Source organism: Coffea eugenioides, chromosome 5, assembly GCF_003713205.1.
Source record: "Coffea eugenioides isolate CCC68of chromosome 5, Ceug_1.0, whole genome shotgun sequence".
NCBI lineage: Eukaryota > Viridiplantae > Streptophyta > Magnoliopsida > Gentianales > Rubiaceae > Coffea > Coffea eugenioides.
In genome coordinates this window covers 39,910,644-39,982,732 of record NC_040039.1, presented here as the reverse complement: position 1 = coordinate 39,982,732, position 72,089 = coordinate 39,910,644, and the positions used below count along the sequence as shown (strand labels likewise).

Below are 72,089 nucleotides of genomic sequence, written 5' to 3'. Positions count from 1 at the left end.
ATGTGGGTAGGAGGTGAATCAGTCCCGACTTCAATTCGAACGAGGTATTTTCAACCAATGTTGGAAATGTGATGCACAAGGGCTGCTGGGACAATTCTGGGGCAGCCAACTCCCTTAGTGTCCTTGCATTCGCCATAAGGATGTCCTCTTGACCTTGGTCACTTAAACTATCACCACTTGAATCTGATGATTCGATCTCTGGATCTAGTTCCTGAGAAGCTATGCTAGATTGCTCCTCTCTGAGTTGTCTAGTCTCTTTTCTAGTTCGGCGCGCAGTCTTCTCTACCTCCGGATGGAAAATCAATTCACCTGTGCGAGAAGAACGAGGCATAAACTAGAAAAATGCCAGACAAATCCAAATAAAACAACTTGAAAAGAAACAAAATTAACTAAAACACCGCTCCCCGGCAACGGCGCAAAAAATTGACAGGTGTCGAGCCTGTGCAATAATAATTACCTATTCAACAAAATTATAAATTTTGTATATAGCGGTGAGTAGGGTCGAATCCACAGGGTTTGAGGATAATTTGTTTCTTCCAGATCAATAGAACAAAATTGGGGGATATTTAAGGGAATGAAGATGAAAATAAAACAAACAAAATTTAAAAACTAACTCCACAAGTACAATTTACTAAAAATAGCAATTAATAAAATTCTACCCAAATGATCAACTACTCAGGCACGGTCCAATTACATGATCATCGATGCAAAGATATTTCATCCATTCATCACTAGGTCGGTTATAGTTATCAATAAACTCTGACAACCAGTTCTTCCTTACTTTTTCGACAGTCAAGGTACGACCATTGACTGCTTTTCTAACCAGATAACAACCCTAGGTACGACCACAGGAATTTAATTATCTGATTGCATTGAAGCTAGAAGAACCCAACCCTAACCAATAAACACGCTAAGAGGGTTCATTTAAACTAGATCTTACGTTTCCCCAACATAAAGCCAATTATGGTGGTTACCACTAGGTATCAACTAAATGAACAATTACGGATTCAATTTAGTTAATGTGACAGTAGGCTATTGAATTAAATCAAATACCCGGCCGTTGATATTCAATTAATAAAATACCCATTAACAATTAATTCAGGAAACGCACGAATAGCAACAAATTGAAAGAAATAATGAAGATTCGATTAGATCTCACAGATATTATGGACCGCGCCTTCGCTTCGACCCTTGGATAGAGGAGAAAAGTAGCCGCTCCTTATCGTGTCAATCCCGCGTGATTTAATTGAATTCATTCACTTATTTGCCGAAGAATTGGGGAAGGGGAATTAATTGCAGTAACCACAGAGAAGGCCCTGCCTTCGCCTTTGTTTTGGAGCCGCGAGTGCAAGAACAAAAACTAATGAAAATTGTTCAGAGCCAAAGTCGAGCGAAAGGAGTGTCGTTCATACAAAGCCCAAAAAGCAATGGAGAAATCCTCCTCTTCTGACCGATGGGCAAAGGGAAATTGAAGCTCAGCTAATTGATTAGACGTCAATCTCACTTTTTTTCTAATTGCGGCTAAAGAGAAAGGACCAAAAGCGTCTGACAAAAAAAAGAAAAAGAAAACTAAAGCTAATGTATTCATTCACATGAATCTGGCTTCTTCTTATTTGTAGCGCCGCCCATAGAAAAGCATTAGGAACAAGGCTTTTTGTCCAATGGCTCTGATCTCACGCATGTAGTCCACGTAGACCGAATTTCTTAATTGGGTCTCCTGTCATTGGTCCCGCGGATCCGACTTTTCGGCAACATCTACCTTTTCTGGCGTGGACACGCCCTGAGATGAAGGGTCTTCTGGAAATTTGCCTCAAGAGATTACTTTTAACGCCAATCACCTATAATTCATACGAATATGAAATATGAGCAAAACCTCAATACTTAGCACAGTAATTAGCCAAAATTAAGACAAAATAATAGTGCAAAATATGCCAAACAACCGCTCTATCAAATCCCCCCACACCTAGACAATGCTTGTCCTCAAGCATTTCGGAGCTCAAAAACACAATCAAGAAAGCAAGGGTCATACAATAATTTATACTAACATAGGCATCCCGCAACCCTGACAAGGTCGTCAAAATGAAAATGTGCTGGACAGGCAATTTAACTACAGAATGTGCTCAGTAATATTCATCAGTTTCAAGAGAATGTATAACTACTGGGAAGGCTCAAATCAACATCACGGAATGACATTACCATAGGGTTGCACATTTATCACATCTCCACCACTCAAAAGTGAACTAAATACACAAATCAAAGGGACTTTAATAGGGTTGTAATGGGGTTTAGGTAAAAAGCGGGGTAAGAAGGTGCAAATAAGATGTAATGTGTCAAGAGAATGTCCGATATCCACCACATAATCACAACGCTTTACCGGGGAAATTTCACAAACAGGGCATTTCCATTTGCTATTCCCACTGTGCAAGTGTCGCCAAAAAAATTTTTTTTTTTTTTTTAACAGGCGGCTTGCAAGGCGTGGGCATGCCTTGTAGGCTGGAGTCTTCTGTTCACGAGCCCCTCTTTTTTTTCTTCTTCTTCTTCACTTTTTTTTTTCTCTTTTTCTTTTTCTTTCGATCTCAGATGTACAGAAACAACATCATACAGCATCTATTCTGATAACACTTGTGACCCTAGATTTATTCACCTTGCACAAGCAATGAATTTCAGACATCTCTTAATAACATAAGGTTGAACAAGAAAGTCTAAAAAGGTCCTGGGTTATCAACATGGCTAACAAACAAACTCGACGGATAAAAGCTCAAATTGGTTTACTATTGGGAGACAAGATGAAGGCATGATTTTTAGGAAGTTAAAGGAGGTTTAATCCTAAATGCCCTTATCATTTCAAATACATCCAATTCAACAAAATGTGGTCTCGACATGTACAAAATAGCAAGTTCTAGAATGCCAGTACCATGTGTGATACCCACTCAATCAAACAGGAATAGAGCGAACAAGGATAATGTGCTCATGCAAGGCCCAAAAGCTCCCAAAAGTTTCAAGAATGAGTCAAGTCCAGCATATTCAACATCTAACAACACTGTCAAGGGAATACAAAATGCATAACTAGTATATTTAACCACACACCCATGCACTGTGATTGTATAATTAATCATAGCAAACAAAAAGTAAACTAACTACCCTTTGCCGTTTTTTCTTTTCTTTCATTTTTTTTCAGTTTGTTTTTTTTTTCTTTTTTTTGAATAAAAGGAAATAATGGAAGTAGAAAGAAATAAGCAGAACGAAATAATAGCAACCACCCCCCACACCTAAAATCTACATTGTTCTCAATGTAGAAATGCCAAATGAAGTAGGAAGGGATAAGAAGAGAAACTTCCCTGACTACCGAGAAGGGGCACCGAGACACTAAGGTGGAGGAGGATGAGGCGGGGTGAATCCAATGTGAGCGAAGAAGGCCGCTTGGTTCTCTGCCTGAATACGGGCGAAAACCTGTAGCGCCTCAAGACGGCCATCTAATCTCGACACCTGGGTGTTTAGCTCATCAAAGGAATCTTGGAGGTTCTGGTAGCGGGGGTCCCAAACAGGAGGAGTATGAGAGGAGGACGGACCCACTTGATCCGGATGGGGTGGAGAGTCAGTGGAGGGAGCAGTCGGAGGCATCCGGGGCTGTGGCCCACCCTCACCAAGGGGCGTAAACTGATAGACATCGCCTACTTTGGAAATAACCCCCATTCGCTCCAAACTGCGCAAATCCAGGGGCTCAATTGAACGGGCAAGAGTGAACTTGTGCTCCTGATCAAGGTCAAGCAATCCCAATCGAACGGCTAAGTGAATAATGAGTGAACCCATAATCACCGGCTTATGCCGCTTCTGAACGATGGACTGCATTTGAGTGGCAGTCCAACACCCAAAATTAACTTGCACCTTGTTGCGCATGCACTAAAGAAAATAGAACTCCGCCTTGGTAAGGGTGTCGGAGGAGTTCTTTCGGCCCGAGAAGTGATAAGCCAAAAATCTGTGGATAACCTTTAAGACCGGGTCCATAAGATAGGATGCCTTAAACTGAGTCGGATCATAGAGTTGACGGTCTGTGGACTATTCCCTCCATATGCCAATGTATTCACTAGAAAAGGGTCGAGTGTAATCACAGGCACTGTTGATGTACGTCCCTGAGGAAAGAGTATCCTCACTGACAAACCCCAAAGTCAAATTGAAAGCATTGATGGACATATCCTGCGGCGTACCCCTTAATCTAAATGTAATTACCCCTGACTCATCCAAAGTGATGAATTCGTTTGTCTTGAACTCAAAGGTAGCGTAGAATTCATAACACAGCTCCTCAAATGTAGGGTAGTCAATGGTCAGGTATCTCTGCCAACCAATCGCCGAGAACAACTGTTCAACCTCCCGAGCAATCTGTAAATGATCTAGGGTGGGAGCATGGAAACACTTACACGGGGCAAAAGGACGCTGCACTAAGCTAGTTAATCGGTCCTTTTGTGCCTGTGTAAGGTCAGTAATAGGCTCCCCCCATTCCCCAGGAGATATAGTGGTCTTGTTGAGATCCAACCGGGACTGAATAGGAGGCTGTACTGGGGCTCGCCTCTTACGAGATTGGGACCCAGATAGCTTAGCAGTTGTTGCCTTCTTTGGAGGCATTCGGAGGCCACAGACAAAGTGTAATCAAGCACAGAAACAGCTAGTCAACAACCAAAGGGGGGTAGGGGACCACAGGCAATAAGTGATGCTCAACAGTCAATATTTCAGCACAGAGAGACACAAATATTTTCCCCAAAACAACGACAAGCCAACAAACACCAAAAATACCCCACTTGCGTCACGTGCCCGACACAAATCGAGAAAACCAATTCAACACCTCACACAAGAAGTTAACAGGCAATTGTGTCTAGCAAAGGGGAAACCACTAGCCACGTGTATCACTTTAGATCTCCAGAATCCAAAGATGCCCCCAAGACAGATAATTAACTAAAGACAGATATGAAATCTCACCCTTTCAGTCAACAGTCAAATGGTCCCCCGATAAAATCAACAAGTATGTCAACCCGACAGGAGGCAAAAATTCAGCAATAAAAGTCCCAAATCGAAGTCACTAATTCAACAAGAGAGACAAATAGGGGTATCACTTTTACTCTCTGGTCCACACTGGAGGAGGTGCGTATGGGCTGCTGTCGCACGCGCTGAGGTTGCTCGCAGAGGGAGCAAGCGCAGGGGAGTTGGTAGGTGCTGAGCTGCGCGCTGGTGCTGGCTGAAGCGCGCCTGCTGAGGGCACCGCACGGATGCTCGCGCGCGGCTAGTGCGCTGGAGCTAGGCGGCTGCGCAGGCGGGCAGGTGCTCGCGCGGGCAGGGGGTTACAGCCTGCTGGGCGTAGAGGCGGGTCGCGCTGGAGGGACTGCGTGCTGGAAAGGGGTGCAATGGAGCAGCAGAGGAGAGGGAGCAGGCGGGCAGGGGGTTGCAGCCTGCTGGGCGCAGAAACGGGTCGCGCTGGAGGGATTACGCACTGGAGAGGCGCGCGATGGAGCAGCAGAGGAGAGGAAGCAGGCGCGCAGGGGCTGCTGTCGTGCTCGCTGAGGTTGCGCGCTGCTGGGACTGAGCGCGCCTGCTGCTGGGGCTGCGCACGGCTGAGGCGTCGAGGACCGTGCACAGGCCTGCTGCCTGGTGCGACGGGGCGTGCGCTGGAGAGGCGCAGGTGCGCGGCTTGCTCGCGCCTGCTTGGCGCACGCAGATCTTGTCGGTGGTGGAGCAGGCGGCCCGGTTGCGCGAGTGGGTAGACGGCGGCGGACGACGGACGGCGACGGGCGGTGATAGGAAGCGGCGGCTTGGTCAAGACCGGGAGAGGTAGTATTGGAGCTTAGGCAAAAGAAATTTGGAAGGGATTGTCCAAGACTAGCCAAAGAAGAAGGGAAAGTGGAAAAAGTAGGGTCAAAATAATAAAAAAAATTTTTTTGACTTTCGTTATCGGAACGGTTGGAAGGCGTGGGCACGCCTTGGAACTGCTAGTCTTCTGTCTAGCATCACAAAACAATCAGAATAGAAAAATAAAACTGAAAAATTGCAAAGTAATGAAAAATGATCACAACCAATGTGGTAATCCTTGGGTTGCCTCCCAAGCAGCGCCTTTCTTTAACGTCTTTAGCTAGACATGGCCATCGGTTGTTTAGATCTCATCACTTGGATCATCAAAGAGTATAACCTCCACTTGTTCACTATTAAACCCTTCATAATAGGGTTTTAAACGGTGACCATTGACCACGAATTTCTTCTCCGTCTTTAAGCTTTGGATCTCCACTGCACCATAATGAAAAATATTTGAGATAACAAATAGACCAATCCAACGTGAACGTAACTTATCCGGAAAAAGCTTAAGTCGTGACAGGGTGTTGAAGCCTGTACAATAATAAAATTAAACCTAATTGCCAGTTAAATGACCAAAACCCAATTCCAAGCACTGGAGCAGGGACTCTAAGTGTGCAATGGGTTACTTGATTCACCCTGTTCCCGAAGAGTTTGCTTGGTCCGATATACCCGAATGGGATGGTTATTTTTTTCACAAATAATTATGAATTTGTAGACAGGCAAGTAGGGTCGTATTCTCAGGGGCTGAGTATATTTGTCTCTTAAGAAATTCAAAATAACACAGGCGGTGATTTTGTAGGAACGATGACAATCAAATAAATTCAAATAAGAAAATAAAAATAAGTAACTGACTAGAAATTAAACAATAATTCACTGAACTCAGAGTAACAATAATTAAAGGCCTAAATCAATTAAAACAAGAAAACACTTAAAAATAAAATAAAATAGGTAACTAAAAATCAAACGGCAATTCACTAAAAACAAGGTAATAGTAATTAAAGATCTAGCCAATGATTAACTTCAGCAATGGTTCACCTAATTGATCATCGATGCAAAGGCAATCCCAATTATTTATCAATAAATAGGTTATAACTACCAAACAAGCGATGGCAGTCAACCCCTCCTTACTGTGTCGGTGATTAAGGTACACCCGTTAATTACTGCTCTAATTAGGAAATAATCATAGGTACGCTTATAAGATTTAATTCCCTAATTGCCTTACGTATTAGAGGAGCCCTATTCTAACCAAATAACGCACTACCAGGGTTATTTCAGATTAGCCCGCGTATCCCCCTGACACAAACCTAAACGTGCTAGTTGTCACTAATTCAAGACAATTAAACAATTACGGATTTAATGCCTTAATTGACAATAGATTACCAAATCAATTAATTATCCGGATCGAAGACAATCAATTAATTAAATAACCATAAGTATAGCAATCAAGGGATATGCGAATACCAATAAATAAAAGAAAAACATTAAATTAAATCGATCTCACAATTTTTAGGTAAACCAAAGCCTCCGTTGTCCCTTGACTAGAGTGGAGAGATTAGTTCATATTTGGTGCGAAAAACCCACACGAAATTGAAGATAAAGCTGCGGCCATTGTCATTGATTTTTGAGGATTCAATCCGTTCCAATCAGGAGGAAATAGCAAAGTCACATGAAGTGATTCCCTGTCTCACTACGGACGACATACGAGGAAAGAAAAGAAAAGCTCTAAGTGTCCAACATGAAGAAAAGTCAAAAGCTAAGAATTGCTAATGCCTGCCATGAATAAGAAGAAAGCAAAAAGCATTCCAAAGGAAAAGTCAACCATCAAAGACTAAGCTAGTGGTCATCTCCTGCAAATCTAATTCTAGTCCTATCTATTGCTCGCTCCCCCCTGTGCGGCGGCTCCCCAAGAATAGAAGACCCCTTCGTCCGCTGCCCTTTTCCGCAATTTACCAAAATGGGCACAACTACTCCTTTTTCCAAAAAGGCCCCTAGAACAAGTTCTGCCACCTGGACTCTTTTTCTGCTCAATTTTCACTTGTTATCCTATTTCCGTTCTACTCCCTGAAAAAAGTGCTAAATACTAAAAGTGAGTAGAATCCAGCAATTAACCCACATCAAGTCAGGTAATAGGGGAAATTAGTAATAAAATAAATGAATAAATTACAACCTATCAAGTCGCGAGTGATAAAGTAGGACTTTCTACCCAACGACAAATGACTTCCTTGAGACTTGTTGGTCATGAAAAATTTTGCTCTTCTTTTTATAAATTGCGGCGTTCTCATAGGTTTCATTCCTTAACTCCTCCAATTCTTGTAGTTAGAGCTTTCTATGTCCTCCGGCCTCCATAAGGTCCATGTTACACTGTTTGAGTGCCCAGAACGCTCTGTGTTCAAACTCCACCGGGAGGTGGCATGGCTTCCCAAAGACTAACCTATAAAGGAACATTCCAATCGGAGTTTTATAGGCGGTGCGGTAGGCCCAGAGAGCATCTTCCAGCTTCAAACTCCAGTCTTTTCTATCAGGCCGTACTATCTTCTCCAAGATGGACTTAACTTCCCTATTCGACACTTTGGCCTGACCATTCGTCTGTGCATGATATGGAGTGGATACTTTATGGAGCACACCATACTTACGAAACAATGCCGTGATTGTCTTATTGCAGAAATGGGTGCCCCTGTCACTGACTATGGCTCTTAGCATTCCGAAACGGATAAATATGTTAGATTTGATAAATTCTGCAACCACTCTCGAATCGTTAGTTCGGGTGGCTTTTGCCTCCACCCATTTGGAAACATAATCGACAGCGAGTATAATATATAAGAAATCAAAGGACGAGGGGAAAGGTCCCATGAAATTTATGTCCCAGACATCAAAAATCTCAACAAATAATATGGGGGTTTGACTCATTTGGTCTCTACGAGAGATATTCCCCTCCCTTTGACACTTATCACAAGATTTGCAGAACAAATATGCATCCTTAAAAAGAGTAGGCCAATAAAAACCACTTTTTAACACCCTACAAGCCATCCGCTTTGGACCAAAATGCCCTCCACATGCAAACGAATGGCAGAAAGTCAAAATAGAATGAAACTCATCGGCACTTACACACCTTCTAAGTACTTGATCCGAGCATTGCCTCCACAGGTACGGGTCATCCCAAATATAATGTTTGGCATCACTCTTCAGTTTATCTCTCTTAGCCTTTGGCCAACCTGCAGGGAATTGATTCGTTACCAAAAAATTGACAATGTCAGCATACCAAGGTACCGACGAATCAATGGCTAGTAGTTGCTCCTCAGGGAATGATTCTCTCAGCGGCAGATCCTCTTGATTTGTGATCAACCGACTCAAATGATCAGCCACCAAATTCTCGGCTCCGCTCTTATCCCTGATTTCTAAGTCGAACTCCTGCAGAAGCAAGATCCACCTTATAAGCCTCGGTTTGGCATCCTTCTTCGCTAACAGGTACCTCAAAGCTGCATGATCAGAGAAAACAATTACTTTTGCACCCAGTAAATATGACCTAAATTTTTCTAGTGCAAAAACAACGGCCAGTAATTCTTTTTTCGTCGTGGAGTAATTAAGTTGAGCTCCACTCAATGCTCTCGATGCGTAGTAGATCGCGTGTGGCGCTTTTTCAATTCTTGCCCCAATACGGCTCCCACGGCATAATCACTAGCGTCGCACATTATCTCAAATGGCCGGCTCCAATCTGGGGGTTGAATGATGGGTGGTGATGTCAACGACTCCTTCAATGTATCAAAGGCCGCCTTGCATTCACTAGTGAAATCAAATGGCACGTCCTTCTGCAGTAACCTGAACAGGGGTACTCCGATCTTCGAGAAATCCTTGATGAACCGCCTGTAAAAACCTGCATGGCCCAAAAACGAACGTACCTCCCGTACACATACGGGGTAAGGTAGAGTAGAAATAAGGTCTATTTTAGTTTTGTCTACCTCTATTCCCTTAACCGACACAATGTGCCCTAAGACAATGCCATGATCTACCATAAAGTGACACTTCTCTCAGTTAAGAACCAAGTTCGTCTCTATGCACCTTTTCAGAATTAAAGTTAGATTCTTAAGACATTCATCAAAACTATCCCCGTACACACTAAAATCGTCCATGAACATCTCAATTATTTTTTCCACATATTCTAAGAAAATACTTATCATGCACCTTTGAAAAGTTGTTGGAGCATTGCAAAGACCGAAAGGCATCCTACGGTAAGCAAACGTACCAAATGGGCATGTGAACGTGGTCTTCTCCTGGTCCTCCGGTGCTATCGCGATCTGGAAGTACCCTGAAAAATCATCTAAAAAATAATAGTAAACACGACCTGCCAATCTCTCAATCATTTGGTCAATAAAGGGGAGAGGAAAATAGTACTTTTTTGTTACAGAGTTTAATCTCCGATAGTCAATGCATTGACGCCAACCATTAGCTTTCCTAACCGGGACCATATCACCCTCTTGGTTCTCCTCTACGGTTACTCCCGCTTTATTCGGGACCACCTGAACCGGGCTCACCCAGGGACTGTCCAAAATAGCGAAGATGATCCCCACCTCCAGGAGTTTGAGTATCTTTTTCTTCACAACCTCCATTATTAAGGGGTTCAGTCTTCGCTATGCTTGCCTCACCGATTTTGCATCATCCTCGAGTCTTATCCGGTGCATGCACAAGGACGGATTTATCCCTTTGATATCGGCTATGCTCCACCCGATTGCCTCCTTGTGATCTCTAAGGAGTCGCACCAGTCTTTCCTCCTAACTTGGAGACAGATGAGCAGAAATAATCACAGGAAGTGTCTCTCTGTCTCCCAGGAATACATACTTCAAATGCTTGGGGAGAGGTTTGAGTTCTAATTCGGGTGCCGGCACCACCGATGGCAATAATTTTGCGTGAGTTTCCGGCACAAAAAGAGAAGTAATCTCATACCTTGGAAAAATCGTGGGTAGTGAGTGCAAGGTTTCAACTACATGGTGCAACTCATCCCTCATGTCCACATCAAGAGATACACCCAACTCAAGAGGCTTGATTAGAGCCACTTCCAATGCGTCTTCGCCATCTAATTCGAAAGTTTCCTGTACAAAAAACCTCAATAACACTCAAAACAAAGACTGAGTTAGATTCCTCTGGATATTTCATCGCCTCAAAAATATTAAAATTCACAGTTTCGCCATCAAATTCCATTGATAAAGTACCCTCATTCATATCTATCTTAGTCCTGGCGGTGCTAAGAAACGGTCTACCTAACAAGATAGGTGACGGGTTCAATGATTTCTCGTCTCTCATGTCCAGGATATAAAAATCTGCAGGAAAGAATTTACCTGAACTAAAACATCCTCAACTAGCCCTACCGGGTAGGCGTTAGTGCGATCGGCTAGTTGGATTATGATGGCTGTTTCTTTTAGTGGCCCAAGGTTTAGAGAAGCAAAAATAGTTTTCGGCATCACATTAATTGACGCCCCCAAATCTAGCATGGCTCTCCTGATCGGTGTATTTCCTATCTTACAGGGGATCGTGAACATACATGGATCTCCACACTTGGGTGGAAGCTTCCTTTGGAGCATGGCCGACACGTTCTCCTCTACCGCTACTCTTTCATCTCCCCTCAACTTTCTCTTATGAGTGCACAAGTTCTTGAGAAATTTTACGTATTTCGGCACTTGCTTGATCGCTTCCAACAAAGGAATGTTGATATCCACTTTTCTAAACACGTCCAGGATCCCTTTCTTCTTTTCCGCCTTCTTCGCCTTCTCTAACCTGCACGGAAAAGGAGGTGAATTAGATTTAATGGGCACCGATGGAGTAAGAGTTACTTCGGGCTCGACACGGATGTGTCCTTCCGCTTCCATCTCCTTCTCGATTTCATCTTTACTCTTACTTTTCAAGTTCGTGGCTTTAGGCCCTTCCACTTCTCTACCACTTCTCAGTATCATGGCACTAACATTCTTGGGGTTTGCCTCGGGTTGCGATGGCAATTTTCCAAAAACTTGGGACTCCAAGCGATTAATCGCAGTTGCCATATGACTTGTCTGATTCTCCAGGTTTTTCATACCCGCTCTAGTCTCTTGTTGGAACTGAGTAGTGCTCGTGGCTAAGCTCTTGAGGATTTCCTCCAAAGAGCTTCCTGAGTTAGATGACGAAGGCGGTGGCTTTGGTTGCCACGGTTGTTGGAATTCCGGTGGGCGATTTGAAAATGAATTTTGTGGCCTATTCCCATAACTGAAATTGGGGTGGTCTCTCCAACTCGGATTGTACGTGTTGGAATATGGGTCGTACTGCCTACGAGGCGCGGGCACGCCTCCAGTCATGTTCACTTGTTCAGCCCCATCCTCTTGCAACAAAGGGCATGAGTCAGTGGGATGGTCCACATTTGTACAAATTCCACAGACCTTTACTTGGTGCACGTTCCCCACGGCTAATTGTCGCACGAAAGACGTTAACTCAGTTAACTGCTGCTGAATGGACGACGTCTCCACCTCATTAACCCTACGGGTAGGGTTACTTTCACGAAAACCAAACTGTTGGAAATTTTTCGCCATCAATAAGTAGCCATGCTTTCCTTGGTGTCTTGTTCGCCAATGCTCCCCCACTCGCAGCACCAATGATACTCCTGTCAGACGATTGGAGGCCCTCATAAAAATACTGGATCAATAGTTGTTCACTAATCTGATGCTGTGGGCATCTAGTGCACAACTTATTGAACCTCTCCCAATAATCATACAAGGATTCTCCAGGATACTGCTTGATGCCGCATATCTCTTTTCTTAGACTCGCAACCCGGGATGCAAGAAAGAATTTTTTCAAAAATTTCTTCTTAAACTGGGCCCATGTGATGATACTACCTGCAGGTAGGTAGTATAACCAATCCTTTGCTGCATCCTTAAGGGAGAAAGGAAAAGCCCTGAGTTTGATCTGCTCCTCGGTAATGCCCGGAGGCTTCATGCTAGAGCATACCACGTCAAACTCTTGAATGTGTTTATGGGGCTCCTCACCCGAGAGGTCATGGAATGTGGGTAGGAGGTGAATCAGTCCCGACTTCAATTCGAACGAGGTATTTTCAACCAATGTTGGAAATGTGATGCACAAGGGCTGCTGGGACAATTCTGGGGCAGCCAACTCCCTTAGTGTCCTTGCATTCGCCATAAGGATGTCCTCTTGACCTTGGTCACTTAAACTATCACCACTTGAATCTGATGATTCGATCTCTGGATCTAGTTCCTGAGAAGCTATGCTAGATTGCTCCTCTCTGAGTTGTCTAGTCTCTTTTCTAGTTCGGCGCGCAGTCTTCTCTACCTCCGGATGGAAAATCAATTCACCTGTGCGAGAAGAACGAGGCATAAACTAGAAAAATGCCAGACAAATCCAAATAAAACAACTTGAAAAGAAACAAAATTAACTAAAACACCGCTCCCCGGCAACGGCGCAAAAAATTGACAGGTGTCGAGCCTGTGCAATAATAATTACCTATTCAACAAAATTATAAATTTTGTATATAGCGGTGAGTAGGGTCGAATCCACAGGGTTTGAGGATAATTTGTTTCTTCCAGATCAATAGAACAAAATTGGGGGATATTTAAGGGAATGAAGATGAAAATAAAACAAACAAAATTCAAAAACTAACTCCACAAGTACAATTTACTAAAAATAGCAATTAATAAAATTCTACCCAAATGATCAACTACTCAGGCACGGTCCAATTACATGATCATCGATGCAAAGATATTTCATCCATTCATCACTAGGTCGGTTATAGTTATCAATAAACTCTGACAACCAGTTCTTCCTTACTTTTTCGACAGTCAAGGTACGACCATTGACTGCTTTTCTAACCAGATAACAACCCTAGGTACGACCACAGGAATTTAATTATCTGATTGCATTGAAGCTAGAAGAACCCAACCCTAACCAATAAACACGCTAAGAGGGTTCATTTAAACTAGATCTTACGTTTCCCCAACATAAAGCCAATTATGGTGGTTACCACTAGGTATCAACTAAATGAACAATTACGGATTCAATTTAGTTAATGTGACAGTAGGCTATTGAATTAAATCAAATACCCGGCCGTTGATATTCAATTAATAAAATACCCATTAACAATTAATTCAGGAAACGTACGAATAGCAACAAATTGAAAGAAATAATGAAGATTCGATTAGATCTCACAGATATTATGGACCGCGCCTTCGCTTCGACCCTTGGATAGAGGAGAAAAGTAGCCGCTCCTTATCGTGTCAATCCCGCGTGATTTAATTGAATTCATTCACTTATTTGCCGAAGAATTGGGGAAGGGGAATTAATTGCAGTAACCACAGAGAAGGCCCTGCCTTCGCCTTTGTTTTGGAGCCGCGAGTGCAAGAACAAAAACTAATGAAAATTGTTCAGAGCCAAAGTCGAGCGAAAGGAGTGTCGTTCATACAAAGCCCAAAAAGCAATGGAGAAATCCTCCTCTTCTGACCGATGGGCAAAGGGAAATTGAAGCTCAGCTAATTGATTAGACGTCAATCTCACTTTTTTTCTAATTGCGGCTAAAGAGAAAGGACCAAAAGCGTCTGACAAAAAAAAGAAAAAGAAAACTAAAGCTAATGTATTCATTCACATGAATCTGGCTTCTTCTTATTTGTAGCGCCGCCCATAGAAAAGCATTAGGAACAAGGCTTTTTGTCCAATGGCTCTGATCTCACGCATGTAGTCCACGTAGACCGAATTTCTTAATTGGGTCTCCTGTCATTGGTCCCGCGGATCCGACTTTTCGGCAACATCTACCTTTTCTGGCGTGGACACGCCCTGAGATGAAGGGTCTTCTGGAAATTTGCCTCAAGAGATTACTTTTAACGCCAATCACCTATAATTCATACGAATATGAAATATGAGCAAAACCTCAATACTTAGCACAGTAATTAGCCAAAATTAAGACAAAATAATAGTGCAAAATATGCCAAACAACCGCTCTATCAAATCCCCCCACACCTAGACAATGCTTGTCCTCAAGCATTTCGGAGCTCAAAAACACAATCAAGAAAGCAAGGGTCATACAATAATTTATACTAACATAGGCATCCCGCAACCCTGACAAGGTCGTCAAAATGAAAATGTGCTGGACAGGCAATTTAACTACAGAATGTGCTCAGTAATATTCATCAGTTTCAAGAGAATGTATAACTACTGGGAAGGCTCAAATCAACATCACGGAATGACATTACCATAGGGTTGCACATTTATCACATCTCCACCACTCAAAAGTGAACTAAATACACAAATCAAAGGGACTTTAATAGGGTTGTAATGGGGTTTAGGTAAAAAGCGGGGTAAGAAGGTGCAAATAAGATGTAATGTGTCAAGAGAATGTCCGATATCCACCACATAATCACAACGCTTTACCGGGGAAATTTCACAAACAGGGCATTTCCATTTGCTATTCCCACTGTGCAAGTGTCGCCAAAAAAATTTTTTTTTTTTTTTTAACAGGCGGCTTGCAAGGCGTGGGCATGCCTTGTAGGCTGGAGTCTTCTGTTCACGAGCCCCTCTTTTTTTTCTTCTTCTTCTTCACTTTTTTTTTTCTCTTTTTCTTTTTCTTTCGATCTCAGATGTACAGAAACAACATCATACAGCATCTATTCTGATAACACTTGTGACCCTAGATTTATTCACCTTGCACAAGCAATGAATTTCAGACATCTCTTAATAACATAAGGTTGAACAAGAAAGTCTAAAAAGGTCCTGGGTTATCAACATGGCTAACAAACAAACTCGACGGATAAAAGCTCAAATTGGTTTACTATTGGGAGACAAGATGAAGGCATGATTTTTAGGAAGTTAAAGGAGGTTTAATCCTAAATGCCCTTATCATTTCAAATACATCCAATTCAACAAAATGTGGTCTCGACATGTACAAAATAGCAAGTTCTAGAATGCCAGTACCATGTGTGATACCCACTCAATCAAACAGGAATAGAGCGAACAAGGATAATGTGCTCATGCAAGGCCCAAAAGCTCCCAAAAGTTTCAAGAATGAGTCAAGTCCAGCATATTCAACATCTAACAACACTGTCAAGGGAATACAAAATGCATAACTAGTATATTTAACCACACACCCATGCACTGTGATTGTATAATTAATCATAGCAAACAAAAAGTAAACTAACTACCCTTTGCCGTTTTTTCTTTTCTTTCATTTTTTTTCAGTTTGTTTTTTTTTTCTTTTTTTTGAATAAAAGGAAATAATGGAAGTAGAAAGAAATAAGCAGAACGAAATAATAGCAACCACCCCCCACACCTAAAATCTACATTGTTCTCAATGTAGAAATGCCAAATGAAGTAGGAAGGGATAAGAAGAGAAACTTCCCTGACTACCGAGAAGGGGCACCGAGACACTAAGGTGGAGGAGGATGAGGCGGGGTGAATCCAATGTGAGCGAAGAAGGCCGCTTGGTTCTCTGCCTGAATACGGGCGAAAACCTGTAGCGCCTCAAGACGGCCATCTAATCTCGACACCTGGGTGTTTAGCTCATCAAAGGAATCTTGGAGGTTCTGGTAGCGGGGGTCCCAAACAGGAGGAGTATGAGAGGAGGACGGACCCACTTGATCCGGATGGGGTGGAGAGTCAGTGGAGGGAGCAGTCGGAGGCATCCGGGGCTGTGGCCCACCCTCACCAAGGGGCGTAAACTGATAGACATCGCCTACTTTGGAAATAACCCCCATTCGCTCCAAACTGCGCAAATCCAGGGGCTCAATTGAACGGGCAAGAGTGAACTTGTGCTCCTGATCAAGGTCAAGCAATCCCAATCGAACGGCTAAGTGAATAATGAGTGAACCCATAATCACCGGCTTATGCCGCTTCTGAACGATGGACTGCATTTGAGTGGCAGTCCAACACCCAAAATTAACTTGCACCTTGTTGCGCATGCACTAAAGAAAATAGAACTCCGCCTTGGTAAGGGTGTCGGAGGAGTTCTTTCGGCCCGAGAAGTGATAAGCCAAAAATCTGTGGATAACCTTTAAGACCGGGTCCATAAGATAGGATGCCTTAAACTGAGTCGGATCATAGAGTTGACGGTCTGTGGACTATTCCCTCCATATGCCAATGTATTCACTAGAAAAGGGTCGAGTGTAATCACAGGCACTGTTGATGTACGTCCCTGAGGAAAGAGTATCCTCACTGACAAACCCCAAAGTCAAATTGAAAGCATTGATGGACATATCCTGCGGCGTACCCCTTAATCTAAATGTAATTACCCCTGACTCATCCAAAGTGATGAATTCGTTTGTCTTGAACTCAAAGGTAGCGTAGAATTCATAACACAGCTCCTCAAATGTAGGGTAGTCAATGGTCAGGTATCTCTGCCAACCAATCGCCGAGAACAACTGTTCAACCTCCCGAGCAATCTGTAAATGATCTAGGGTGGGAGCATGGAAACACTTACACGGGGCAAAAGGACGCTGCACTAAGCTAGTTAATCGGTCCTTTTGTGCCTGTGTAAGGTCAGTAATAGGCTCCCCCCATTCCCCAGGAGATATAGTGGTCTTGTTGAGATCCAACCGGGACTGAATAGGAGGCTGTACTGGGGCTCGCCTCTTACGAGATTGGGACCCAGATAGCTTAGCAGTTGTTGCCTTCTTTGGAGGCATTCGGAGGCCACAGACAAAGTGTAATCAAGCACAGAAACAGCTAGTCAACAACCAAAGGGGGGTAGGGGACCACAGGCAATAAGTGATGCTCAACAGTCAATATTTCAGCACAGAGAGACACAAATATTTTCCCCAAAACAACGACAAGCCAACAAACACCAAAAATACCCCACTTGCGTCACGTGCCCGACACAAATCGAGAAAACCAATTCAACACCTCACACAAGAAGTTAACAGGCAATTGTGTCTAGCAAAGGGGAAACCACTAGCCACGTGTATCACTTTAGATCTCCAGAATCCAAAGATGCCCCCAAGACAGATAATTAACTAAAGACAGATATGAAATCTCACCCTTTCAGTCAACAGTCAAATGGTCCCCCGATAAAATCAACAAGTATGTCAACCCGACAGGAGGCAAAAATTCAGCAATAAAAGTCCCAAATCGAAGTCACTAATTCAACAAGAGAGACAAATAGGGGTATCACTTTTACTCTCTGGTCCACACTGGAGGAGGTGCGTATGGGCTGCTGTCGCACGCGCTGAGGTTGCTCGCAGAGGGAGCAAGCGCAGGGGAGTTGGTAGGTGCTGAGCTGCGCGCTGGTGCTGGCTGAAGCGCGCCTGCTGAGGGCACCGCACGGATGCTCGCGCGCGGCTAGTGCGCTGGAGCTAGGCGGCTGCGCAGGCGGGCAGGTGCTCGCGCGGGCAGGGGGTTACAGCCTGCTGGGCGTAGAGGCGGGTCGCGCTGGAGGGACTGCGTGCTGGAAAGGGGTGCAATGGAGCAGCAGAGGAGAGGGAGCAGGCGGGCAGGGGGTTGCAGCCTGCTGGGCGCAGAAACGGGTCGCGCTGGAGGGATTACGCACTGGAGAGGCGCGCGATGGAGCAGCAGAGGAGAGGAAGCAGGCGCGCAGGGGCTGCTGTCGTGCTCGCTGAGGTTGCGCGCTGCTGGGACTGAGCGCGCCTGCTGCTGGGGCTGCGCACGGCTGAGGCGTCGAGGACCGTGCACAGGCCTGCTGCCTGGTGCGACGGGGCGTGCGCTGGAGAGGCGCAGGTGCGCGGCTTGCTCGCGCCTGCTTGGCGCACGCAGATCTTGTCGGTGGTGGAGCAGGCGGCCCGGTTGCGCGAGTGGGTAGACGGCGGCGGACGACGGACGGCGACGGGCGGTGATAGGAAGCGGCGGCTTGGTCAAGACCGGGAGAGGTAGTATTGGAGCTTAGGCAAAAGAAATTTGGAAGGGATTGTCCAAGACTAGCCAAAGAAGAAGGGAAAGTGGAAAAAGTAGGGTCAAAATAATAAAAAAATTTTTTTTGACTTTCGTTATCGGAACGGTTGGAAGGCGTGGGCACGCCTTGGAACTGCTAGTCTTCTGTCTAGCATCACAAAACAATCAGAATAGAAAAATAAAACTGAAAAATTGCAAAGTAATGAAAAATGATCACAACCAATGTGGTAATCCTTGGGTTGCCTCCCAAGCAGCGCCTTTCTTTAACGTCTTTAGCTAGACATGGCCATCGGTTGTTTAGATCTCATCACTTGGATCATCAAAGAGTATAACCTCCACTTGTTCACTATTAAACCCTTCATAATAGGGTTTTAAACGGTGACCATTGACCACGAATTTCTTCTCCGTCTTTAAGCTTTGGATCTCCACTGCACCATAATGAAAAATATTTGAGATAACAAATAGACCAATCCAACGTGAACGTAACTTATCCGGAAAAAGCTTAAGTCGTGACAGGGTGTTGAAGCCTGTACAATAATAAAATTAAACCTAATTGCCAGTTAAATGACCAAAACCCAATTCCAAGCACTGGAGCAGGGACTCTAAGTGTGCAATGGGTTACTTGATTCACCCTGTTCCCGAAGAGTTTGCTTGGTCCGATATACCCGAATGGGATGGTTATTTTTTTCACAAATAATTATGAATTTGTAGACAGGCAAGTAGGGTCGTATTCTCAGGGGCTGAGTATATTTGTCTCTTAAGAAATTCAAAATAACACAGGCGGTGATTTTGTAGGAACGATGACAATCAAATAAATTCAAATAAGAAAATAAAAATAAGTAACTGACTAGAAATTAAACAATAATTCACTGAACTCAGAGTAACAATAATTAAAGGCCTAAATCAATTAAAACAAGAAAACACTTAAAAATAAAATAAAATAGGTAACTAAAAATCAAACGGCAATTCACTAAAAACAAGGTAATAGTAATTAAAGATCTAGCCAATGATTAACTTCAGCAATGGTTCACCTAATTGATCATCGATGCAAAGGCAATCCCAATTATTTATCAATAAATAGGTTATAACTACCAAACAAGCGATGGCAGTCAACCCCTCCTTACTGTGTCGGTGATTAAGGTACACCCGTTAATTACTGCTCTAATTAGGAAATAATCATAGGTACGCTTATAAGATTTAATTCCCTAATTGCCTTACGTATTAGAGGAGCCCTATTCTAACCAAATAACGCACTACCAGGGTTATTTCAGATTAGCCCGCGTATCCCCCTGACACAAACCTAAACGTGCTAGTTGTCACTAATTCAAGACAATTAAACAATTACGGATTTAATGCCTTAATTGACAATAGATTACCAAATCAATTAATTATCCGGATCGAAGACAATCAATTAATTAAATAACCATAAGTATAGCAATCAAGGGATATGCGAATACCAATAAATAAAAGAAAAACATTAAATTAAATCGATCTCACAATTTTTAGGTAAACCAAAGCCTCCGTTGTCCCTTGACTAGAGTGGAGAGATTAGTTCATATTTGGTGCGAAAAACCCACACGAAATTGAAGATAAAGCTGCGGCCATTGTCATTGATTTTTGAGGATTCAATCCGTTCCAATCAGGAGGAAATAGCAAAGTCACATGAAGTGATTCCCTGTCTCACTACGGACGACATACGAGGAAAGAAAAGAAAAGCTCTAAGTGTCCAACATGAAGAAAAGTCAAAAGCTAAGAATTGCTAATGCCTGCCATGAATAAGAAGAAAGCAAAAAGCATTCCAAAGGAAAAGTCAACCATCAAAGACTAAGCTAGTGGTCATCTCCTGCAAATCTAATTCTAGTCCTATCTATTGCTCGCTCCCCCCTGTGCGGCGGCTCCCCAAGAATAGAAGACCCCTTCGTCCGCTGCCCTTTTCCGCAATTTACCAAAATGGGCACAACTACTCCTTTTTCCAAAAAGGCCCCTAGAACAAGTTCTGCCACCTGGACTCTTTTTCTGCTCAATTTTCACTTGTTATCCTATTTCCGTTCTACTCCCTGAAAAAAGTGCTAAATACTAAAAGTGAGTAGAATCCAGCAATTAACCCACATCAAGTCAGGTAATAGGGGAAATTAGTAATAAAATAAATGAATAAATTACAACCTATCAAGTCGCGAGTGATAAAGTAGGACTTTCTACCCAACGACAAATGACTTCCTTGAGACTTGTTGGTCATGAAAAATTTTGCTCTTCTTTTTATAAATTGCGGCGTTCTCATAGGTTTCATTCCTTAACTCCTCCAATTCTTGTAGTTAGAGCTTTCTATGTCCTCCGGCCTCCATAAGGTCCATGTTACACTGTTTGAGTGCCCAGAACGCTCTGTGTTCAAACTCCACCGGGAGGTGGCATGGCTTCCCAAAGACTAACCTATAAAGGAACATTCCAATCGGAGTTTTATAGGCGGTGCGGTAGGCCCAGAGAGCATCTTCCAGCTTCAAACTCCAGTCTTTTCTATCAGGCCGTACTATCTTCTCCAAGATGGACTTAACTTCCCTATTCGACACTTTGGCCTGACCATTCGTCTGTGCATGATATGGAGTGGATACTTTATGGAGCACACCATACTTACGAAACAATGCCGTGATTGTCTTATTGCAGAAATGGGTGCCCCTGTCACTGACTATGGCTCTTAGCATTCCGAAACGGATAAATATGTTAGATTTGATAAATTCTGCAACCACTCTCGAATCGTTAGTTCGGGTGGCTTTTGCCTCCACCCATTTGGAAACATAATCGACAGCGAGTATAATATATAAGAAATCAAAGGACGAGGGGAAAGGTCCCATGAAATTTATGTCCCAGACATCAAAAATCTCAACAAATAATATGGGGGTTTGACTCATTTGGTCTCTACGAGAGATATTCCCCTCCCTTTGACACTTATCACAAGATTTGCAGAACAAATATGCATCCTTAAAAAGAGTAGGCCAATAAAAACCACTTTTTAACACCCTACAAGCCATCCGCTTTGGACCAAAATGCCCTCCACATGCAAACGAATGGCAGAAAGTCAAAATAGAATGAAACTCATCGGCACTTACACACCTTCTAAGTACTTGATCCGAGCATTGCCTCCACAGGTACGGGTCATCCCAAATATAATGTTTGGCATCACTCTTCAGTTTATCTCTCTTAGCCTTTGGCCAACCTGCAGGGAATTGATTCGTTACCAAAAAATTGACAATGTCAGCATACCAAGGTACCGACGAATCAATGGCTAGTAGTTGCTCCTCAGGGAATGATTCTCTCAGCGGCAGATCCTCTTGATTTGTGATCAACCGACTCAAATGATCAGCCACCAAATTCTCGGCTCCGCTCTTATCCCTGATTTCTAAGTCGAACTCCTGCAGAAGCAAGATCCACCTTATAAGCCTCGGTTTGGCATCCTTCTTCGCTAACAGGTACCTCAAAGCTGCATGATCAGAGAAAACAATTACTTTTGCACCCAGTAAATATGACCTAAATTTTTCTAGTGCAAAAACAACGGCCAGTAATTCTTTTTTCGTCGTGGAGTAATTAAGTTGAGCTCCACTCAATGCTCTCGATGCGTAGTAGATCGCGTGTGGCGCTTTTTCAATTCTTGCCCCAATACGGCTCCCACGGCATAATCACTAGCGTCGCACATTATCTCAAATGGCCGGCTCCAATCTGGGGGTTGAATGATGGGTGGTGATGTCAACGACTCCTTCAATGTATCAAAGGCCGCCTTGCATTCACTAGTGAAATCAAATGGCACGTCCTTCTGCAGTAACCTGAACAGGGGTACTCCGATCTTCGAGAAATCCTTGATGAACTGCCTGTAAAAACCTGCATGGCCCAAAAACGAACGTACCTCCCGTACACATACGGGGTAAGGTAGAGTAGAAATAAGGTCTATTTTAGTTTTGTCTACCTCTATTCCCTTAACCGACACAATGTGCCCTAAGACAATGCCATGATCTACCATAAAGTGACACTTCTCTCAGTTAAGAACCAAGTTCGTCTCTATGCACCTTTTCAGAATTAAAGTTAGATTCTTAAGACATTCATCAAAACTATCCCCGTACACACTAAAATCGTCCATGAACATCTCAATTATTTTTTCCACATATTCTAAGAAAATACTTATCATGCACCTTTGAAAAGTTGTTGGAGCATTGCAAAGACCGAAAGGCATCCTACGGTAAGCAAACGTACCAAATGGGCATGTGAACGTGGTCTTCTCCTGGTCCTCCGGTGCTATCGCGATCTGGAAGTACCCTGAAAAATCATCTAAAAAATAATAGTAAACACGACCTGCCAATCTCTCAATCATTTGGTCAATAAAGGGGAGAGGAAAATAGTACTTTTTTGTTACAGAGTTTAATCTCCGATAGTCAATGCATTGACGCCAACCATTAGCTTTCCTAACCGGGACCATATCACCCTCTTGGTTCTCCTCTACGGTTACTCCCGCTTTATTCGGGACCACCTGAACCGGGCTCACCCAGGGACTGTCCAAAATAGCGAAGATGATCCCCACCTCCAGGAGTTTGAGTATCTTTTTCTTCACAACCTCCATTATTAAGGGGTTCAGTCTTCGCTATGCTTGCCTCACCGATTTTGCATCATCCTCGAGTCTTATCCGGTGCATGCACAAGGACGGATTTATCCCTTTGATATCGGCTATGCTCCACCCGATTGCCTCCTTGTGATCTCTAAGGAGTCGCACCAGTCTTTCCTCCTAACTTGGAGACAGATGAGCAGAAATAATCACAGGAAGTGTCTCTCTGTCTCCCAGGAATACATACTTCAAATGCTTGGGGAGAGGTTTGAGTTCTAATTCGGGTGCCTGCACCACCGATGGCAATAATTTTGCGTGAGTTTCCGGCACAAAAAGAGAAGTAATCTCATACCTTGAAAAAATCGTGGGTAGTGAGTGCAAGGCTTCAACTACATGGTGCAACTCATCCCTCATGTCCACATCAAGAGATACACCCAACTCAAGAGGCTTGATTAGAGCCACTTCCAATGCGTTTTCGCCATCTAATTCGAAAGTTTCCTGTACAAAAGGCTCAATAACACTCAAAACAAAGACTGAGTTAGATTCCTCTGGATATTTCATCGCCTCAAAAATATTAAAATTCACAGTTTCGCCATCAAATTCCATTGATAAAGTACCCTCATTCATATCTATCTTAGTCCTGGCGGTGCTAAGAAACGGTCTACCTAACAAGATAGGTGACGGGTTCAATGATTTCTCGTCTCTCATGTCCAGGATGTAAAAATCTGCAGGAAAGAATTTACCTGAACTAAAACATCCTCAACTAGCCCTACCGGGTAGGCGTTAGTGCGATCGGCTAGTTGGATTATGATGGCTGTTTCTTTTAGTGGCCCAAGGTTTAGAGAATCAAAAATAGTTTTCGGCATCACATTAATTGACGCCCCCAAATCTAGCATGGCTCTCCTGATCGGTGTATTTCCTATCTTACAGGGGATCGTGAACATACATGGATCTCCACACTTGGGTGGAAGCTTCCTTTGGAGCATGGCCGACACGTTCTCCTCTACCGCTACTCTTTCATCTCCCCTCAACTTTCTCTTATGAGTGCACAAGTTCTTGAGAAATTTTACGTATTTCGGCACTTGCTTGATCGCTTCCAACAAAGGAATGTTGATATCCACTTTTCTAAACACGTCCAGGATCTCTTTCTTCTTTTCCGCCTTCTTCGCCTTCTCTAACCTGCACGGAAAAGGAGGTGAATTAGATTTAATGGGCACCGATGGAGTAAGAGTTACTTCGGGCTCGACACGGATGTGTCCTTCCTCTTCCATCTCCTTCTCGATTTCATCTTTACTCTTACTTTTCAAGTTCGTGGCTTTAGGCCCTTCCACTTCTCTACCACTTCTCAGTGTCATGGCACTAACATTCTTGGGGTTTGCCTCGGGTTGCGATGGCAATTTTCCAAAAACTTGGGACTCCAAGCGATTAATCGCAGTTGCCATATGACTTGTCTGATTCTCCAGGTTTTTCATACCCGCTCTAGTCTCCTGTTGGAACTGAGTAGTGCTCGTGGCTAAGCTCTTGACGATTTCCTCCAAAGAGCTTCCTGAGTTAGATGACGAAGGCGGTGGCTTTGGTTGCCACGGTTGTTGGAATTCCGGTGGGCGATTTGAAAATGAATTTTGTGGCCTATTCCCATAACTGAAATTGGGGTGGTCTCTCCAACTCGGATTGTACGTGTTGGAATATGGGTCGTACTGCCTACGAGGCGCGGGCACGCCTCCAGTCATGTTCACTTGTTCAGCCCCATCCTCTTGCAACAAAGGGCATGAGTCAGTGGGATGGCCCACATTTGTACAAATTCCACAGACCTTTACTTGGTGCACGTTCCCCACGGCTAATTGTCGCACGAAAGACGTTAACTCAGTTAACTGCTGCTGAATGGACGACGTCTCCACCTCATTAACCCTACGGGTAGGGTTACTTTCACGAAAACCAAACTGTTGGAAATTTTTCGCCATCAATAAGTAGCCATGCTTTCCTTGGTGTCTTGTTCGCCAATGCTCCCCCACTCGCAGCACCAATGATACTCCTGTCAGACGATTGGAGGCCCTCATAAAAATACTGGATCAATAGTTGTTCACTAATCTGATGCTGTGGGCATCTAGTGCACAACTTATTGAACCTCTCCCAATAATCATACAAGGATTCTCCAGGATACTGCTTGATGCCGCATATCTCTTTTCTTAGACTCGCAACCCGGGATGCAAGAAAGAATTTTTTCAAAAATTTCTTCTTAAACTGGGCCCATGTGATGATACTACCTGCAGGTAGGTAGTATAACCAATCCTTTGCTGCATCCTTAAGGGAGAAAGGAAAAGCCCTGAGTTTGATCTGCTCCTCGGTAATGCCCGGAGGCTTCATGCTAGAGCATACCACGTCAAACTCTTGAATGTGTTTATGGGGCTCCTCACCCGAGAGGTCATGGAATGTGGGTAGGAGGTGAATCAGTCCCGACTTCAATTCGAACGAGGTATTTTCAACCAATGTTGGAAATGTGATGCACAAGGGCTGCTGGGATAATTCTGGGGCAGCCAACTCCCTTAGTGTCCTTGCATTCGCCATAAGGATGTCCTCTTGACCTTGGTCACTTAAACTATCACCACTTGAATCTGATGATTCGATCTCTGGATCTAGTTCCTGAGAAGCTATGCTAGATTGCTCCTCTCTGAGTTGTCTAGTCTCTTTTCTAGTTCGGCGCGCAGTATTCTCTACCTCCGGATGGAAAATCAATTCACCTGTGCGAGAAGAACGAGGCATAAACTAGAAAAATGCCAGACAAATCCAAATAAAACAACTTGGAAAGAAACAAAATTAACCAAAACACCGCTCCCCGGCAACGGCGCAAAAAATTGACAGGTGTCGAGCCTGTGCAATAATAATTACCTATTCAACAAAATTATAAATTTTGTATATAGCGGTGAGTAGGGTCGAATCCACAGGGTTTGAGGATAATTTGTTTCTTCCAGATCAATAGAACAAAATTGGGGGATATTTAAGGGAATGAAGATGAAAATAAAACAAACAAAATTCAAAAACTAACTCCACAAGTACAATTTACTAAAAATAGCAATTAATAAAATTCTACCCAAATGATCAACTACTCAGGCACGGTCCAATTACATGATCATCGATGCAAAGATATTTCATCCATTCATCACTAGGTCGGTTATAGTTATCAATAAACTCTGACAACCAGTTCTTCCTTACTTTTTCGACAGTCAAGGTACGACCATTGACTGCTTTTCTAACCAGATAACAACCCTAGGTACGACCACAGGAATTTAATTATCTGATTGCATTGAAGCTAGAAGAACCCAACCCTAACCAATAAACACGCTAAGAGGGTTCATTTAAACTAGATCTTACGTTTCCCCAACATAAAGCCAATTATGGTGGTTGCCACTAGGTATCAACTAAATGAACAATTACGGATTCAATTTAGTTAATGTGACAGTAGGCTATTGAATTAAATCAAATACCCGGCCGTTGATATTCAATTAATAAAATACCCATGAACAATTAATTCAGGAAACGCACGAATAGCAACAAATTGGAAGAAATAATGAAGATTCGATTAGATCTCACAGATATTATGGACCGCGCCTTCGCGTCGACCCTTGGGTAGAGGAGAAAATTAGCCGCTCCTCATCGTGTCAATCCCGCGTGATTTAATTGAATTCATTCACTTATTTGCTGAAGAATTGGGGAAGGGGAATTAATTGCAGTAACCACAGAGAAGGCCCTACCTTCGTCTTTGTTTTGGAGCTGCGAGTGCAAGAACAAAAACTAATGAAAATTGTTCAGAGCCAAAGTCGAGCGAAAGGAGTGTCGTTCATACAAAGCCCAAAAAGCAATGGAGAAATCCTCCTCTTCTGACCGATGGGCAAAGGGAAATTGAAGCTCAGCTAATTGATTAGACGTCAATCTCACTTTTTTTCTAATTGCAGCTAAAGAGAAAGGACCAAAAGCGTTTGACAAAAAAAAGAAAAAGAAAACTAAAGCTAATGTATTCATTCACATGAATCTGGCTTTTTCTTATTTGTAGCGCCGCCCGTAGAAAAGCATTAGGAACAAGGCTTTTTGTCTAAGGGCTCTGATCTCACGCATCTGGTCCACGTAGACCAGATTTCTCAATTGGGTCTCCTGCCATTGGTCCCGCGGATTCGGCTTTTCGGCAACATCTACCTTTTCTGGCGTGGGCACGCCCTGAGATGAAGGGTCTTCTGAAAATTTGCCTCAAGAGATTACTTTTAATGCCAATCACCTATAATTCATATGAATATGAAATATGAGCAAAACCTCAATACTTAGCATAGTAAGTAGCCAAAATTAGGACAAAATAACAGTGCAAAATGTGCCAAACAACCGCTCTATCAATAAATAAAGTCAAATAAAAAAATAAAAATAGAAGTGGCCCCCCACGGCCACGGAGCACGTGCAGGGGTGGATGGGTAGAGACAGACCGAGGATAGGGGAAGGTTCCCCACTTCAAGCCTCCCTTCAACTTCATGGATTTTTCCCCTTTCAGTGGTGGCCCTCTACTAATAATGGAGTGTGGTTGCTTTTAGTTGTCCGTGCAATGGTGAAAAGTGAAAAGTAAATCATCTGCAAATATCTATATATTACCTTAATCTTTATTTTTTTTTTGAAAATGACAACTGTTATATATTCTAATTTAAGATAACCTAATTTTTTTTTTGTCGTAACGGTAACATTTTTATAACCTAAACTATCCTAATTTAGGAGAAGAGGCAGCCATTGAGAATGAAAACTCCATTGGAGAGCGGCACTGAAGGCAGCCACATATAGTGACAATTTGATGTGAGATCAACGCCACCAAGACTTAAGTGCTTGGCAATGACCACCATACCAAGGGGCTGGTGGCCTAAGGACGTCTATTTGGATGGCCTATTTTTTGCCTACTTTTAAAAAAAAATTAATGCTGTTTAAAATATCAATGATGGTAATATTTTAAAGCATCCAAAAGTTTTAACAAATACAAAAAAAAATACATTAAGTAGGATACCGGAAGTGAGTGGCGGAGATTGTTGTTTGTGAGGGGTAGGTGAGGGGATAGGGTTTCAAACAAAAATACATTAGTTTTTTTTTTGCTAATATTAACCTAAAATAACTAGAGTTTGTTGCAATAAACTTTGTAACAACCACTAAAAAAACAAACTATTCAAGTGAACCCTAAATAAAATTTCGCTCTCAAAATTTTAAGAAGTTTCCTCGCTTATTCCCTCGATTTTTGTTCTAATCAAAGTCAACAGTCAAGTTTTCTCCCCTTTATTACTAGTTCTCTGCTAATAGTGCACTAGATGTTAGTGGAATTGGTGCAGGTTCAGTTGTCCTTTACATTTACAATTGTATTATGTTGTTATATACATGAAAAAAGTTGGTGCGCACATACAACATATTGCACATATATTAGGTATAACAATATACAATAAGTATGTTTGGATAGAAGATTATTTAAAATATTTATTTGAGATAATTACTATTATGATTGTGCATCATATCTCAAATACGACAGCTGGACAGAACTTTACGTAACAAAACCCATCCGTTTACGCGGAAGTGAAGACCATTGTATTATCCTTCCCTGCAACTTGTTGGATTTTTCCGCTCGTCATTGTCATTAACATCAACTTGTTGATAATGGAGGAGGTTTAAGGTGAGAGGAATCGTAAAAAAAAAAAAAAGAGAGTATATTTTATTTAAACTATCCATTTAATGTTGATATATACCCAAAAAAAAAATCTAACTGGAAGGAAATACTCGATAATTTCACTTTAAAAGTTTGATGAGTTTATCCTGCAACTTAAATATAAAAAAAAAAAAAGCCTATCTTGCACCTATTATGCACTTTCCAGGAACAATTACATTAGCCTATAAAAGTTACGATAACTACCCAAAAATAGGGAACCACACAAGTAATTACTCAGACCCTACAGAAAACAAACTGTGAAACAAACAACTGTGCATTTCAACAGCTGCTTCTAAGTATCTACTTGATTGTCTAAATCAAGTAGGCCCTCTCGGAAAGAAAATTTGCTCATTCTTGGCAAATTGATTGTATGATTCCGGAAAGCTCATTTTAGCAGATAACAAACCCTTTTTCCGCAATATCTAGAAGATGGCCCCGGCCTCCAGCCTATCATTTTGTCCCTTTTCCCCCCTATTTCAATTCTCAGAAATTGTGGCTGCTATATAATGGACTATATATACAGAAATTCTTCCCTTTTTCCCCTTTTTCGTGTGTCAGAAATTCTTCCCTTTAGTCATCAAAGTCTTTGCCGCACCATTTCCTGGAAATGTCCGCTGCTTCCTTAAGGAGCTTTCATTAAGTCATCAAAATGGCAATACGGCAAGATCGAGCAGAATAGTATGATGTCGTCAAAATAATTTGTGGAAATTTGAAAAAAAAAAAAAAGAATAGGAATATTAAGAATCTATAAGTAGGTTGTAAATTTTACAAAATTTGTAACGGGGGCATGGGTTATTACTCACGAAGTCAAGCAACTATTAATTTTATTGTTAAATAACTAAATTACCCTCATAGCAATGTAGATCTTACTGAATAAAAGTGTGTTTATTGATACGTGTAAATATAGATTCAAACATTATTAAAAAAAATATATATATATATATATATATATATATATATATATACATTCAAACATGCACATATGATATATGTGCACATACAAGTGCCCTTATATGCACATAAGGGTTAATCTGTAATTTAGCTTGCAACAAAAATTTTCTTTTTTTTATAATATGTGAATAATAGCCCTTACCCTATTTATAAATTTCCTAATACTTACCACCTAGTTATGAATTTTCACACTTCTCATTCCTTTTTTCCAAATTTTCCCATAAAATTAAAGGGAAATAATTGTCTTAATTAATTTCGACGATCTAAATCCTGCGTCATAATAGTATAGCAAAAACAACAGTCCATATAAAAAATTATTCATACCAACAGTAGCAAAATTGTTCAAATCCTGTGCCATAAAAGCATAGCAAAAAAAAAATCCATAATAACAACATATTGTGGTTTGTTTGGATAGGAGTATATTTGGATGATTTATTTGAGATAATTACTCTAGCACTTTAGAAAACGTAACGATTTTTTTACAAAAAATTGCTTTCCAAACAATTCAATTCTAATTTTACCTAATAATTTTAGAGATAACGATGAGGGCAACAAGGATTAAGGCACCGAGAAGGAAGGGTGGGGGAGGATAAGAGAGGGGGCACTTTTCTCCCCCCCAACTTTAAATGGAGTGAGGGATGGGAAAGGAAACCTTGCACTCTACCTTACCAATAATTTAAATGATATATATATATATATATATATATATGCGGAATATAAAATAGATAACATAATATGATTATATATATGTAATATGAAATTGTTGTAAAATAATATAATCATTCTTGTTTATTTATTTGGGAAAAGGATTTTTTTGAATGTTAGATTACTTTTTTTTTACGTAGGGCATGCTGTTTTTAAAAAAGACAATGATAATTGATTTAGATTTTATCTAAAATTAAATATGAAGAAATGAATTCACAAAGATCAGAATAATTTTTAAATTGTATCTCAAATTGAATTTTTGGTTAAAAATTCAGAAGAATGTTTAGTAAATTTATTATCAATATTATGCATATATAAATAAAACCAAATAAAAAAATAAAAATAGAAGTGGCCCCCCACGGCCGCGGAGCACGTGCAGGGGTAGATGGGTAGAGACAGACCGAGGATAGGGGAGGGCTCCCCACTTCAAGCCTCCCTTCAACTTCATGGATTTTTCCTCTCGACAATGTCGTCGTCGTCAACGTGAACGGCAACGTCTTTCCCCTTTCGGTGGCCCTCTACTAATAATGGAGTGTTGTCGCTTTTAGTTGTCCGTGGAATGATGAAAAGTGAAAAGCAAATCATTTGGAATTAAGCTAAAACCTTATCACTTGTTAAAAGGGATAATTTCAGAAATCTCCCCTGAGGTTTCTAATAATTTCACTTGGCTCCTCTAAGGTTTCAAAAATACACCTACCTCCCTTGTCCATTTAAAATGACAATACTAACCTTAACATTTTTAATAAAACTCTCTTTTTGTCATATTTATGCAAAGGATTGATTTTATAATTTTTTGACCATTTTCCTTCTTATTTGTTTCTCTTATATTTCATTAGACTATATATATAGTTTACTTCCCCTTTTTCGTGTGTCCGAAATTCTTCCCTTTAGTCATCAACTTTTTAAATCAGTCATGGTCTCCTATTAGTTCAACTTTTATCATTGATTCCTCAATACTCAACAATCATACTCGTAGAAAATCAAAAGAAAAACAGAAAAAAAGTACATACCTTTGGCAGTCTCAAGACTTTCAGCCTCCTCAAGCTTGCTTGTAACAATTTCAGGTACAGTGAGATCATACCATCACAATTTCGTAATTGTGAGAGTTGTTTCTTATTTCATGAAGTACATAAACAAAAATCTTAGTTCAATTGTTGGAGTCTTAATTCAATATTTTTGGAGCTGCTTCTTAGTAGTGAAAACAAACGGAAACATAATACACACTTTTGGCAGGGTCTCAGCGTCTTCAAGATAACTTGGCCCGAAAATTTTGGTTGTCCAAGATTGTAAGGTAAAAGGATATCATACTCCATCTTAATATTGAAGTTTTTTCTCACTGCCTTCATGTTATATATGGCTTTTCGAGGCATAAAAATCACAGATTACTTCCTTTTGTTTCAACATGGATTGCTTTCTTATGCTTTTCGCATCGTTGGCATTTTTGGGCAAGAAAATTGAATTTTATCATAGTTGCAAATTGTTATTAACTTTTGGAGAAAATAAAATGTGAACAGAGGCTGTATGTGGGCTGGATCTAGGCCGTAATGATATATATATATATATGTGTGTGTGTGTGTGTGTATTTATTTATATTTATATATTAGCCCAAACATATTCTTATGTGTGAATGTATTAATTCAATCTTCCCAATCATCATTTTTTTTTTGGGATCCATACAATTAGATCTTGTTGAATCTAAGTCAAAATCCAAGTTTTGGTGTTAATTTTATGGTATAAGCAAAAGGATAAATACACATATACATACTATGGGAATCAATGGTATTTAAGTAGATGCAACTCTCAAGAGTTTTGCAATATACTTTTTGGTTTTAAAAATATGTGCAATTCTTTGGATATATCTATAAGTGTAATCGTTTGGATTGCTAACTTGTAGCCAGAGTTGCATCTCATGCTTTGATCAAATACAATTCCACTAGCTTTCCTTGGAACTTCCTTCACGAGGGCCATCCGCTGTTAGTTCAACTTATACCATCCGTTCCTCAACACTCAACAATCATAACACCTAATCTTGGCAGAGTCTCAAGGTTTTCAGCTTCCTCAAGTTTTCTAGTCAGTTTCAGGTATAAGGAGATCATATCCGTCGGAATTTAGTAACTATTGGAGTTCTTCTCTTATTTCACCATGTCATACTGATAGCTTTGCTTGGCACCAACATCTTGATTCAATTATAATTCATTCATCAAAACTCAACAATTATAGTCCCGAAAGCGAGACCGAACTAAAATACAACATTTTGTTTTTTGACAGGATCTAGCGGTTCTCAACTTCTTCAAGTTTTCAAGAAAACTTGTCTTGATTTCAAGGTACAATAATAACAAACTTGATCTTGAAACTGTAAATTTTTGTAGTTGTTTCTCATTTCATCATGTTATGGTTAGATTTGTGAGGGCCAAACATCTTGGTCACTTGTTCTTCTTTCAACACACGGAGTGCTTTGTTCAAGCTTTTTACACAATCGACAGTTCTTGGCAAGAATTTGTAACAAAGGACAGAATGAGATGATCCAAACCTGGACCTAACTAATACTACCAAAACTAGATCCGGGGACAGGATGGATCTATAGGAGTAAATTGATCCTGTTGAGTGTGGAAACATATTCGGATCTTGGCCTTAATCTTATAATTTATAAGCTTTTACATAAAATCTTGAATTTTTATAAAAATTTTCTTACACCAGATGCATATCAAATTTTTTGTTATAAAAAAAAGTTGCATATCAGTTTCATTTACTAAAATGCATAATTGAATCAGCATAATTGGACAACTTCTTTCAAAATCTGTAGTACTGTAGCATCCTTCCTTTCAATTTTTTTTTCAAAAAAGGAAAAATTGTTGACATATTTTTATCTAGGTAGGATGTTTTGAGACATTTTCTTCTTCTTCTTTTTTTGGAGAAAAAAAAGTGTTTGAGCCATTTTTATCCTGACATTTTTTAGAGTACAGCTCTTATTACCTATTTCGTTTAGATCTTTAATTTGATGTACTCAAAATTAAAACTAATGAAATAAAAAATTACACAAGGTATCTAACCCAAAGGCTAATGAAGTAGGTTTTCGTGCATAGCTCTTCTTTTCTTTTTTGTTTTGGGACAAACAAAGAACATGCATTTTCCTGATGAAATTTTTTTAACAGATGAATCATGCACCTAAAAAAAATAGTTAGCCGCATCAAGTGGGATAAATTTACACCACAAAATCAATGGTGCAATGATCGAAATATAATACAAACTTTTATCTTTTGGCAGAGTTTTGTAGTTCTCAACTTTTCAAGATAACTTATTCTCATTTCAAGTTACAATGATATCACACTCAACCTTGATTTTGTAAATTTTTGTAGTTGTACTACCCCATTTGGATTGTGATTTTCCTCAGCAAAAATTACTACGTTTTCTGTGAATACATATATCAAATCGCTACAATAATTTTTCTATAAAAAATCCAGAAAAATGCAATCCAAACGGGCCTGATTTTTGAGGCCCAAAAATCTTGATCACTTTTTTTTTTTGGCCCTTTCAATACATAGAGTGCTCTCTTCAAGCTTTTTATATGATTGACATTTTTTGGCAAGAAATTCGGATATTATTATAGGTGCAAAAGTTTTATTATCAATTCTTTTGAAAAGATAAATGTTTGGACTACTAGCTTGCTAAATCCCAGAGCTTACCATGATGTTATACTTTATAATCAACTATCATGAAGATCCCCTTCTCCCTGATTAATTCAGATATACAGTTCTCTAAAAAGAACAAGAAAATTTTTGAGTTTAAAAATGTCTTCAAGGGCCAAATGAAATAGAGTAATATTAATAGGAAAAATAGAATAGTCAATTAGCAAAAATTCGTTTGACGTATTAATGAGATAATGGTCAAAAGCTTGAAAATCGAAAGTGCTTTTCTGTAATAATATTTGATGTACCTAAATTAATTATACGTTTGCAAATTCGTAGAGTAATATGAAATTGGCTAGTAATAGGACCTTGTGGGTTTCCTGGATCTAAACAAAGGGCCGATTCTTGGGCAGAATGAGTTGATCCAAATCGGGATCTCAAAACCACCAAAATTGGATCTGCGTGCACGATGGGTATTTAAGAGTAAATTGGATCTGCGTCCTTTTCGAGTCTAGAAGCGAATCCGGATTCATTTATCAAATGGAAAGGTATTAGAGCACTCCATGCTAATTAACATCCTCCCTTTCAAGTTTTGAGACATTTTTTTCTTATTCTTCATCCTCTTTCTCCTTTCTTAAAATAATGTATTTGAGACATAATTATCCTGTTACCTATTTCATTTAAATTTTTTGGTTTGATACACTCAAAATTTAAAAATCGACGGAAAAGTAAAAAAAAACTACCTTAGTAATCTACTTGAAAACTAATGAAGCGGGTTTTCATGCAATTTACATGGTTCTTCATATCACATTGATATTTCTCCAGATATTGTAGTAAATATTTTATTTTTTTGCCAATGGGAAGAATCATAGATGAGCTTACAGTTGCGTAAATATTGATTGACTGAGGAAGATTTTTCTTTTCCTGTACCTATTGTGCTATGACTTTATTAAGCAACGTGCAGACCAAGTTTGATATATTCTTGAATTCTATGAGGCCTTTAATTGGACAATTTTGTCGAATGAGACGCAATGAGTGTTGAATTCTTGAATTGTATGAGGCCTTTAATTGACCTAAAATTTATTTATCAAAAAAAGTTTAAAAAGTAAGTAAGATACCATTTGCCACAAATAAGAAAAAGAAAAATTATATTAGTGAGAAGAAACATCATGTTGTACCCAAAATATATATAATTACTACTGTATACTTCATGAACATTTCATTCAGCGCAAGAAAGTTGTATTTGATAAATAGTTGAATATGAGAAAAGTCTTTTTCATCTTTAACATTATTGATGATGCACATATTCAAAAATAAATGCAAAAAGAAACGTTGATTAAAAGTTGAGGATACCATTATGTAGAATCCAACATTAATCGGCTAATTGTTTAGTTTCCTCACCGACTTCAAATTTGTCAAACTAAGTTTGGAAATGCCCTGTTTCAAAATTTTCCAATGGATTATTATGCTGCCTTTATTGAACAACGTTATTGGTAGATAACTGGAATTTTTAGAGATTCTCTTGTCACTTGATAGGTAATGGAGCACACTGGAAAATTAATAGAGAAACTTGCGGATTGGGCACTCGACAAAGGAACGAAGTGGTACTATTTGGTTGATAATCTAAGGTCGCTCGAAGCGAAGTTGCAAAGATTAAGCAAAAGGAAAATTGACTTCGAGTCGAAAGTGAAAGATGCAGAAAGATCAGGTACTAAGAAAAGGAAAAGGGAGGTTGAGAATTGGTTTGATGAGGTAGCAAACATAGAGAATGAATTCGGTGCATTGGAAACGAGCATACTAGAGGGTGGATTTCGAGAAAATGCAATTAGCAGTGGGAATAGAGTGGAGAAAATGGACAAGATTGTAGAGCAACTGATGGTGCAAAGCGAGCATTTTGATGGGCTTTTGCTTGAGGATTCTGAGAGCAGAGGTGAGCCGCGAGAGATAACAGAATTATTTGGAGAAATGTTCCGCAAAGGTCTGGAAACAATCACGGCATGGTTGGACACCAATGAGATCTTAAGGATTGGGATATGGGGGATGGGTGGCGTGGGTAAGACTACATTGGCGGACCACATCCATGATCACCTCCTTAAGAATACTCAATCCAAGGTTTATTGGATTTCTGTCTCCCAAGATTTTACCGTCAAAAGGCTGCAAGGTGACGTTGCTAAACGCCTAAGGCTTGATCTGTCAGACGTGGATGATGAAAAAGTAAGGGCACGTAGGCTGCGCGACGCATTCGACAAAATGGAGGAAATGGTAGTGCTCATGTTGGATGATGTTTGGGAATACTTTTGTTTAGACATTTTAGGGATTGATGCAAGAAATTGCAGACTGATTTTGACTACACGCTCATTAGAAGTGTGCAACCGGATGCAATGCCAAAGCAAATTTGAGTTGAAAACTTTGGACACAGAGGAAGCTTGGGGTTTGTTCGAGCGTACACTTGGCAGCGAGACCGTGCTTGATGGAGATTTGACAGATATTGCCAAGTCCATCACGGAAAGGTGTGGTGGTTTGCCTCTTGGTATTGTCGTAATGGCTGGGAGCATGATAGGTGTGACCGACATCCATGAGTGGAGAAATGCATTGGAAGACTTGAAAGCTGGAGGGAACGATGAGATGGAAGAAAAGGTGTTTCGCATCCTGGAATGGAGTTTCAAACGCCTGAATAATTGTGAAAGGGACTGCTTCTTGTATTGCTGTCTTTATCCGGAAGATAGGAAAATAAAAAGAGAGGAACTAATACACCTGTTTATTAGGGCAGAGCTGATGTCAAAACGGGGCTCAAGGTCAAAAGCATTTGATAAAGGTCAAACGATATTAAACAAACTGATTAGAGTTTGCTTGCTGGAAGGAACTAAAGATTTCGAAGGGGATGACTGTGTGAAGATGCATGATTTGGTCAGAGATATGGCAATAAGGATCACGCATGGAAACTCCACACCAGAGAGCAGCAGAGATGATGTACCACGATTCTTGGTGAAAAGCTTAGGACAGGAAGATTCACAAGCAACAACACTGGAACAAGAAGAGTGGACACAAGATCTCCGTGCAGTTTCCTTCTATTCAGATATATTTCAAAATATAAAAATAGAAATTCCACCAGCCTGGTCACCAAATTGTCCTAAGCTCTCAACCTTGCTTCTTTCTGATGTTTCCATAGAAGAAATCCCAGATTCATTCTTTCGGCACATGTGTGGACTTAAAGTTTTGAATCTATCTCGGTGCGAAGGTATAACAAAGCTGCCTAATTCTGTTTCAGACTTGGTGAATCTCACTGCCTTGATTTTGGGGAATTGTTGGGACCTCCGATTTGTGCCACCACTGGGAAAGCTCGAGCAGTTGAGGGATTTGGATCTATCCGGAACTGGGATTGAGGATTTACCTGAAGGTTGGGAGTCACTGGTCAACCTCGAAAGGCTTAACTTGGACGAGTGTTGGGCTTTAAGTCAAAAGATAATACCAAAAGGGACATTTTCCCAATTGCACCGTCTTCAATTGCTATTATTGCCAACCTATGGTAGCTTACAAGTTAATGATCCAGAAGTGTTGAACCAGTTAGTAAGTTTTAAAGGATGTTTGTCTTTTACGGACTTCTATAAAATTACTCGGTGGCCAAAATACTATAATGATGTTTATATCACTGATATCTTAACTGAGGATCCGAGTGATGAATTTGATCATGATGAGGACTGGCAACAATTGTATTTCCATCAGTGCAAACTTGGTAGAGGATCGAACAACCTGCCAGATGATATGGAACGTCTGATAATCAAGAATTGTGAGGGCATGGGCATTAGGTGCTTGTCAGATGTTTTTAAGAATTTTATAAATTTAAGCGGCTTATCTATATTGGAAATTATGAATTTGGTCGGAATAGAGTTCCTCTGGCAATTGTCCTCTGCTTCTCCACGTGATCAGTTGGAAGTTTCGTCTTTCAGTCCACTCAGTGGTCTCGAAGAGCTCCGCCTCTGGAGCTTGCCAAATCTGGTTGGCCTTTTTTTCGGAGAATCAGAACCATCATATTTGCTTCCAGCTGGCACCTTTTCTTCCCTAAAAAAATTGAGGATTTCTAAATGTCACAACATGAAGCAGCTATTCACAGTGCAGTTGCTGCAGAGCCTTCAAAATCTCGAAAAATTAAAAGTTGTAGATTGTGAAGGACTGGAAGAGATAGCAGCAGATGGCAATGGAGGAGGAGAAGGCATCCAATTGACTTCAAGTGAAGGAGCCACCGCCACTGTCATCCTTCCGAAATTGGGGTGGTTGCATCTGGAAAACCTGCCACAACTGAATAACATTTGCAAGGCAGCCATGATCTGCGAATCAATTGAGGTGATTGCAATATTCGATTGTCCAAATTTAAAGAGGCTGCCTTCGTTTCTTTCCACCATCGACGGACCACCATCTCTTCCCCGCACTCTTCCTACAATCTGGGGAGATGAAGCATGGTGGGAATCATTAGAGTGGGACAATCCTAGTGCCAAAAATGACCTTGAGCCATACTTTACCACAAAGTTGTGATATTTGAAGACCACTTGTTTGATCAAAATCCTGACTGGTCCTCATGTACGTGTTTTCTCCCATTTCTTTGAGGTTTTTTCCCCCCAAAATGATCTACTTCTCCACTAGCATAGAATTTGCTATTGTGTAGGAATCGACATTAATACTTTCCGTATTGAGCTCAAGTTTTTTTTTTTTTTTAACTATCTTGAGATGCAGAACTGCTAACACCTTTTGAGTTGTTCTGATGGGAAAATTGATTTAAGTACATTAGTTTCTCTTTCTTTCTTATTTATTTTTGAGTTCAACGTCGTTATAAATTTCTTTATTTCATTTTCTTTTTTCATTTTAAGCTATTGCATGTTCTCTGTCTTTCTCCTATTTCTAGTGAGGCTCAAGTTTTCTTCTGCTGACTACCTTCCCTGTAATGCTGAACTACGAACTGCACCATTTCTTATATTCATCCATACAATCTGCTGCATACAGCTTTTTAATATTTTTTAATTTTTTCTAATTTCTATAAATTTAAATATTTTATTTTCTATCTCTTTCCTCCTCCTTGTTTGTTTCTGAATTTAGTGTCTTTATTAATTTATTCCATAAATGAGCTGATCTCTATGTTTTTATCATTTTTTTCATTTCTTGCTGTTGAAAGTTTTCCCCTTCTCTGAAGATGCTTTCTACATAAGTTACAGGGTGTATATGTTTGCAAATGTTTAAATTCCAAATTTCATAATGAGAGCCACAATAAGTTGGAAGGAAGGAAGTAGAATTACAATGTCATTTCCATGATCGTACTTCCGTTAGTATGATGGATGAATTTGCTTTTTGTTTCTAACTATACTAATCAAGTGTTGTTTGTCAATATTTCTCAGGTTACTGGGTAGCCACAAAACTGCTGCTGCAAGAGAGGTGATGTTGCAAAAACAAGTGTTAATTGAAGCCTTGTCCACCAACGCCAAATTTCATTTCAGTACATACTTCTTCCTTAGCTGTATTACAGTTGCTGTTTTTTCATCATGTGTAGCTTTCTATTCCTACCTAGATGATCTTTTTCCTAAACTTGATTGTAACTGGAGCAGTGATACAGTTTTTTGTGACTATTCCTTGATTATCGACAAAAATGTTTTGGGGTAATATGACAAAATTTTTGGTCATATTGTACTCCAAGAATGTTTTTTCAATCTATCAATTTAAACCATTCTATGTATGTGCTTTTTCCTGAGTTCCACTGATAATTCTTTAGCTAAATACTCTTTATTGGGGTTAGGGTTGTACATGCATATTAAAGAAGGATCAGAATAACATTGAATCCCATCTAGAGTTAAGTATCTACATTTAGAATAAATGAATAGAAGAAGGCTTTACATCAAATTTTCTATGTGACTTGAGCCTTTTATGTTGGACTTCTCTGGCAGCAATTATTTATAAACAGATCGAACTTGTATGGAATGATTTTTTTTCTTTTTTTCAGAAACAAAAAAAAATCAGATGCAGTTTTGTCTGATATGGTATTGGCTATTGTTGTGAAAAATCAAAGTATGTTTGAGATGGCTAGTAAAGCAAGCATCAACTTGCTAATCTACAGTCTTGCAATTTACGAAGAGGCAAAATGGAGGTTAATAACTTTCAATCAAGGAGCAATCATAACTAATTATTTTCCAGTTTATAGTTAATTGATTTCAGTTTGAGCCTAATTCAGAGTCTTCACACCACAAAGAACTCAGTTATATGCAACCAATAAATGAAAAAAGGACAAACAGAAATTGGTCTGGGGCAGGATATATAGCAGCAGTTGCTGTACGATGAGGTAAAGGAAGGAATGTGGTTTCAGACAATGTAACCACATTAGCTGGTGATTCACCTAAAATTATCCTTCTAATGAAATGATTAACAAAGATCACAATGTCAAAGGATCATCTTTAAGTGGCTCATGACGTATAAAGTGGGATAATATCTGCTAAAAAAGGATTACTCAATTTAGTGAACTGAATGCTAGTTGATTTCATTTCCATAAAGGGAATGGCCTGTTATTGTTAATAGAACATCAGCAAGTACTCAATTTGCTGTGGGAATCTCAGGAAGTATATTACCTACAATATAGGAAGTCAAATGCAATGAGAGATAAAAGGAACAAGGGAAAAACAAGAAAAAGAGGAGAATTTCTCAAATAGCTGGCTGAAGTCTCAAGATAAGAAGCCATAAGCGACAGAGGACATTATTATATTATCCAACAAGGAAAGAAACTGCTAGCCCTTCGAGGTTCGGTTCCGTGGTTGTAGTCCCAGTTGGGGGAGAGCCACATCCAGGGATCGAGTCCCCGGGTTTACCTGGTTGGTGATGTTGGGCAGCCTCTTTCGGCCACGCAGTGGGATTAGTTGGGTCGTACGGTAACCAATCCACGGACCCAGATATTCATTGTGCTGACAAAAAAAAAAAAAAGGAAAGAAACTGCTAAATTAATCAAAGGTAATTTTGGACTAAGTGGTAAACTAATCAAAGGTAAGACAAAATTGACGCTCATTGCTAAATTAATTTTTGTAAAGAAAAAGTCTGATATCTTATAGATCAAAACATAAAGAGAGATAAATGTCAGCGTTCTGAAACTTTTCATGTCATCAATCCTCTTTCTTGCTAATAGATTCATTTCGTAGTTCACTGTTTGATTACAGCTCGCATTCCTTCCAGAGAAAATAGGTACTGCAGAATTCCAAATCTCAATGACTATTTTAACAGATACATCAGCTTAGTAGAATATTAAACTCTACATGAAAATGAAATCACTTCTTTTTAAACTCTCGTCAAAGTAGTTTAGCGAAAGGATACAGTCCATATGATCAAGAGATATTGATAGTTTCAAATTTAGCTACAAGAAATGCAAACATGCAACTAATAAACAAACAGTAAAGCATTCAACAAGCATAGTACTCACAGCTATTAAGCAAGAGTAGTTGAAGAAGAATCATTTATGGCACAAATTGTCCCATTACTCAACTTCTGTAAATTGAATGGACTTAGAAATATAACCAAAGAAAATGCTTGCCCTGAGTGTCTATTTGTGTTCTGCATGAACACATTGAGCTCTCGGCTCGACCATTCTACATTTATATAATTATATCTCCAGGTGGGCTAACCTCAATTTTCCCTGAATAAGTTGACATCGTGAGCTATTCACGCAGTGCTTCCGTTTTAATGACTTATTCCTCTAGTTTCAATGAAAAGTACAATGTTGCTTACCTCTCAAAATCATATTTGAGGCCAAATAATAACCCGTTCTAATTGTTTAAAGCAATATAGAAATATCTCGCATAATTTTTATATCATCACACACATGTTTTAATAACAAAAAAACGTCTGTCTCACATAATTTGTATATCATCAAAGACATGTTCAGATAAACAGTAAAAGTCAAAAAAATCTATAAAATTCAAATTTTTTTTAAAAGGCGTAATTTTTTTATGTAGTGTATATATGAGCAAATGTAAATGCATGGCACTTAATCTAATTTTAAATTTACTTTTATATACTTGACATACATCTATACTTACTAGTGTAAAAATCCTCTACACTAATAGTGCATAATTTTTTAAAAAACATGTAAACAGAACAATTATTTTCAAATAAACAGTAAAAGTCAAAAAAATCCGTAAAATTCAATTTTTTTTAAAAAAGAGTAATTTTTATATGTAGTGTATACACAAGCAAATGTAAATGCATGACACTTAATCTAATTTTAAATTTTAAATTTACTTTTTATATACTTGACATACATCTATACTTGCTAATGTAAAAATCCTCTACACTAATAGTGCATAATTTTTTAAAAAACATGTAAATAGAACAATTATTATCTTTGCCCCAACCCCCCAAGGTCTATATATCTTAGGCGCTCAAGGCGCCCTTAATTTTGTGTCACACTACAATTTGTCAAGAAATGGTGGACTTTTTAGGCAAGGAGAATGATGATATTTTATCTAACACACACAACTCTGTAATAGAAATAAAGCAAAAGATAGTCTATCTCTCATTTTTCATCCATTCCCACGTTATCTATATTTTACCGTACAAATTCTCATGTTTTCTAAATCACTTTTTGTAACTAAACTGTTCTAGTATACGAGGATAGTAAATGGTCTATAAATACCTGTAAGTAGATTTATTGGTTTCATCATTCCGATGATTGGAATTGAATCCATCCAAACTTTTTCTTATCAAATAAAAAATAAAAAAAAAACCCATGAGAAAAGAATGGTCACGTGATACTCACGTGCTATTAACCATAATTTGTCCATTGCTTGAGTAGTCTAAGGAGCCACTATTTCCTCCAGCATTTAAGGCACTAGAGGAATTTGAACAGCATGACAAAGCAGGAAATGCAAAACAAACCTTTAAATTAAATAAAACCCTTTCCCTTTTTTTTCTTCCTTTAATGTTTAACATTGTCTTCATTTTTTTTTTTTTTTGGCGAGATACAATAGATCTACATTTTATTCTATGCTATGGGAGGACCTAAAGAGACATAAAGGGAAACCAGTGGAGATTGAACTACCACTAGTCTTTATTCTATGCTATAGGGGGACCTGAAAAGATCCAAAGGAAACCAGTGAGAATTGAATTACCACCGACCCAAACTGGTGCACCCGTCTGGAACAACTTTAAAGTGGCAAGTCACATATAGTGACAGGTGATGAAGGACAAGGTTTAAATCATTGACTTCCCGTCCCATCAAGTCTTACAGGCTTTGGTGGTGGCTACTGGGCCAAGCCAATGGTTAACAAGATGAAGGACAAGGTTTAAATCATTGACTTCCCATCCCATCAAGTCTTACAGGCTTTGGTGGTGGCTACTGGGCCAAGCCAATGGTTAACAAGTCTTATGGGCTTTGGTGATGGCTTTACAAGTCTTCATGCTTGGGTTGTGCAAAATCAGATGGTTGCTTGTAATTGGACCCACCCTCAAAAGAAAAGAAGGTTTGCTTGTGTTTTAGTTTTCCACGTCCTTTTTTCTTTTTCTCTTTTTACTCTTAAAGATTTGATGACTTGATATAAAAAAAAAGTCAACAATAATTTGTCTACCAATAAATATAAAAATTACATATACCCAACTTATCAAGTGCAACGAGGGTGCTAGAATGGCACAAGATGGAATTATACTTAATTAAAGATGCATTTGATAAAACTGAAATTTGAAATCTGAATTCTGAATCCGTTAAGTTACTATATTGTTAAGTATTAAATTTGATACATTTGAGTTTATATCACATTAAATGATAAATAAACAGCTTATCATTTATATTTTGAACCAAATTTGGCCTTAAAAAATTCAGTGTTATTTAATTAATTTAGGTATTCAATTTTTTATTATTAAACGGGCATGAACATGTTAAAATTTGAATCCATTAAATTTAAGTGTTGAATTGGGTTATCAAATAAGGTCTAAGTGAAAGATTGAAAAAGTTAGCAACTTTTATGAGGGGAAAACCCAAGTACTGAAGGCGTGGTCTTAAGTTCTGGTTTCTTTTGTGTTTGGATTGCATTTTCCATGATTTTTCATGGAAAAATTACTGTAGCGATTTGATGTATGTGAGGAAAAAAGGTAATAGGGAAATATGATCACGGAAAACGACGTAATTTTCCGACGGAAAATGACAATCCAAACAAGGCCACGTTGTATGGATACGCCTTTTGTGGGGCAGCAATACTAAGCCTGCCGTTAAATGGCTTTTCTTATAGCTCGCTTACGACTTTGGAGGAGGCATATGCCTTTCTTTCAACTGGGCACTTAGAAAATTGAGGTAACTTAAAATGATTGAGAGCTAATAATAATTTTCTCTCCGAAGTTTGAGAGAAGAACCATAAGTCAAATATAAGTGGCACACAAAGACTTAATAATGCCAATTCCTTAAACTTTACCCTCTATCCCACATTCTATGCCAATTTATGTTCCATCCTCTATTTTTTTTTTCGAGCGACCTGTGAACATGGTACAATGGTTAATTCACAAAACACAAAGTGTTGCATGTTAAATTACACTACAAAACAGTGAGATAAAGATGCCAATTTATAGAAGCTAGACTCTTTATCCTACTTTCTGTGCTAATTTCTGTTTCATTCTCTATTTTTTTTCCCCGTGACATGTGAATATACTACATGGTTCATTCATAAAGCGTTGTACGTAAAATTACATGATAAAATAATTAGATAAACATTGTGATAGAAAGTGAGATGGTGAATCTAGAGTCCAAACTACTCTTTAAATATAAAGGGAAAAATTACGGATACAAAAAAATAAAACGTCATCATATATTTTGTCTTATATTACCAAACAAGACAAAGAGGTCATGCACTAAAAATTGGTTTCTTTTTCATTTTCCCTCTAATTAATTTTTGGGTATAATTAACGGGTGCCCCATTAAGAGGTGCATCAAGTGTTAATTTTGACAAAAATGTAATTAATTTGGTAAAGTGTCCCATTAATAGGTACAATAAATGTGAATTTGTATTCACATATTAAATTAGATATAACGTTAGTCTAACAAGAGTATCATGGGATACCCGTTAAAAAAAAATCCGTAATTATTTAGGAGTAAATCTTATATACTATGACAGTGTATACACTTGAATCCATGATACATATCCAAAAGTTAAATTTTGAATCCAAATTTTGTATAGTTCTCATTTATCCAAAACCAACACTATACATACTATTTGTGTATAAAAGATTAATCTATTATTTATAAGTTAACTCTTATATACACTGATAGTGTATGAAATTATAACGGTTGGATGTACAATACATATGCAAATTTTGAATTTCAATTTTACATTTGAATTATGTATCATACATCCAATGATAAAAGTGTATATACTATCAGTATATAAAATATAAATCCTTATTTATCTCTGTACATTTTTCTCCTCGACTCTCAAACAAGGCTTAACCTTAGCTTTCAACTTTCGAGTTTCATCAAACAGCAGGAACCCAAGGAAATGCTTAAGGCCTTTTGCTTAGAGGAGCGTAGTAAGTTCGCGGGCCTAGCTGCAAAAAACTTGGGAGTCACAATCCACAAGTATAATAAAACTTGGGCTTGTAAGCTTTTGACCACTAGCTAGATTTCGGAAGCTTCTATGAATCTGTGAAATAATTAAACAAATAGTTCGGCCCCAAGGGCCCAAAGAGAGTTTAGTGGTAGGAGGACTATCTACCCACCATGAAATGCCATTTTGCGTTGAGTGCCAAATCTTCCCCCACTCCCATTTCCCACTTATACAGCTTTGGAGGTTCTCTTGAATAATTAAGGATGAAAGTTTTTTTTTCAGAGGAAAGATTAAGGAAGAAAAGTTAACTTAAAAATTGTTTTTGTTAATTTATTTAAACTATGTCTATATTGCATATAAAGGGAGAGTGAGGGTTTGATATAAACTTTTTGGTTTCACTTTATGTTCTTCTTAAGCTGTCTTGAAAAACTACTCACTTTCAACTTCTAATATGACATTAATGTCTGCCAATTAATATGTATTTCTTATTATTTTATTTTTCAACTTATTTAATAAATCATACTTTTTATTATCAACTATCTATTATGGTTATGGATTATACTAAATAATTATTTGTTCATACATTTTATTTCAGTGAATTTTCTACATATTTACTATTATAACATAAAACTAAATCTCTTGAAAATGATTTAAAAAATTATCAAAAAAATTTGGCACAAATTTCTTTTATTAGTTATACACACATTCGTGTGTGTCTTGAACACTAATGTAGATAAACATTGTGAAAGATTATTAGATTAGAAATGATTGGTCATATTTTCAGTCTTCTTGTGTCTCTACCTTACAATATAAAAAAGATTAATTGCACCAACAATTTAATAATTAAAGTTTGTGTTTGCCTAATCATTTCCTTTAGTGAAAACTCCATGGTTCTATGAAAATCCACATCCTCAAATGAATTGGAATTTAAATTTCTAGGCACCAAATTTAAGAAAACAATTCCAAAAACAAGGGTATAGGATATAAGAATCTTCATCTTCAATCACAAATTTTATCGATGCCCTATCTCACCTTTATTTTGCTATTATAGTACGTCAAGAAATGTATCGATTGTTTATTATGAAATTGATTGTCTGATAATTAATTCTATGTAATGATAACCAGAAAAACATTTAAAACCAACTTTTTCATTTTTCCTCCCTCCCACTCTCTTCCCCCCCCCCCCCCCAACAAAAAAAAAGACAAAAAGAATCCCCCAGAACCGTGCACTTTTTGTTTAACTTTTTTACTGTTCCTCTTTTTGATATCTCCAATTTAAGTTAGAGAACAAGATTGTAATGACTAATGAGTAACATTTAAGAAGGAAAACAAACCAATATGACTAATGAGTATCATTTAAGAAGGAAAATAAAGCAATCTTAACATATATGGCATGGATCATTATAGATCCCAGGTAGTTCCATATATAATGAGAACCATTTCAGCTGTACTTCTCGGTTCCCACAAAATTGTTGCTGCATCATGTCGAATAAAGTAGCAAGAGCAGGAAATACTTGAAGTCAAGAAAAATTAGAGGTATAATCCAACCCTAACTTGTTTGATGTGTCTAACACTAACTGATAATTTGTTATATACTAGGAAATAAGGATACACAATACTTAGTCCCCAAAGTTGATCAAATCCTACTGGAGGCCTGCCTTGAATAGGATATTATGACTAATAACAACTTCAATTAGAAATTCTGAAAACTTTAATCCCCAAAATCAAGCTCAGTCTAAGAATTACAACCACCGCCATACCAATAGATGACAAAAAGTCCAAAAGTTAAGATTTCATGGAATTATGACCAAGTTAATTAAATCTTCATTGTGACAAAATTCAAAACGAAAAGATGAAACAAAAGCAAAGCGAGCATAGAAGATTTACACCGCACCAAATTATGGTTTTATATCTATATAGTTTTGGTACTACGTTCTTGTTTTACCATGCATGTATAATGTTGATATGTACATATAATCTCCTTTAACATCTACAATGATTGCAGATTACATCTTTCTTTTGACATAGATGTTGGCTGCAACGAAGGAGTCTAACACCGTACCGTGTCCAAAACCCTAAATTACACATAAAACAAAAGGCAACAACAAAGATTTTATCAGTACAACAAATTATATCACTTTTAGACTTTGGTGAATAATGATTATATCAAGTTTTACTTTCACATACTAAAAAGTAGAAAAGTATAGACTACAATTAATCAGTCATCTTTACATGCAAGAGACTTCCAAGGTTGCTTAAGAAACTATGAAAAATGACATTAGTACCTAAACCCATGTGAAGACGCAGAAGGAGAAAATCACTTTTACGCGGCAAATGCCAACATATTCTAACAACCCTTGAAGAATGAATTGAACGGTTTTCGTGAATTTTAAATATTTTATTTTTCTTTCTTTCTTTCTTCTTGTTTATTTTCAAATTAAATTCTGTTCCTATACTATTCCACATATGAGCTTATCTCCATGTTCTTTTTCCCCCCTAGTATTGAAGGTTCTCTTGTTTCCTCCTGTCCTCAGAAAAGTCATTCCAAATGTTTTTGTTTTTTTTTTTCCTTTTCTGTTTTTTTTTGGGGGTTCTCCAAATATGTCATTTTACTCTTATCAATCTAAACTCTTTTCTATCTGCGCCCTTTATCATAATTTCCATTTCAAGCAGTCATATCACTAACAATCAACTGATATTTCTTTAGTTAAATTCTTTTGATTGGGTTAGGATGGTAGATGCATGTTAATAAGGGTCAGAATTTGTTTCAATTATCTTCTTGAGTTCAGTAGAATTAATAAATAGAACAAGCTTATTTACGTAACTTCCTAATAGCATTTACTGTCACCTCAAAGAATGGAGCATTTTATTGGACAAGGCAAAGATTAGTATAGTTGAACAGAGGTAAGTACAAGTTTCAGACAAAATAAACCCTAGGAAATATATGTTTGCTTCTTGTTCCACTAACTTCTATTGAAACTTAAGAAAAATGAGATTGCCATAATGGATCTGTTCACACGACAGAGGTTATAGCAGTTGCTTACAAATTGAAATCAATCAGGTAGGAAAATTTAGTGCTTGGAAAGTAGTAAAGGACACTCTGCTTTTGCAACAGAGATATGTTATTCAGATAATAAGTGTACAGTACAAAACTAATATGTCTTGTGAATTGTGACACTCAGAAATGATAACCAATCAAAATATTACAGTGCCCAAATTATTGCAGTCCAATCCCATGAAAAATATTGGCATGTTATAGATGAATGGACATCCTATGGCTCACAAGAAATAAATTGATTCTTGTTTCCAGTTTAATTGTGAGTTTGGAATCAAATAAGCCTTCATTTCCATTATGCTGTAAAAAATGTATAGTGGCAAAAGAGCAGATCAAGGAATAGGGACTCTCCTTTTATCACCAAAAAAAGAAAAAGAAAAAAAAGGAATAGAGACTAGTACTCAAAATTGTTACAGCAACCATTCCTTTAAATTGAAAAAGGTCAAAAAGTATTTTTGTCAGCTATCTTCCAAAGACTTTCTCGCTATCCACTGGTAACTTTCCTCCTCCTCCCCTCGTTGGATTAACCATGATAACTTTCATGTACAGGACAAGTGAAGCTATGCATGTTAATCAGGAGAATAGGGAAAACCGCAGTTGATGATAAAATTAATAGATATCTGATCAATTTTGAAGTAAAACTTTGAAAAATGTGGCAATGGCTGTAAAGTAGGAATTAATTTCCATGAAGATTTCTCTTCTTCTTGCCCTTTTTGTTTGTGGTTGCTTCTAATGACTCTGCGAGTGTTTTAGCCCATAATTGTATCCATACTCTTTTCATTATGGATACAATTAGATGTTTCATTCTAATTTCACCTAATAATTTTGGAAATGGCAGCAGTGCTTAGGACAGGGGAAGGGAGAGGTAGGGGCCATTTTTCTCCCTCCACTTTAAATGGGATGAGGGAACGGGGAAGGAAACCTCACCTCATCCCCAGTCCCTATCCCGCCTATAATTTAATGACATATATTTGTGGAACATAAAATAGAAAGCATTATATGATTATATATATGTAATATGAAATTGTGGTAAAATAATGCAATCTTTCTTGTTTATTTAGTTGGTAAAAGGATTTTTCTTATGTTAGATTACTTATATATATATATATATGGCATGTTGTTTATTAAAAAAAACAATGATAATTGATTTAGATTTTATCTAAAATTAAATATGAAGAAATGAATTCACAAAGGTCAAAATAATTTTTAAACTTTATTTCGTGTTGAATTATTGACTAAAAATTCAAAAGAATAATTAGTAAATTTATTATCAGTATTGTGTATGGGCGCACGTGCGTATATAAAGGCAAATAAAAAATAAAAGTAGAAGTGGACACTGCAACGGATCTTCTGTACCAAACCCTGTCTCACATCTTGTCCCACTCCTTAGGATCTCGTCAAGTGTCCCTTAATAAACCAAACCCTCAAACAACTCAACTTGGACCATATTAAATTAATTAATCGATTAATCGGATAGAAAACTTAAACCCATTCAATCTCTATAACCAAACCGATTAAAATAAAAACTCTTTAACCAAAATCACAATTTATCAACAAAAAAAACCCTAAAACCCAAACAACCTCTGTCCTCTCTTCATCATCTTCACCATTCAAACAGATAACTTGATAATCCGTTGCGCAATTTACAACTGACGCCCACAAACACTCCCGCATTGTGAGTAATATGCTTCTATGCTTTAGTTTTTGGCTTTTATGCTTTAGTAGTATGTTTCACGAAAACACACGTAAATAGTTGTGGGATGTAACTAAACTTGCCGCCAGAGTTACATTTTATATTTTATATGGTGGCCGACTAACCTGAAGTAAATTGGTTAATGGTTGACGTATTTAACATTATTGCAATTCCAGCAGCCTTTCTTTTGACATTCCTTCACGAGGGCTCGCTATTTAACATTATTGCAATTCCAGTAACCATTAAAGTCACCTGCTATCAGTCAACTTTTACCATCCTTTCCTCAGTACTCAGCAATCATAATACATACTTTTGGCAGAGTCACAAGAGGTTTTCAGCTTCTTCAAGTTTTCTTGTCAATTTCAGGTATGATGAGATCATATCCATCTGAATTTTGTAACTTTTGCAGTTTTCTCTTATTTCATCGTGTTATTAGCAGTATTGAAAGCTAGATATAAATATAATGCAAACTTTTTCCTTTTGATAGAGTCTTGCTGTTATCATTTTCTTCAACATAATTTGACCTGATTTCAAGGTCCTTCATGATATCATATTTGATCTTGATTTTGTAATTTTTTGTGATTGTTTCTCAAATCATCATGTTATATTTAGATTTCTGAGGCCCAAAAATCTTGAAAACTATTTTTTTCCCCTTTTCTTTCAACACATGGAGTGCTCTCTCCAAGCTCTTTACATGATTGACATTTTTTGGCAAGAATTTCGGACGTTATTGCAGTTGCAAAATTTTTGTTATCAATTCTTTAGAGAAGACAAATGTTTGGACTAGCTTGATAAGTTCCAGAGCTTACCATGATGTTATATTTTATTATCAATGATCATGAAGATCCCCTTCTCCCTGATTAATTGAGATGTACAGATCCCTCAAAGGAAAGAGAAAAACGTCTTTGAGGGCAAAAATGAAAGAGAGTAATATTAATAGGAAAAATAGAGGAATCAATTAGCAAAATTCGTTTGACACATTAAGGAGGTAATCTCGAAAGTTCTTTGTTAGTAATAGCTAATGTGCCTATACGTTTGTCAATTCGTCGAGTAATGTGAAAAAGGCCAGTAATAGGATCTTATGATTTCTTAGATCTAAATAGAGGACTGTAATTGGGTTGATTCTTAGGCAGAATGAGTTGACCCGAATTTGACTAATACTACCAAAGTTGGATCTTGGTACATGACGAATTTATAAGAGTAAATTGATATTTCTCCACATATTGTAGTAAATATTTTATTTTGCCTCAAATAAGAGAGAGAAGAATTTTTTGAGTGAGAAGAAACACTTGTACCCAAAAAATAGCACTATATACAGGAATATTTGTGCTTAACAACATCATGTATCCTTTATGAACATTTCATTCAGCCAAGAAAGTTTTCGTATAATAGAAGTTGTATTTGATAAACAGTTGGATATGATAAAAAGTCTTTTCATCTTAATATTGAGGGCAAATTACCTTTTACCCCACTGTGGTTTACCCATTTTTTACATAACCCCTCTATGATTTCAAAAGCTATACATAACCCCCTTATGGTTTGGATTAAAGTATCAAAGTGATGGAAATAGTCACTCGTAATGGAACTTCTAAAAATGTCGAAATTACCCTTATAAATACATGACACATTAACCCCGTATGCTTTTTATATTTTACCATATAACCCCCTTATGGCTTAATACTTTACCATATAACCCCCTTATGATTTTCAAAATATACACATAACCCTCCTTGGTTAATAAATAATTTTTAACTTTACATAAGGGTAATTTTGGCATTTTAGGTGACGCCGTTACGAATGATCATTTCCGTCACTTTGACACTTTAATCCAAACCATAAGGAGGTTATGTATAGCTTTTGAAACCACTGGAGGGTTATGTGAAAAATGCTAAACCACAAGGGGGTAAAGTGAAATTTGCCCTAATATTGATGATGCCCAAATTCAAAAATAAATGCAAAAAGAAAATCCTAAGAATACTAGTACTAATTCCTTTGCATCATTGAAACGTTGATTAAAAGTTGAGGATACCATTATGTAGAATCCAACATTAAACGGCTAATTGTTTAGTGTACTCACTGGGTTCAAATTTGTCAAACTAAGTTTGGAAATGCCCTATTTCAAAATTTTCCAGAGGAACATCATGATTCTTATGCTGCCTTTGTTGAACAACGTTATCGGTTGATAGCTAGACTTTTTAGAGATTCTTTTGTCACTTAAACAGGTAAGGGAGTTCACTAGAAATTAACAATGGAGGCACTTGGGAATTTGGCATTAGACAGAGGAAGGAGGTATGTCAACTTAGATGATAATCTAAGGTCGCTCGAAACCAAGTTGCGAAGATTAGTCGGCAGAAAATCTGACCTGGGGTCGCAGGTGACAGATGCAGAAAGATTAGGTACTAAGAAAAGGAAAAGGGAGGTTGAGATTTGGTTTGAGGAGGTAGCAAAAATAGAGACTGAATTCGTTGCATTGAAAACGAGCATAGAACAGGGTAATCTTCTAAGAAATGCATTTAGCAGTGGGGATGGAGTGGAGAAAATGGATGCAATTGTAGAAGACCTTATTGAGCAAAGTAAGCATTTTGATGGGCTTTTGCTTGAGGCTTTTGAGAGCAGAGGTGAGCCACGAGTGACAACGAAATTATTTGGGGAAATGTTTGACAGAGGTTTGAAAGCAATCTGGGCGTGGTTGGTCATCGATAGCATCTCAAACATTGGGATTTATGGGATGGGCGGTGTGGGTAAGACTACATTGGCGAAACACATCCATAATCATCTCCTTGAGAGAACTCAATTCAAGGTTTATTGGATTACTGTCTCTCAAGAATTCAGCATCAAAAGGCTGCAAGATGACATTGCTAAACGCCTAAGGCTTGATCTGTCACATGAGGATGATGAGGATAGCAGGGCAGCCATTTTGTCCAGGGCATTGGTGAAGCAGTCCGTCCTCATACTCGATGATGTTTGGCAAGAAATTTCTTTCGAAAAGATTGGAATTCCTCTTGGTGCAAACAAATGCAGAGTGATCTTGACCACTCGGTCACTGGTATTATGCAACAGGATGAGCTGTCAAAGGGTATTTGAAGCTAAAACTTTGGCTACGAATGAAGCTTGGGATTTGTTCAAACATACACTTGACACTAAGACAGTGCTTCATGAAGATGTGGAAGAAATTGCCAAGTCCATCGTGAAAAGGTGTGCGGGTTTGCCTCTTGGTATTATCACAGTGGCTGGAAGCTTGAGAGGTGTGAACGAGATCTGTGAGTGGAGAAACGCATTGGAACAATTGAAAGCATGTTCGGTGGGGCATGATGAGATGGAACGAGATGTGTTTCCAATCCTGGAATGGAGTTTCAATCGCCTGAATAAATGTGAAAGGAATTGCTTCTTGCATTGCTGTCTTTATCCGGAAGATTGGAAAATAAAAATAAAGGGACTAATAGACCTCTTTATTTGGGCAGAGCTGATGTCAAACAGGGAATCGTGGTCAAAAGCATTTGATGAAGGTCAAACGATATTAAACAAACTGATAAGAGTTTGCTTGCTGGAAGAAACAAAAAATTTTATGGGGGATGACTGTGTGAAGATGCATGATTTGGTCAGAGACATGGCATTAAGGATCACGCATGGAAACTCCAAACCAAAGAGCAGCAGAGATGATGTACCACGATTCTTGGTGAAAAGCTTAGGATGGAGCAATTCAAAAGTAACACTGGAACCAAAAAAATGGACACAAGATCTCCATGCAGTTTCCTTCTATTCAGATATGTTTCAACATATAAAAATAGAAGTTCCACCAGCCTGGTCACCAAATTGTCCTAAGCTCTCAACCTTGTGTCTTTCTCAAGTTATCATAAAAGAAATCCCAGATTCATTCTTTCGGTACATGTGTGGACTTAAAGTTTTGAATCTATCTCGGTGCCAAGGCATAACAGACTTGCCTAATTCTGTTTCAGACTTGGTGAATCTCACTGCCTTGATTTTGAGGGATTGTAATGACCTCCGATCTGTGTCACCACTGGGAAAGCTCAAGCAATTGAGGGATTTGGACCTATCATCGACTGAGATTGAGGATTTACCTCAAGGTTGGGAGTCACTGATCAACCTCGAAACATTTAACTTGAACCAGTGTCCGACTTTTAGTCGAAAGATAATAATACCAAAAGGGACATTTTCCCAATTTCACTGTCTTCAACGGTTATTTTTTCCACTCGATGGTATGGTACAAGTTAATGATTCGGAAGTGCTGAACCAATTAAAAAGTTTTATAGGATGTTTGTCTTTCACGGACTTCTATAAAATTACTCAGTGGCCAAAATACTATATTGTTTATATCAATGACATCTTAACTACGGGTCCGTTTTATGACTTTGAGGACTGGCAACAATTGTATTTCCGTCAGTGTAAGCTTGGTAGAGGATCAAACTATCTACCAGATGATATGAAAAGTCTGATAATCGAGGAATGTGAGGGCATGGGCATTAGGTGCTTGTCAGATGTTTTTAAGAATTTTATAAATTTAAGCCACTTATCTGAATTGGAAATCAAGGATTTGGTCGGAATAGAGTTCCTCTGCCAATTGTCCTCTGCTTCTCCACGTGATCAGTTGGAAGTCTCGTCTCTTAGTCCACTCTGTCATCTCGAAGTGCTACGCCTCACGAGGTTGCCAAATCTGGTTGGTCTTTTTTGCGGAGAATCAAAACCATATTTGCTTCCAGCTAGCACCTTTTCTTCCCTTAAACAATTGAGGATTTCTGAATGTCACAGCATGAAGCAGCTATTCACAGTGCAGTTGCTGCAGAACCTTCAAAATCTTGATAAATTATACGTTTACGGTTGTGAAGGACTGGAGGAGATAGCAGCAGATGGCAATGGAGAAGGACAAGGAGAAGGAGAAGGCATCCAATTGACTTCAAGTGGAGGAGGCATGATCAACCTTCCAAATTTAAGGTGCTTGAGTCTAGATATGCTTCCACAACTGAATAACATTTGCAAGGCAGCCATGATCTGCGATTCAATTAAGAAGATTAAAATATTTGATTGTCCAAAGGTAAAGAGGCTGCCTTTGTTTCCTCCTACCATCAACGGACTACCATCTCTTCCCAGCACTCTTTGTAAAATCAGGGGAGATAAAGAATGGTGGGAATCGCTAGAGTGGTACAATTCTTGTGCCAAAAATGCCCTTGACCCATTTTTTACCACACAGCCGTGAAGTTCATTTCTTTGTTGAAGACTACCTGTTCGATCAAAATCCTGTCTGGTTCTCATGTACGTGTTTTCTTCCCTTCCTTAAATGTTACCAACTATCCCCTTCTTTTGAGCATTTTTTTCCCCAAGATGATCTGCTTCTCCACTAGCATAGAATTTGCTATTGTGTAGGAATCGAGATTAACACTTTTTGTAGTGAGCTCAAGGTTTTTTTTTTTTTTTTAACTATCTTGAGGTGCAGAACTGCTAACACCTTTTGAGTTGTTCCGATGGGAAAATGGATTTAAGTACATTAGTTTCTCTTCTTTCTTCTTATTTATTTTTGAGTTCAGCGTCGTTATTTTTCACATTAGTAGAATTGCAAAGTAATTTACATGATCGTACCATGGATGAATTAGCTTTGTGTTTCTGACTATACTGATCAAGTGTTATTTGTCAGTATTTCTTAGGTTATAGGTAGCCACAAAATTGCCACTGCAAGAGGGGTGATGTTGCAAAAACAAGTGTTAATTGAAGCCTTGTCCACCAGTACAAAAATTCCTTTCAAGACGTGCTTCTTCTTTAGCTGTATTACAGTTGCTATTTTTCATCATGTTTAGCTTTCTATTCCTACCTAGATGGTGTTTTTTCTGTACATGATTGTAACTGGAGCAATGATACAGTTTTTTGCGACTATTCCTTGATTACCAACAAAACTGTTTTGGGGTATTATGCCAAAATTTTTGGTCATATAGTACTCCAAGAATGCGATTTCACTCTACCAATTTAAACCTTTCTAGGTGCGTGCTTTTTCCAGATTTCCATTTCAAGCAATTATATATCCCGTTCCAATGATAATTCTTTAGTTGATTCATCAGGCAAGATGAAAATGTTGTTCAACATTTTCATGTTATAATTGCTGAAAGCTAGTTTTTCAGCTGCAGCTGATATGGAATTCTGGCAAATTCTATTGCAGCACTCATTAGTGGTATCAATATTATTACATGTATCTAGAGGTCTTAATGAAGCCAGAACGCTGTCAACCTTATGAACATCTACAGTAGGGCACGCAGCTGCAGCAAGATTGCTTAGGCCTATTGAGCATATCATGTCAAGGTTCTCATTGGCACCTTGACTTTCAAGGATCTGAAATGCAGTAACTGGCATGTGTTTCATTTAATGCGAGCATTCCAGTGTAGTTGCTTGACTGTCTCAGGAGAACTAGAAGGCTGGCCTCATATTGAGGACGACAAACCACATTTGCAAGATATGGTGCAAGGGAAGACCAGCAATCAGTTGCTATCACACTCATTATACTTTCAGCTGAAGAAAAATTCAACATAAAACATCCTGAAAAAATCAACACACAATCAATCAGCAATTAATAACAACCTCTTATCTAGGTGAACATGAAGATTAAAGCAACTTCAAGATGTGGAATTTTTTTTTTGGGGATGAATGGATGTCATCGTCAATGTCTTAGTCTGGCATTAGTTTAGATACTTATGAATATAAACAAAGAAGAGAAGATAGGCCGGTCATTACATTTATAAAAAAATACGAGACTTTATTTTTCACTAAGTAATTGGGTGTGAGAGCAAAATAAATCAAAAGATTCATAGGTATAATAAATGCTAGTATGTGTGTTGGGCTCATCTAGTTCAATAAAATAAAGATTTATGGGATAAAATCCAAATCCAACAAAATAACGATTTATGGGATAAAATTCAAATCTAACAATATGCATTCACATATTACATTGGGTATAATGTAAATCTGACAAGTGCCCTTAGACACTGGTTAGAAATATCTAGTATTATTTATACATCTCTACATTTCTCTCCTAAAGTCCAGAGAAAAGTGGCTTTCAACTTTCAAATTTCATCAAACAACATAATCCAACCATTGAACTTTGGTTTAATGGTTAGGGAATGCGTTTTAGAGTTCTCCCGCACACTAGTGTAGGAGTAGAGTGAGTAACTAGTAATTTCCGGGGCCTTGATGCACTAAACTCGGGAGTAATAATAGTCAAGGACCAAGTAAAGGAAATTTCATGAGAACCCATCAGCTCGTTGTCTACTTTTTGCGCTTGTGGGGTTTTTGGTCAATTGATTAATTTGATAATCTTTTATGTCCGTGAAATAATTAAACAAAAACCTTGGCCCCTTGGCCCATGTGGAGTTTAGTGATAGAAAGATTAATTATCCATCATGGAGATGTCATTTTCAGTTGGCCTATTCGCACTTGTACAGCTGGGATGTTCTCTTTGAATAATTAAGAACGAAAAGATAACTTAAAAGTATTTTTGTTAATTTACTTAAACTATATTTAGACAAACGTTGTGAAAGATTATTAGATTAGAAATGATTGGCCTTGTTTTGGGTCTTCTCGGGTCTCTACCTTACGATATAAAAAAAAAAATTAATTGCACCAACTAAGCATAATCATTTCCTTTAGTGAAAACTCCATGGTTCTATGAAAATCCATATCCTCAAATGAACTGTAATTTGAATTTCTAAGCACCAAATTTAAGATAACAAATTCCACAAAAAGGTTTAGGATTTCAGAATCTTCAATTTCAATTGCAAATCTTATCCACATCCTTCCTATCTCTCCTCTATTTTGCTACTAGCATTCTGTTTTATATCTTCAAAGAAATAATAAAAATTTATATGATAATAAAAGGTAAATATACTAAAATATGCTAATATAGTTCAAGAGAGTGTTAATATAGTATCAATTTATAATAAAATGTATTATTGTAAATCAAAACAAAGAAAAAAATTGGATAGAGTATGTTACTTTACATATGCTACATCTTTTGTTTTATTATTACTGTTACAAAGAAAAACTATAGGCTACATGTTAAGAACATAAAAAACAATAAACAAAAAAATTATCATGAGAAAATAAGATAAGGACTAATTTTTCCTACACTGACAGTGTATTTATATTGTCAGTTTTGGATGAATGACAATTGTGCAATTTTAAATTTGAAATTCAATTTTTGCACATGTGTCATGGATTCAACGATAATAGTGTATACACTATTAGTGTATATAAAATTTACTCATAAAATAAATCTTATTGTTTTATTAGTATGGATAATTTCAAGTCTGTATATGTCCATATACAATAAAGATCTGATACTTGTGATACTAAAATATTGTTAAATAAATTAATAAGTAAAATAGAAATATGAAACTAATATCATTACATAAATCTAATATCATAAAATGACAATAAAATATAAATTTAATATTTTTATGAAGTAAATTTAATATTGTTAAGTAAATTTAGCTCTCACTAACCCTTATGAATCACAACTCCTATCCCACCACCTTCTTTCTTCCTTCTACCTTGGTCTCATCCACTATCATGCAGTAGACCCATTTCCAACTATCTTTTCCATGTGGCCTCTCAATACATATCACCTTTTCTTTAGATGTCATGTCTCCTCTTCTTCCATTGCCCTTCCTTCTATGTCATTATTCACGACCTATTTCGTTACTTGTCTATTATCTTATAGATGTCATATCCTCTTTCCCTCTACTTTCCCACAATGCCTATCATTTCAAAACCAACTACAAAAAGATACTCAAAATTTTTCAAGACATCCAAAAAATACCACGCACAAAGTTTTTAAAAGAACTTGTCTATTTGTAAAAGTTTTCTAAGAACATCCTACAAATAGCCAATCAAAATGGAACCAAACTTTGTGCAATATTTTGAATTGTCATTTTTATACTAATTTTTCTAATATCAATGTCTTTAATTAGAATTTCAAACTTTAAGTAGTTAATCCTTCCGATAACCCGCACCCCACTACCTTCCTACGGCCTTCTTCCCTACTCGCACTCTCTGCCTTGCAACAATCCCATTCCCCGCTATTTTTCTTATTCCTACATCCATTGAATGCAAATCGTTCTTCCTCTAGATGCTACGCCTATAAAGCCAAAGTTTGTGTATTATTATCTTCAAATTATCCTGTCTAAACTAATGTACGTAGTATCAATTAAATAAAAAGTTTAAGTAGCTACAAAATTTTCTTTAGTCACAACTATACATAATTTTAGTTTTGATTGCTTAACATAAGAACAGAAAAATATAATGTTTCCTTTCTTTGCTTGAACACAATGTAACTGATCTAATAGTATGAGTAAGGCCTAGTTCTATATAATTTAGGTCCAATTTTAGATCTAGGTCCGGATTTAGATTTAGACCCATTTTTATTTTTTGTGCATGATGGCTCTAAAATTTGAAACATCCAATAAGTATATTTTATTTTTTATTGTGGGTGTGATTTTGTAAATTTTAGTTAGGAAAACAATACAAAGAGGTTGAAAATTTTGTTGTTTTGTTTTTGTATTTGTTAATAATTTGTTAAATTTTTCGAATTGTATGATTTGGAAAATTGTTATTTCTACGAAAAATAAGAAATTAGATTATTAGTTTATGTTGGTCAAAGATTTTTTGTCAATATTTTTGTGGATATAATTATTTTAGTTTCAATGTGGATAGTTATTTTTAGGGCAAATTACACTTTATCCCCTGTGGTTTAATGTTTTTGTACATAATCCCCTATGATTTCAAAAACTATACATAATCTCCTTATGGTATGGATTGAAGTGTCAAAATAACGAAATTTGCAATCCATAACACTTGAAGTCCCTTGTGAGATCCGGAATAAGGCACTCTTAGCTTTATTATCATACAAACCGCAAGGACACAAGGTGCCTTTCTTATTGTTCTTCCTATTTACCTTTTAGTTGCAGCCGGAAAGTCCCTTGTGAGAAATGGAGGCATCAGACAGGATGGGACTGCTACTCAATTGTTTTCATACTATGTCAAAGAATGCTTAATAAATTCTACTCCCACAATTCCTAACTTCGTGTCCCACTAAACTTTTTCAAGAAATGGAGGACTTTCCTAGCAATTATATTTTTTGCCAACATTTTCAGTTAAACACAAGTCACAAGAGGTGAAAACTAGCCGCATCTGTGATCACATGATACTCACTGCTGATTAACCGGATTTGTCTATCATTTTAGACTTAGGAGCCACTGTTTCCTCTGGCATTAACGGCTAACATGAATTTGACCCGTGCCCCTAAATTATAAGATGGAAGACGAACAATTGGATTAGACAAAACCCCTTTTCTTTCCTTTTTTTTTTCCATTATATGATTTATGTTATTATCGTTTTCAGGAAGCATAATTGGACCAAAGGCCTTAAATGAAAAGAAGGTTTGCTTGTGTGTTAGTTCTTATCATCTTTTTTTTTTTTAATTGAATCCTCCTAAAAAATTGACCACTTGAACAAAAAAAACAAAAGTCAACAATAACTTGTCAAGTTATTGAGTAAAAGAAGGCTTTGAAAATGGCACAAGTTGGACTTGTATTTGATTGAATGAAAGATTCGAACTTGAAACTTGTGTTATGGGAAAGATGAAAAAGGCTAGCAAATTTTAGCCTTTTATGAGGGAAAAATCCAAAAGAATAAAGGGGTTGTTTGAAGTTCTAGATTTTAGTATGGTAAGATTACATCGTTGATGGGACATTCTTACTAAAAATGCCTTCTGGTAAATGGCTATTCCTATAGCTCACTTGAGACTTGGGAGCAGAAAAGGATAGAAAAGATAAGATTCGTAAAATAATATGATTTAGGATCGGATGATTGGGAGCCCCAAAAAAAATCCCTCTACAAAGTTTGAAATTTGGAAGAAACATTATATAACGCTCTAATGTAATGTTTGATAAGCTTCTAGGCCTTGCTGCAAGAAACTTGACTCTGAGAGTGACAGAAATACTTTGTTCCCCGACACCCCAACTACCTTTGGCTGGTAAATCTATCAATTGTGTTCTATTGAAACTCATATTTGTTTCCCTCAAAAAAATTAAAAAAAAAAAAAGAAACTCATACTTGACTTTCAACCCCTCCTAGCCACTTTTACTTGTACGTCTTAGGTTCACTTGAAATATGATCATCAAAAAATAAATAAATAAATAAAGGGTTTAAAAAATACTGTTGTTGTTTCATTGAATCAATATGGAAATAAAATACTATCTAATTAGAATTGATTTCTATAATATAACACGTATTCTTGTAGCTCTAACCCACAATATTGAAAAATCAATTATCAGTTATGTCCATAAGAACTTTTTGGTTGGCCTAATGATTTGTTTAATTAAAACTCAATGCTCGTATAATTATTATTTCTAGAGTTAAGGGGCACTTGAACTTTTAAGCACCAGAAGTAAGAAACTAACAGCACAAAAAGCTATGATTTCAAAATACTAATTTGTCAGTATACACTAGAGGTGGCAAATCAACCCACTTAACTAAATCTACCCATACCCGTCCATGAATAGATGAGTATGGATATCTTAAATTTTTGTATATACCCATTTATTAAATGGGTATTATTGGATAACCCATCAAACCCAATTAACCCATTTAGAATTCTCTTCCCCCCAAGTCTCTTCTTTTTCCCCACCTTTTTTTTTTCAAATTTTTCATTTTGTCATGATATTAACTACTTTTGTTTCATTATTATTATTATTATTATTATTTGTTGGTTTTATCTTATTATTTTATTTTCTCTTAGTTTGTTAACTTACTCATTTTTTAGCATTACCAATTTATGATAAATTTTAGCCTATTTTCTTATCTTTATAAAATGAAATTTTAAATTTATATATGAAAAAATGTTAGGGGTTCAAAATTTTTGGATTAAGTTTTTATATTAATTTTTATAGTACTTAGTTCAAATATTTATATTCTTATTATTCAATTATTAAATAATAGGTAATTTTGTGACATAGAGTATAAATAAAAAAAAATTGGTAATTAAGTTTATTGAACACTATAAGTAAATATTTAAAATTAATGATGGGTACAAAGAGTGGTATAAATTGATAACTTAGTTTCCAAAAATGAATTTAAATGAGTTTACAAAAAGTTAAAATAAATGGATTATAAATGGGTAATTGGATTACCCAATTCATTTTTTGACTTACCCATTTATACACATCTAATTAAATGGGTATAAATGAGTTGAGTCACTTATACCCATTACCCATTTTACCCAACCCAAACCCGCCCAAGTCACCCATTTTGACACCTCTAGTATACACTATATCTAATTAGTGTCCTTATTAACCCAAACCCAAACCCTCCCATACGTTGTCTAACAACCATTCCATCTTAAAAACAGCTAATCAACCCAACAAGTTGTTAATTGTGCAAGTCTTGATGACAATGGATCGGATTAGTTAAAATTGGAATTTGTAAGTTGTCTAGAATTTCTTTAAAAAAAATAAAACAGAGGAAGCAAATCATAATGATGGAAAACAAAAGGAATTCAGCATCTAGAGAAAATATAACATCAATTTTTAGCATTTTTCTCTAGTGTTCTCTCGCTTACAAATGAACTTGTTAATTTTTCCAAGATATTATGCGAATAGAAATTAGCAATACCACAACTTTATTCATGATGGCGACGTCTAAAAGTCAGTTTGACGCTTGAAAACATTCAAGCCAGTTCCCCATATAAATATGCACGAAACATAGAACTTTTTTAAAAAAAATTTCGTAGCACATTTCAGGCCAAAGAAAGAAGGTTCTTGCTAGTGAAATCTTTACATTGAGGAGTTCCATTCGATGAAATGGTTCTGCTCGCTCCATTCTCACAAAGCAGAGAAGAATTTATTCCATTTTTCTGTTAGTTTTTGACTAATTAAGAAGTTCTAATTTTGATTATGCCAATTATTGAATTTGGTTTCTTATGTTGGTTAGATAACAAAGACATCTAGAAAAGACTGTAAAAATCGCAAAAAAAGGTGTTGCTTGGAAGGTTGAAGAGATTGTGACTTCAGAATTCAAGTTGCCATAAACAACTTAAGCAGCCCATAAACAACTTAAGAAGCAAGAATATTGTTCTTCTACACGTTGATGCTGGGAATACACATTCATTGTAAACAAAGAACAAAGGGTCTTATGTCCCAGCATATTTACTACTTGAAATCTTTCAAAGCTAAATTTCTGACAATTGTTGCAACAAGAGCAATCTAATAGAACTTTGTCAGCACGGGCACCCTATTCCCACAACTTATACTGGATTGTCTATATCTATATGTATTGCATGGAAGGTTTTAGTGGAAGCCTCTTGGATGGCTTTCAAATCTCCCATACCTTTTTTTTGGATTATTTATTTGTTTTAATATATTAATTCAATTAAAAAGTTTGAAATAGTGATTTACAACTAATCCTATGACAATTCAGATTTAAAATTTAAAAATTTCTTTCCCACTTCAAATGAGTACTTAATAAATCGTTTATAGTTTGTTTTCAAACTTTAACTTCTTCTTCCTTCCATAAGTAAAGAAAATAAATTTGAATAATTTGATCAGTCTCATTACAACTTTATCACTTTAGTCCTTTTTATTCCTTGATTAATAAAAGTTGATTTGTCAAATCTAAGGAGTAACGTGATTAGTCACTTTTTTTAATTATTTATATATTAACATTTTTAGCACTTTCCTTCCAGGTATATACATAGATTTGTCAAACATTTAGATAACATATCCAATTACAACCATTCTTTAACCATGTTACCTATTGCAACTAAATTAATTTGTTTTTAGCCTTAAACTTATCCTATTAAACAATTATTCCAACCAATGAAATAAACATTCTGACATACAACGTCATCTAGATAATTTTTGAGATGCACAAAACTACATCTGGATAATTTTGCATATAGCGCATACATCAAAAAGTGCACATAAAACAAAATTTTTATATGAATTTTAAATTAATAAAAGCGGCATTTAGATGGTTGTTTTTTGGAGTGTATCAAAAATTTTAAAACAAATATTTGTTTAAGCAATTATCTTGGATGATGGTCACAAAAAATAGTAGTATTTCACCAAAGTTATGCCAAATTACTTTTCCTTGATGACTCTAATTTTAACTCTTTATTTGAAAAAAAAAACTTGGAAAGTGAGGTAATGAATTCTAAATAATAAATGGAATAGAAAGATTGGAGTATAGGGCTAGGAAAGGTAAAAGTAAGGTAATGAATCCTAAATAGTAAAAGGAGTATAAAGATAGGAGTATAGGGTTAGGAAGGATAAAGTCAAGGGCGCTGTAGTTGTGGGTTGGGGTGAAACTATCAAAAATGGGTGATTTATGTGGGTTAAATGAATATAATTTTACATGGTTTTGGTTATCTTACCCATTTACAATCCACTACAAAATTTTTTATTTTTCTCCCATATTCTTTGAGTAACAAAATAAGATATCATTGTAATCAACAAAAATAAGAACACATTGCATTAATAAATAAATTTTTACCTAAATAATAAAAAAATTAAATAGAAGAACCAATAGTGGTGGTCATAAGGAGTTTCAATTTTGTCACTCTACAAAATCTCAAAATAATTTAGGTGTGAATGCAAGAAATCAATTAACACTTAATGAGTTAATTAAAACTTTGATGAAAAGAAGGGAGGAAGTAGGATAAAATTTAACAAAAATTAAAGAATAGGAAAAGAAAGTTAAATATGCCTTTGCAAAAAGTAGAGTATAATTAATAAATTTGCAGTGATTTAAATTTACTTACTAATGAATTGGAATTTACGTCTAATTTAATTAGGTCTAAATAGGTAGTTCTAATTTATCCATTTAATAGCCACTAGTTAATAAGTTTAATTGGGTTACCCATTTGAAGTTAATAAAATTGCATACTCATACTCATTTGTTGAAGAACAAGTTCAAAATTTGGTCATTATTTACAACTATATATGGGTGAAAAGAGTAATAGGATAGGAGGTAAATAGGTTGTGAAATTGGATAAAAAATTGAACAATTTGATAGAAGCAGGGCAGGGTAAAAAAAAGGTAGAGTTTGTGGGAGAGAAAAGAATTGGAGGGATATGGGAAGATTGTGTTAGAAAGGTGAAGAAGAGGGTAATGAAAAATAGGAGAATATTAACGGGAAATGACACAAAAAAAGAGAATATGAATGGGAGGGATAACAATTTGCGGTTGGTATGCTTTTAGTATTTCTTTAGATATTTTTGTGACCTTTATTCATATGGAAATGTTATTTACACTCCCTTTTTTGTTATTTGCACTCCCACTATCATTTTTATTATATAGTTTTCATTTATTAGACTATATGATATAATAAATTGTGAGAGTGCAAATAACAAAATATGAAATGCAAATAACATTTTCCTATTCATATTTTTTAATATTCATCAAGGTTTCAGATGAGGTTTATAAATACAATATAATTAGATACTAAAATAGCACTTTTTTATTTTTTTTAATCTTTTTTCATGTAACTAATATACATAATTCAATTACTAGTATTATTATATTAAACGCAAGTCCGTGCGTAGCATGGGTTGCAATAGTAGTGTCCTAGTATTCATTGGGGGCAAAAAAACTTTCTTGATACTTCCGTGGAAGTTTCCTTACGTCGGTTCTTAGTTGCTGTTAAATAATTAATGATAACGATGTACACCTAAAACATATTATAACATAGAATTTCTCCACTTGAAATTATAAATGTGATTCCCCAACACCAACCCTATGTGGTGCTTAGTGTTGATTGTGTTATCATTCATCCCATCTCTGTCCATGAAATTATAAATAAATACTAGTCCACAAAGTGGAAGCGGAGGAACTCATTCATTGAATTTGCAGTTTTGGAAACTTATCAACTTTCAACTTGATCACTTGATTTATAAAGAAATCTCAAAATTCTCCTCACTATCAGGTTCAGAGTTCGAATATTAGACTTGACAGTTAAGAGTGGGAGGGGTGTGGGAAGAGGTGGTAGGATGGAAAAAAATGTTTTCTCAATTTCGAATACAGGCATAAGAATTAGATCTAATATTTTTGGTTTTCTAGCATTTCAAAATCTTTAATCAAATGAGGAGCACTGACTCTAATATTCAATCTAAACTCTTCCGTAAATTCTACATGCCAGTCAACTTCATAGGCCACTCTTGCAACTTCGCTGGAAGTTTCCCGTGACTTGCAATGTCAAAGGTCTAATCTCCAGTCTGATTCATTATCGTTGATGTAAGGGAAAATCATTTATTCATAAATAAATTGGTTATGATTGTTAACAAACTCTAGCAACCTGACTCTCCTTATTGCCTTGATAAACACAACAAACTAGGTGATTATTTCCTTTGCCAAATTATGTGATTATTTCCTTTGTCAATTAAGTAATCCTAAACAAACTCATAGAATTTACCCTATTAACAGCATTAATTATTAGAAAGCCTACTAGTTCTAACTAACAAATACACAAGTTCGTTCGATTTATTTAGATTAGATTATATACTCCCGTGACAATACTTTGAAAGTTTCTACTATAATCAAATTATATCACCCACCACAAAACCTAAACCTACCAAACAATCACGAATTTGGTATTTTAGATGGCAGTAGATCATTTTCTCAAACCAAATAAGAGCACTTTATTTAATTCAAACAAAACATTCATCTCAATAATGAATATATAAATACTTATAAATAAATAAAACAAACAAAATTAAGTTAGATCTCACAATTTTTAACGAACCAAACCTTTGATTATCCTCCAACTAGAAAGAAAGTTCAGCCACTCCTCATGGCGGACTCGTAGCCAAAATTATTTTTAGAGTTCGTTGTTGAAAAGAAAAAGAAGTAAAGGAACAAGGGAAAGTTTATTTTGTCTAATGAAAGAAACACAATGGCCAAAGTACCGTTGCTTTTTAATGTCCAACCCAGAAACCTATATCCAACTCCTAGTATAATCGTTCATTTTTAATGTCCAACTTAAAAACCTATAACCTACTCCCAATATAATAGTACTCGCGACTTCCTATCACTAAAAGGATTAGGACTCTTTTTAGAATATAATACTAACAAATATTAGTACTAATAAAAATGAAAATAATCAGTGTCCAAGTCCATAATGGAAATAAAGATTCCATTCCAAATGATCGACAAAATTTTCAAGCTCGGCCCACTTTACATCCAAATGACCGGCAAAACTTCGAGCTGGCCCACAATATTTGGTCATAGCACTAAAAACCAAATATGAGTAAAATCCAGCTCTTAGCACAATATTGGTCATAATCTAAGGGAAATATTCACAAATAAAACATACAATTAGTTCTCTAACATCTAATCTTGTATCAACTGATATATTATAGGCTGCGAAATCTTAACAATTTCAGTACCCTTCATTTTGTAGTGTGGGTCTCACCTCTACTTTTGCCAAGTTTCTTCCCAAGACTTTCTCACCAGTTTTCCATGATTTTCATCGTCAACGTCAACGTCTTAAAGAGAATTGCCTTCTCCCCCTATATGTCTATCATTCCCTTTTATCCATCACCAGTTTTTCTCATGCTTGTGAGATACTCAGCACTTTCAATTGAACAGTATACCAAAACTTTAAGGAATAGTTTATATTGTCAATAGATCTTTCCTGTTACGGTTTTATATATTACTTGACACACATAAACTATCAACGAGGCACGTGCTTTGCAGGTCAAGAGGGCACAGTTACTCTCGTTAATTCTTTATATTTTGAAATCTAACATTCTTTGGTCGGATTGTATTAGATGGCAGGTGCAATTTGGAAGGCCGTGGATATGATGCTGCAAATCATTGTGAACATCATTGCGAAGGTTATATCCGAAGTGGCAAGACTGCTTGGCAAGTTTAAAGAGAAGGTAGAGGACATAGCAGTTGAAAGGGCTGCAGATGTATCGGTGGATACGGGGACAAGTTACTTGGGTTGGAGATCAGACATGCAATTGCTGGCTAGGAATTTGAAGGCGTTGAGCAGCAGAGCATCTGACTTAGAGGAGACAGTGGAAAGAGCTGAGCTATCAGGACGACAGAAGAGGAAATCAGAGGTGAAGAATTGGTCGGAGGATGTTGGAAAATTAGAGAATGATTTCATTGCATTGCAGAGGAGGGTACAACAGGAGAAGTTTTGGAAACTTTTCTTGGTTGGAGGCCATGTGAGAAAGATGCAAGATCAGGTGGTCCAATTTACTGAGAAAAGCCGGCATTTTGACGGGCTTTTGCTGGAAAATCAGCAGAATTTGGAGAACCACAGTTGATGATAAAATTGATTAGACAGCAGCATTATTTGGATGGGACTGATCTCCTTCGGGATCTTTTTTTCCCCCTTTTTTTATTACTTTGTATTCTGTAAGACTCTAAGTGGTTGAGCCAGAGGGAAGAGAATTAAAAATAAAATTGAGGTGAAATCTAAGGCCTGAGATTGCAAGAAATAGTGAACTTCATTTATGCAAATGTTTTTAGTCTTTTGATTGATAGTATAAATGTTAATTGCTTTCCCTTTTCTTTTCTCATGGTCTAATACATAGTCTGGTACTAATAACAAATAAATATATAGTAAAACATAAGTACTTCACTAAGATTTTGTGGATACTAGATAAATATGCACCTCTATCTGTGTAGTAGTTTGAAAGGCTGCACACGGTCCTCTTGAGGAGTAAATTCCCAAGAGTATGATCTTTTAAAAGAAATTTACAAAGAGTGGTAGTTTTCATACAAAAGATGAAAAACGTATTCACTAAATATAATATTTCTTAAAAATTGCATTCACTAAATATAATATGTTTCTTAAAAAATATATATATATTTATTTTTCTAGGCATTTATTGCTCAAAAGTTGTATTCACTGAATAGCTTTTTCAAAAAAAACGCTTTAACTTATGTACTAATAACCATACTAGAGTAATTGAATTTGATTGAAAAATTCAAGACATGTAAAGAATGTTATTTGCTCAAGTAAGAATTTTGTGCAGATCAAGTTGAGACTAGACGAAAAGGGGAAATGTATACAAGTAATTTTGCAGCAGCTTGACATTTACTCTGTTTAAGTGGGAGTTCTTAAATTTAGAATCTCTTACTTACAATCTTCCCCATCTTACCACTTAATATAATCCTTCCTCCAGCTTGACATCTACTTAAAACCACTAATGTCGTATCCCCTGATATCTAGATGACACTGTTAGTGACATTAATTAAGTGATAGTTTCTGGTTCAGATTCTTAAACTATCCCTTTTCCTCTTCTTTCTTGGAAGGTTTATAGTTTCTTTTTTTTATTTTTTTTTATGGAATCAGAAAAAACAAAGATTAAAAAATTTTACTCAAATTTCACGTATTAATGATTCCGCTTCTAAAATTTGAAAAGCCTTCCCTGCAACTTCCTGGATTTTCCTCTCCTCATTTTTGTCAACGGGCAAGTCTTTTCCCTTTCGGTGGTGGTCCTCTGCTGGTAATGGAGTAGCTTTAATTGTCCAATCCATGTAGAAATTGAAAAGCAGTTCTGACTTAAGCTTTGATAATTTCATCCAAAATTTGAGAAAGTCTTTCTAGGTGCAAATTTCCTGGATGTTTCCTTTCGTCAATGTGAACCCCAAGCCCTTGTAACGCTGGTCCTCTGCCAATAATTGAGTAGCTTTTATTGTCCATTCGTCCATACGAAAAGCATAAAGAAAATAAAGCAGTAGTAAAAAATATAATTAAGTACTGCGTTCAATTAATATAAAGATTGCCACAACTAACTGATGAATGAAAAGTAGTATAAAGCAAAAAGAGATTGTAATTAGAGGGGAAAAGTTGAAGACATGTCATTTCACCAAAATGTCACCTTTTAATACAAAACATTTAAATACAATTTTTTTTGGTCGGAAAATGTTCGTGTGAATTTGGCTCTAGTCATCATTACATATCAAAGCACGTAATCTCAGGATCATAGGTCACTTATGCACACATATTTTTAGGACCATAGGTTACTTATGAACATAATCCTCATATAAACAGCGAGATTCAAATACATAATCTTTTATGAAAAAGTGATCCATCCTTATCAATTAAACTAACTTAATGTTAACATATTAGAAAATGAGGCAAGAACGGTTGCTGGTGACAACCGTTCCCAACTTTTAAATATCATATTGTGGCTAAAAATGAAATTTAGAATGTACGTTCCAAATAGCACCATATAACGTTAACACAATTGACATATACTTTTCATTATAAATGGAAATGTTACTAAGTGCCACGCATCCTCATGCAGAGAAGGCGTGACTCAAATGCATTTTTTAAATTTAAACAGTTCAGCAACAAAACGATTTTTCCCTTCTTTTTTCGTTTTCATTTTCCCCCGACTCCTCAACTTTTTAGCTTTAGCACGAAGGAGGGTGGAAGGTGAAAAGAGCATTTGTTGTTGTTTCAATTTTAAACACTTCGGCATGCTTTACTAGTTCCACCTTTTTTACATTGACCGACTTTAGCAAAGTCTTGAATCATAATTTCATAAATTGAACAATGTGGTTCCTGCTGAGAAGCTACACGGATGGATATGAAAAGGACTAGCTGAAAGATAGGTATGTTTACAAACTTTCGACTGATTCCTTCATAATGAGTCTGATTTCCTAAACCTTCCCCGTAATCTCCCAATTTTTACTCTCTCTCACCAATGTTGATCATTCTCTCATTCATTCGTGCCTCTACATGAAAAGGTATTGAAAACTAGCCCACAAAGTAGAAGCCAGAAAGGGAAGTATTGGCGGGCTTGGCAGCTTATCACCTTTCTCAACTTCTTCCAGTCCAAGCATACAAATAAGCGCTGAGATTTTTGTTTTCCAACATTTCAAGGTAACCAAAAATTGTATTGTCTTATTGTTTTTATTTTTGTTGCATACTTGCTTATTATTAAAAAATCATTTTGTGTATATTGTTGCATGAACAGTTCGGAATTAAGGACACCTGAAATTGCATAAAAAGAAGTATGTCGTCAGTTGCATATCATTGACTTAAAAGAAAGTCTCGTTTACTTGCTTTTTGCAATTTTTACTTGTCATCACATAAATTGTTAATGTCACTTGAGCTGTTGGCTTATGGAATCAAAGATTGGTTTTTGTTATTGCACTGCAGAACTGAAAATTTCAAAAGAATTCATACGTGTATACTGTTTGAAATGATAATCAGGAGTTGTTAATGCCAAGAGGTGGCTCAGCCTTTTTTTTTTTTTTTTTTTAAAAATAATAGCTTTTCATTAATTAGCATCTAAGTTGGACTAAAAGCGAGAACTCTCATATACTTACATCAGTTATATTACCTATACACTCCATTACAAAAATGAAGAAACTTGTACCAGTGAAATACCAAAAAAAAAAACTAGCTAAAACGAGATAGAAAGAATCGGGTACTCCATTTTAAGCTGCAAAGCATCCGTTCCATCACAAGGGTCCAATTCTCCTTGATTAAGGGTACCTTGGTCCAAGA

The 72,089-nt window shown here is 37.2% G+C and overlaps 2 protein-coding genes and 2 non-coding genes across 7 annotated transcripts; all 4 read left to right on the top strand.

The window, feature by feature from the left end:
• Positions 1-12,507: 12,507 nt before the first annotated feature.
• LOC113772654 lies at positions 12,508-12,615 on the top strand. Its single transcript, XR_003468618.1, has one exon. It is a non-coding gene; the product is annotated as a small nucleolar RNA R71 (small nucleolar RNA).
• Positions 12,616-25,357: 12,742 nt separating this feature from the next.
• Positions 25,358-25,465, top strand: LOC113772653. The gene has a single exon (XR_003468617.1). It is a non-coding gene; the product is annotated as a small nucleolar RNA R71 (small nucleolar RNA).
• A 6,068-nt stretch (positions 25,466-31,533) lies between these two features.
• On the top strand, positions 31,534-39,986 carry LOC113770646 (probable disease resistance protein At4g27220). Of its 4 annotated transcripts, none has more exons than XM_027315172.1 (6): positions 31,534-31,705; positions 31,875-31,932; positions 32,536-32,722; positions 32,910-32,965; positions 35,804-38,842; positions 39,664-39,986. In XM_027315172.1, the coding sequence occupies exon 5, from the start codon at positions 35,807-35,809 to the stop codon at positions 38,795-38,797; it is 2,991 nt and encodes a 996-aa protein (XP_027170973.1). In that variant the 5' UTR covers positions 31,534-31,705; positions 31,875-31,932; positions 32,536-32,722; positions 32,910-32,965; positions 35,804-35,806; the 3' UTR covers positions 38,798-38,842; positions 39,664-39,986. The 4 variants fall into 4 exon arrangements, with proteins under 4 accessions (XP_027170973.1, XP_027170970.1, XP_027170972.1 ...); XM_027315169.1 differs by having other exon boundaries at positions 39,652-39,986; XM_027315171.1 differs by lacking the exons at positions 32,536-32,722; positions 32,910-32,965 and having other exon boundaries at positions 39,652-39,986.
• Positions 39,987-52,809: 12,823 nt separating this feature from the next.
• LOC113771626 (putative disease resistance protein At4g10780) lies at positions 52,810-55,163 on the top strand. Its single transcript, XM_027316199.1, has 2 exons — positions 52,810-54,646; positions 55,111-55,163. Exons 1-2 carry the CDS (start codon positions 52,810-52,812, stop codon positions 55,161-55,163), a joined length of 1,890 nt encoding a protein of 629 aa, XP_027172000.1.
• Positions 55,164-72,089: the final 16,926 nt, after the last annotated feature.

Coding starts and splice junctions, on each gene's coding strand:
- LOC113771626 (XM_027316199.1), top strand. CDS start 52,810: ATGGAGGCACTTGGGAATTTGGCATTAGACAGAGGAAGGAGGTATGTC. Junction 54,647..55,110: donor GATTGAGGATTTACCTCAAG/GTTGGGAGTCAC, acceptor TTGGAAATCAAG/GATTTGGTCGGAATAGAGTT.
- LOC113770646 (XM_027315171.1), top strand. CDS start 35,807: ATGGAGCACACTGGAAAATTAATAGAGAAACTTGCGGATTGGGCACTC.